The following is a 70,960-nucleotide window of genomic DNA, read 5'->3' as shown; positions in this document are numbered from 1 at the left end:
AATGGCAAATTCTTTTCTTTTTTCTTTTTCTATTTGTTTGTAAGTGGATTGATTGCATTATCCAAAGAAAAGGAAAAACAACCAAAATTCAAAATCTACCTAGGCCATAGACAATGGTACAATAAGGTCATCTACACATACATACAAACAAGACAGAACAACTTCTCAATATTTAATTTGTGTGAGCTACCCTAACCCTAAATAAATTTCTCAATATAATTAACAAAATTATCATGATAAATTGACTAAGCATGCTCTTAGGATAGATGATGAGCACTAAAACTAGGAGATTAAAAACACCACTACTAATATGCATATTTAAAATTTCAGGGAAGATGAATAGGTTACAAAGCCTTTACAAGTTCATAAGCTCACATAATAGACTTTCTACTAACTTCAAAATAAAAATCTAGCTACAAGTTTCACAACAATATTTCAAAGAACGTGAATAAGTTACAAAGCGATTACTTTGAAAGCTCACTTAACAGATTTTCTTATTGAGGTCAAAATAAAAATTTAACTAAAAGTCTCGCAACAATAGGAGAAATTAAATTTCTCTAAACATGACTTAGATAACCAAGGGCGAAGCTACTTGAAATTAAAACATGTAATATTATGATTAATCCTATACTATTTGGAATTTATGTCTAAAACGAAAAATAGGACAATCACTTCACTTAATATTATAATTAATTTTATGCTATTTAGAATTTATGAATAAATATTTTTTTAGGTCTTTATGCAAATATTCTAATGATCAAATAATATTTAGTTAGATTGTTTGGTGTAATAATATATTTATTTTGAACTCCATATAATACTTTTATTTTGGAGGAAGTAGAATAAGCTACTGTTAATTTAAGAGTAGAAGATAGAGATTAGGAGTAATTTAAGTATATTGTTTGAAATATTAGTGACATTGGATAATTTTTCTTTTAAAGTTTGTTGAAATTGTTAATTTTGACCTCTTAGTAATTGTGTCTGTTAAGCATTCTCTTTTCAGTGATATAAGATCATTATTAGAGGATGTAACAAGTATATTATCTAGATTTCTCATAATGTCCTTGTTTTATATACATTAGTTAGCCAATATACATGTATATAGATTAGTTGTGCATACTCTCCAACAAACAATTATTTAATTATTAATGACATTTATCATTGCTTGTAAAAAAAACAATCTAACATTTGATAAGTTTTTAATAATTTAAAAATGGCCTATTGTCAAGAATTGAAAACGCCACAAAATACTTTACAATGTATTTCATTATCAATAGAGAGATAATACTTTATCTCAAAAAAAGAAAAAAATAGAGAAATAATACAACATTTACACGTAGGCTTGCTTGATGATATTTTGTCTCATCCTCTCTCTCTCTCTCTCTTTTTTTTTTTGGATTATAATAAGTAAACGAAGATATTTTTAATATTAGAAAAATGTATAACGACATGTGGAGAGGGAGAGACTTGTAACTACGAACAGGAGTCATTGGTTTCCAACTTTCTTATCGCCATGGTATCTTCAGGCTCAGCAGTAGTATCATTACCTCTGAATCATCAACTTTCATATTTTCTGTTCCCAACAAAACCCAGAAGAACCAAAACTAATTGCAATTGCATTTGGTCCTCCAAACCAAGAACATCTCAAACTCACCACTACTCAACTACTCCTGTACGATGCCAAAAGATGTATGTCCCTGGTGGGTATTTAAATGTCAGTCTCTCTTTCTTCTCTCTCTCATCTACAAATAAATACACTAACGTAAATTAAATATAATAAAGAGTGGAACTCTTGCTTTGTTATGTAAACATGGCAGGATTTGGAGAAGCATCACCAGAAGCAAAAGCAGCCAAAAACCTGCATAATTTCTTCACTTACATAGCAGTTAGGATTGTCGGTGCTCAGCTTCAGGTTCATATAAAAAATCTACATATATACTGCACTGTTTTTTTTTTTTTTGGATGAATTAGAAAATAAACATGGTTCTTAATTAATTTATTAATTAATTAAAAACGACAGAGTTACAATCCCGAGGCATACAAAGAGCTGATGGAATTTATGGATAAACACTCGTTGAATGATGGGGACAAATTTTGTGCTAGTTTGATGAGAGAATCTCCTAGGCATAAAGGTCTAGGTATGTTATCATTCACATTAGATTACATCAAAGGATACTAAAAAACAAAAATTTTGTTACTCAATTTAATAGTTGTCTATGGCTTTTGATATCATGTGATTCAAATCCATGGGAAATATCATTGGGACACACACATGGCAGCTATGAGAATTTTAGAGGTAAGTTCAATGTTTATGCAATCTATAAATATATCAATAATTGGACAGGCCATCAAGAAATTGACTTAAATATAATGGGAATTCAATATTCCAGGTTCGCTCTGCCTATTGCAAGAATGATTTTGAGTGGGACAACTTAAAAAGACTATCTTTCAAGGTAAGGAATTCTTCTCATTTATCTAATTACATACAACTTAAATGCCGACTATTTTTGGTTTTCCCATTTTCCTAACTAGCGTTTGCTTGAATTGAATGTGTATATAGATGGTGGATGATGCCAACACTAACATCATGAGAGACTATGTCTTGGAAACAAGTCAGGCAGACAATGAGAAGGGAAAATGATAATGTATTTTGTTACTACTGCAATATATGTAATGAACTCAAACCACTTTTCAAGATATAACCAGGAAAATACCATGACAGTCAAATTGGGGATACTTTATATACCAATACCATTATATACGAGCCTTCTCATTCCAAGTGCAATTTCATCAATTAAGTATTACTTCTGCAAAGAGCTTTTCATTTATTTTAGACTGATACAGCATGTAAATGAAGAATTATATTGACTTGGTTACCTTTGCAACATACTTATTTGTTTACAGCATTTTACATGACATCATGCATCTTCATAGTACACAAAAAATATTTACCATTTACGCACATATACATATATAATGATATATAAAGACTTTACATTAACACACATTGCAAGAAATGCATGTACAGTCACAAATCACCCTGCTATCTTTGCAGTTCATCATCACTCACACTCAGGTTCTGCCTTCGTCTGCAGATTAAAAATAGGTTAACTGAGACATGAGTCTTGTTCTCATTCTCTTCTATATTATTTAAATTGAAATGTATACCTCACCATTAAAAGTTAAAACGGTATGTTACTAATCAAATATTATTAGAATCATAATCACACATGCGTACCTCAACGTAGTGCCGAAGGTTGGTAGAAGCATGTATGTGCCCTGTGCTGAAATACGAATGAGCATATTCTTCGATGTTCTCTACCCTGCAAAACCATTGTGCGGTGTATGTTAAGTGCACTCCTTCTGATGTAGAAATTTTAAGTGAAATTCATACTTAAGAAAACAAATCGGCCAGATTAAAATAATTAGTCTAGCCCCAATCCGATTTGAGTGCCTATGCAGCGTATAGTTAGCAATAGACAAGGGAGCAGACATAATTGGTGAAGTCACTGTAGAATGTTAAAAGTACCCAGTTTGAAAAAGTGTTGGTTCTGATAAGAAAAATTACAAAAATTACCTGTAAACATAGTTCACCATAATTCCCCCACTTTGACGAAGGCCTTTTTCTGATCGATCAGCCATCCAATTAATCCTTTCAATCATCTGCGCATACAGAGCTCAATTAGAATTGACCAAACTTCAATATTTTTTAAGCACCAAACTTGAACAACAACTACTTTCTTGCTTTTAACTAAGAATACTTCCATTTGACCAAAGCAAAAATTTAAAGCCAAATTCTTTTTAAAATCCAAGCAATTTGAATGAATTGACATACTGCTCCATTCTGCAAGTGAAAGTTTGCTACAGAATCAAGAGCTTTTCCTCTCTTTTTCTCTTGCAAAAGGTACCTGTGGTCATATCATTCGTATCTGTTAGCAGAGTATATAAACACAGTAACATAAATGTAGCGTTCAGCCTTGTAAAAACAACTTCTTAAGATTATTTCCAATTAATAGATAGCCACTCTTAGCAGCTTTGCACCGGAAAAGACCCATTTAGTAGGATATACATTGAAACGATTATAGGAAAATCCAATTTAGTCATGAAAGCATTTCTAATAAATTCACTTCAAAAAAGAATGCCAGGTGGGGAACCTGCAAACTAGTATTATAAGTTTATAAACACCTTGCACAAAGCCGCATTAGAGGGTTTTCCAATGCCGAAAGCAATTTAGCTGATTTAGTCCACTCATAGTTTGTTGAAGTCAGCAATTTATACATCACTTCCATTCCATTGTTTCCCCCAAGGAACTCACTGACAGTAAAAGTGTAATTAGGCATGTCAACATTCAGTGCTGATGAAAACATTTCAATTCCAGGACATCTAGAAGCATCCTCACCAGAGAAATTTTCCAAGATAATGAAACAATAATTAAATATTTAAGCATACCTTGAAGCTTCTATGACCTGACTTTCTTCTTCTCGTTCAAGTATATTCTCCCAAAATGTTGAACTGGAATCTGCTGATGAATATGATGTTTCCTCTCCTTCAACAAGCTTTAGTTGAGATGCCAACTTAGATAAGAGCCACGGCATGTATCCCGGGATCGGGCTGAGGGTTGCAAATGTCTATTCAAAAACATCAATATTTCAGCTAGTACAGCAGCAAATGTCTAGTTAGCTGGCATTGAAATGTAGTTTTGGTAAAGGGGAAACTTGTCTTGAGGCTTTTCACTAATTAGCAAGAACAAAATATCTGTCTCTTCAATTTTTGTGGATTAAAATGGTGAAATAATACTTACAGAAATATGTGGCATGTCTCGTTTTACAAGTGTAATAACACGCTTGATGAGAAACTTCCCTAGATTAATGCCTGATAAGCCTGGCTGCAAAAATAGCATAAGTAGGTAGATTAAGGGGCCAACAGAAAATTAAAATTAGAAACAAAATAATGAATAATTTAAAGATAACAAATGTAGTTACATAAAATTTGGTTCGATTTTAATATTTGACAAAACATGCACACATGCGGGTGGACACATGATATGGCAATCAGAAAATGAAGATCTTTTGTATCCTATGCACTTAACAATCTTAGAAGAATAATCTTTACAGAAAAAAAAGGCAAATATATATGTGATCCTTATAGTAATGATATGGCAATTAATAAATGAAAATCTTCTGTATATTATGTGCTTAATAATCTGAAGCAAATAACCTTTAAAACAAACCAAATATATAAGTGATCCCTATAGTATTGGTCTGTTAAGACTAAATGGAATAAATGGGCGAACCTGAGTTGATGATATGGAGTAAAATAATGCGCAAGTAGCCTCACATTCGAGTATGGGAGGATTATCCCACAGAACTTCCTGTTAGACACATAACAATTATAATATTATGAGAGAGAGAGAGAGAGAGAGAGAGAGAGAGAGAGAGAGAGAGAGAGAGAGAGAGAGAGAGAGAGAGAGAGAGAGAGAGAGAGAGAGAGAGAGAAATTACAATAATACAGGAACAAAAAAACTTACCTGTATTGTTTCAGCAATATTTTTCATAAGTGCAACTTCAATGAAAATAAGGGGTTCACCTAAAGAGAAACAAATGAAAAAAAAAAGGAATTTTAAGATACATAAATTAATAAATTATATGAAATTTTTGTATGACCAACAATCAACGAACATGACCCCGAAAAGTATGTACTGTCCAACTCAAATAATCAGAAAATTCATGACAATCTGATAATGCTAATAAATCCAAACCCTCAATTTAACATCCACATATGAAGTTGCATACTAGTAATAGATTTCTTAAGCATTCAGCTTATCAGGCAGATAAAACAATATCAACTTATCTGGTTGATAATTGAAGCAACTTTTTACAAATAAACTTAGACTTATTAAACATTCAATACTACAATCCTCCACTTTTCATTAGCAAGACATATTCTCTGATCAATTTACAGCACAAATTAATGAAACTACCGCCAAGTCAATGGGAAAAATAGCAGGAGATACATATAATATTTGGATCTAATACAACAGTTAGACTAGTACTATCTGAGATCAGTGAATAGAAAAAGAACTGCTGACCAGGTATTGCTGGATGTAAATATCCAAAACAACGGCGACCAACTCCCAGCCTTCTCTTAAGATCTATAAGGTTGCTGATTGGGTGCACAGCCTATTCAAAATGAGTAATTAAAATGATATACATCCCACGTAGCAACACTTATATCTAGACAGCGGTAAAAGAAGAAAAATATATTTCACCTCAAAAGCCACAATCTTTTCAAGCAATGAGGCAGAATCATCCCATGTGATCTGATGGAGCTCTAAAGCTGCAGGGCTCAACCATGTACTAAGCTTCTCTTTTAAATAGGAATCCAGTGCTCGCAAAGATGCAAAGTTTTCCTCTCTATTATGCAAAACATTGATTTAAGATCTAATAGTTCAAGAAGGGGGGAAACGAAAACCAAACTCCTAGATAAAATGTCCAACTTGAAAAAACTGTTAAGCTCTTGACACTTTATTACTGTATTCAATATTTGTTTATCACTTACTAATGTTATCCCCACCGTTAGGCATTAACATACTGATCATAGGAGACTAAATGGGTAACCTTACGCGATAATGGATAGAATATCTGATCGAAGAATGGACAAGAACTTCAAACCCCCCGGATGAGTGTTGAGACGCTCAAATAGAACTTCATACATTGGCTTGAGAGCATGTCTCAAATTCCTTTCAATACGATAAAAAGACGTAAGCATACCATCCTCTTCTATGCCACCTGATTGTGCATTTTCACCTGCAAATAGAAATTTCTTAACCAATTGAAATATCAAAAATCCTACATTTTTCCTTAAGTTTTATTCAAATATTTTCTTAGTTAGTTTATGGTTACTTAGTATGACCTATAAGCTATATATGATAAAAACAGAACCTACTTGTTGGAAGCTGAAGTCCAAGATATTGCTTGATCAATTCACGAACTTGTGTCCTATTGAGATCATACTCCTTGGCAAGCACAAGAAGTAATTTCCGGCGATTTTCATGAGAAAGACTAAAATAGCCCTACATTACCAAAAATATGATATGAAATTTGAAAAACGAACAAACAAACAAAGAAAAAGAAGAAGAAGAAGAAACTTACCTCAGCGAAATCATTGAGTACAGAGTCTAAAACTTCAGTTTTGTTCATTGATATTGCAGAATGCATCGATTCCCGAACATGTTCCAAATTCCTATCAGAAGAAACAAATACAAAATAAGCACTTTCAACTGTAGAGCAAAACCAAAATCGAAATTCAAATGAAATAAGATTAAGAACCTCTGATTATTGAGAGAAGCATCGGGATTATAGTTTCCCTGTTGATCACGTCCATTTGATCGATTTTCTTCCGAATTGGAGAGATTCTGATTCACCAAGCTCTGTTCATGGAATCAGTATTTTAAAATTAATAAAAAAAAAACATAAAAATAATTAGAGTAAAGATTAAAAAGGTAAGGCCTACATTGATAGGAGGGTTAGAGTGAGAGAGGTTTGTTGAGTTGTTAGGCGTAGGCCTCATCCTGGTTCGCATCAAAATGGCCAACCCTTTCTTGTTCATACTTTTTTCTACCTTTAATTTTACTTTTGATGAAGAAAACACTTTACTTAGTTGTCAATACATCGTTCTCCACCCTTTCTTAATTTCTACACAACGCCGGCCCTTTTGTCAAAGACGGAAGTTTTTTTTTAATGCGGTGGTAAGAACGACAATGAAAACGACTATTTTCACAGTAAACGACGACAGAAGAAGGATATGAAAAATATTGTGAAATAGGAATCAGATCAAGATAAAAGGAAAAATGTCCGGAGCAATAAAAACGACAACTACCACCTCAAAAGTATGTAAAGTTTTTTTTTTGTTGAATCAAAAGTATGTAATGTACTACCACCCAAAAAAAACAACGATTTTTAAAATATAAATTTGCAAAAATATGACTTCTTTTCAATAAAGTTATTATATAGAATTTTTTTAAAAAAAAATATATAGAAAAAAAAAATAGCATAAGGTATTTGGTTATTCCCTGAGTTTTCTATAATTTTTAATTTTTTCTTCAATTTGTTTGTAAAATAATTTTTTTGAAAAAAAAAGTCATATTTTAGCACAAAAAGTATAAAAATTCATAAAATTTGTAACTTCTTACAAAAAAAAATGTAATGTATTTGGTGTTATTAAATCTATCAAGAAATATAAACTTGTGTATGTTTTGTCTCTGTTCACTAAACAAACAAATTAATATTATTATTGTTTTCTTAAAAAAATTTGTTAATTTTAAATCACTAAACAACTAACAAAAACTGCATGTTCATTCTCTATTGTTGAAGGTATAAATTGAGGTATTTTTCTTTATCGAAAAAAAATGAGGTATTTTCTTTCTATTGAGAGTAGGAGCGCCCTTATGGATATCGATAATGGTTTATTTGTGAATGATGTAATGCTTTTCTTTCTATAAATATTGATTTAAAAAATATATTGCAAAAACACCATAAAGTTCAGCATGTTTAGAAAATTACCTTTTCATTTTATTATTTTCTTGGGTAAGGGTGTGATGGATGGTGGCAACACCATTGAAATAAAAATACAATATTAATAAAGAGGAGAACAAATGCCCTACAAATTATTAGGATAACCTCATGGAGGACTAGGAGTGAATATTTTGGACCATAAATCCAATTAAATCCCCTTGTTTAAATACACATTTAATAGTTGAAAACAAAGCCATTTTTCCAAATTCTAGTTGTCATTTGTCAGAGTTGCACCTTCCACTTTTAACCATTTAACCAAATTAATAAGTTGAGAATGGTTGAAGTTGAAGAATATAAATATGGTTTTTTATCCTTACACTTACATGTACATAATTATTAAGTGTTTGTTGAAAATTAGTACAATCATAATAATAAGTATTAAAAAAAATGAGAATATACACTACACAACACACAATATACCTACTCCATTGACATGCCAGGTCGGAGAATAGTTTTGTAAAGTCAAGCAATGATTTATTTTCAAGTATGGGATGCCATGGTTTGATAATGATAAGTAGTAATTTAATCTCAAATATATGTATATATACATAAACACACTACACATAAGACTAATGATGGTGCATTTCTGACAATTTATACCTACTATTAGTGTGAAGTGATCATACTATATATACTATATTATATCCTTTATCTTACTCTTGTCTTTTTATTATTTATATATTTATTTTTATTGTGGTGATCTTCTAAAATAATGCAGGTCCGGAAAGCAGTGGTCAAATGTACATGTATTTTGATCTTATTTAATTACTACTAATTATATATATGTGATAAAATTGATAACATAGTGGATATATATGTCATATATGTGACAACTGTTATGTATATACATTTTCCAATTATTTATATGCATATATTTTTTTCTTATGAACAATCATTTTTCTGTATTAATCAAATCTCCCTATCTTTATATATATTTTTAATAATTTCACTCTTCTCTGTGAAGCAATCATATTAATATTAATAATTTCATGAGAGGGAAAAATTAACAAAAAAAAATATTTTTATGATATTGCAGTTTGCATTTACAGCCTCTGACAGTATTAAATTGTTCAGTGTAATTAATATTGTCATACCACAGATTCAGTTCGACAAGAATTGCAGACTCACAGGCAGCCAGCAGATTATTAAACTATAAATCAGATTCTCCCTTTTTTATTTTCCCCTTAATTATAATCAAAAAGCTAATCATAAAAAGTAACCGTATACAAAAAGTAATGACCAGCTCTTTTGTTTTAATTAAAATAATAATAAAATAAAAATTAGATGGCATAACAATTAATAATTTTTTCACGAATAAAAAGTACAGTTCATTTTCTAGCAAAAAAAAATATAGTTCATTATTTTATTTTTATTTCATTTTTACAAAAAACGTAAGTACATACTAAATACGAAATATATTTTGATTTTTCCGAACAAGCCAAAATTCAAAATAAAAACATATTATATATTAACATTAAATATAATAAATATAAAAATATGTTGAATATGTTTTTTATTCGAACTAACTAAGTCAAATTTAATTAAGTTAAGTATTTTACGATTTATTGAGAAAAGCAAGTCAAAATAATGGAAATTATGAATATTTTGTCAAATATTCAACCGTCCCCTTGTTCGAGTCTACTCAAAATTTTGGTAATAACCGCCTTGGAGGTAGTAAGAGGCAAAATTCATGAAACATATATGTATTTTTAAAATTATCTATAATTAAGGATATTATATTATAAATAGGATCAAAATAAAAAATATGTAAATAATAAATTTTTATATGTTACTTTTATTAATAATAATAATAATAATAATAATAATAATATACAGTGTTTACATGTCAATTGGTATCACAAATTTTTTTATTAATATTTCTTTTATCTTATTGTAAGTTTTAAAAACTTTACTGTTCATTCTTTAGTTAAGTAAGATCTTAATTTAGATGAATTACATGTTTAGTGACCGGATTTCCCTAGTTGTTTAATTTTTGAGGTTTATTTGTTCTTGACTTGTATTTATTGTGACTTTTAATGAAATTATTTTGTTTAAAAAAAAAAAGGAAATTCTCAAGACATATTATATATGTGTAACACTAAAAACGCGCAGCATGCATACTTAAGGATAGAACGTCTGAATTTGTAGTTATATAATTATGATACAATTATTATTAATGACATGTGGCACGTGGTGTCCAACGCACTACACATGTTTGAGGGGTTAAATTTTCAAGTAGAATATTATTATTATACACTTGTATATATAGTACTATATCTACTGCATCGATATGAAAAGGTACTGTTATATATTTTTCTAAAGTATATATATAGAAGAGTGAGATTTACATTTAAGATCGTACGTAGACATTAAGAAGAAGTATGTAGTAGCTAATATAATTACTATGATCAGATTCTCGATCTGAAACTAATTTTCCAGTCTATATAAATATATATCGTTTTTTTTATCACGTGCATATATGTATGAATATTCGATGCAAATTGAGATCTCGATTCATTCATATATATATATGTGTAGCATTATTGATAATTTCATAGTTTTAGAATTTATTACACTTAATTTATCTTATAAATGTTAATATTGCCACAAAATAATAATTATATATATGAGCCACATATATGTGTAGAAATACTACACATATATATGAGGGTAGGCTATAGAGGGCCCTCGTTGATCGACAAAGGTACGGGCGTACTTAAACAAATAATGAAAGTAAGTGATGGATGGATCTATATATGATATATATATATCAACCAGAGATTAATAATTATAGATCCAATGTATATATTATTATATATATAAATAAAAGAAAGATCGAGAAGAGAGAGCCCACTGATTCATTGCTATATATATATAGGACTAGTACAGGGTCATGATCACATTATTATGTACTAGTGTAGTGTGTGTATAGTACTACTAATCTCTTACTGCCTAGATCTTTAGTCGTCGGCTGAGATGATTCATAGACAATGCAGAAGATTAAGTGGGTCACTGCTGATCTGCTACTTCTCACTGTGTGCAAACATTTATATATAGCCAAGCTAGGTGGTTGGAGTACTACGATCCAACTCCACCTTGTGGTTTTAATTAAGCTCAGGTGGCATGGCCCATGGGGTTTTAGCACAATGAGAAACCCTCCATATATATCGTATATTTATAAGCCAAACCATTTTTTTCATACTTAATTTAGATGTGATTGATTCTATTTTTTTTTTAAACTAAACAAACAAGGCAAACTCTCTCTCTCTCTCTCTCTCAAAGGGTTGATAAATGGAAGAAAAATTAGCCTCACTCGTTACTTAAATCTATAGCTATGGAATAAAATTAAAACACTCAAAAATATATAATAGAGAAAACTAATTATAATAGGAAAACTTAAATTGCAGTAGTAAAATATAATCTGACTAAAACACACAACTAAATTCAAAAAAAAAAAAAAGTAAATAACGAGTCAGGTCAGAGAAAAAAGTTACTACCTATTATTAACCTTTGGGAGTTTAGATGATTGGATGCTATTATTTTAGTCAAATGACATTAATAAAATTTACTGATTTATTAAAAAAAAATATTATATAAACTTATGTTAGTATTTTCAGTACTCGCGCTAAAAAAATAATGTAGATACTTACGTGTCTATATACATGATCAGCTAAAGTTTCTTGAAAGTTGGGATTGTACTACGTGTTTGCTTGTGTACAACCTCTAGTTTTTGTCCCTATTATTCATCCACACAATTAATTCCACGTCCGTTTCATAAGAGAAGACAAATGTTAAAAGGCATGGCCAAACTTGTGTTAATTGCCAAAAATAATATGATTTAGTGGTCAAGGAGTTTTAATTGTATCTAAGATCTGTTAGTAGGAGATGTTATTTTTGAATAAATTTTCACTTTAATTATTTTAGAGTATTTGTTACTCTTAGGTTTTTAGGTAGTATGCATGAGAAACAATTTTAACAATTTTTTATAAATTTTTTTATACATTTTAAAATTTATTTTATTCCATTCTCATTCTTTTTACTACGTTTCATTCCTTCCAACCAAACGCTAAAAGGTACCGATTATGTCTAATAGTACTCCCTTCGGTATCATATTCCTATTAGTATTTAAGTATCGAGTCTCGTATAATTTAAAAATTAATTTTTAAAAAATATTATTAACCAATTATAAAACGTCACTTATAAAATGTATCAAGACATTAGTACTCAATAACAACACTCTTTTTATAATGTTTAAAATTAAAACGTCCACAGTAGGTCCTTGATTTTCTAGCCATTGATTTCTCTTTTTTTGAAATGGAAAAAAAAAAGGAGCAAGTTAAACCCAATTATATTCCATTACTGTTGATAGTAGATTTGCTTTACCATATATGCAAATTGGTAAGGAAGCGACAACAAATTGAGGAGCAAAGTATTTATTCTCTTACTCCGAGAATGAAAAAAGTACAGAAAGTGCTTATAATTTTATAAATGAGCACTTATTACTCTAATTCTTTTTTTCAATTTCATAATCACATTATGTAGTGAATAGTGATTAACTTTTAGGTTGAGAAGTTGTAATCCAACAAAGAAATAAGAAATCAAGGTTTATAAGTTGGTTGGGTAATCATTAAAAGAAAGAAAAAAAGTAACAAAATTAATTAATTTTAGTTAAAAGTCTCAATTACTAGAGAAAAATGGAATTGTGGTGGTATTTTTTATGAAAAATGTTAAAATATATTACTAGTGTTTAATACTTTCTTAAGTATTATTAATTTTTTAAGTGTAATTAATTTGTTAAGTTCTATATAATTTAATATAATTTATAAAAAAATATCATTAACAAATTGTAGCATCTTACCTCTAAAAAGTACTGGCACAGTAACAATGCTCTATTCTTATATATGTAAGTGTAAGAGGTACTTAGCTACCAAGGCTTGTGAACAAAGCCATTATTGGGTTTTATTGCTAATTACATTATTTTAAGTACAAAGAATCTAAGACAGATCACGAGCAACCAAGCCAAGTGTTCTCTCTCTCTCTTTTTTTTTTCCTTTGGCATTTTTCTAATTGTGGGAAGGAATAGAATTTTGACACTGCTATCCTCACAAGTCACCTTGGTAGTTGAAATCTTTAATTACATACTCACTTGTGAAATTTTTTTACATATACCTTTTGATTTTCATGGACAAGACAGCCAAGTATGGAAAATAAATGTATGTATTAATATAATAACTTATTTCTTCTCTTTGTTTTAGTTTCACCAATAAAATAATGGAAAACTACCATCATTTTCTGTTCTCAAATTGATCAACACTTTTAATTCCGGTTTCCGAAGTTTGTTAAATTTACTTCTTGTTGGGTTGTATTTAGGGTGTTCATAATTCAAGTATAATCTAATCTAATATAATTCCTACAGCAGATGTCTACACTTGTAAGAATAGATTAGATTGAATATTAATTCACCTCTAAAAATAACACACTAAATTTAATCCACACATATTTATATAAATTTTAAAAAAATTATATAACAATTAATATTTTAATATAAAAAATATTAATTTAAAAATTTATCACACATAAAATATATTTCGAAAGATCAAATATATATTCTACATATAATTTATTTATTTTTTAAACCTAAATATATATATTTTAATAAATATTAAATAATTTAATATTAAAAAATAACTTATTTAAAATAATTGATCTAATTCGATCGTACTTTGAATTGTAGATTTAAACTATTGTGCAAATACATTATAAACAAAATAGTATGAATTGAATTAGATAATCATTCCTAATTACATTCATTCACGTATAACTTATATAATTTTGAGAATTGCTAAACTACAAACTATATTTTTAGTATTGAACACCACTTTAATTATTATATATATCTTTAATACTATAATTTTATATTAGATCGTATATATTTTAATTTAATAATATAATTATAAAAATCATTAACACAATACATATCACAACAGATTATGAAAATTAATACCTAATAACAATATTTTATAATTTTATAGTTAATGAAGAGAAACAATAATGAGTCATGTTAATGTGACTGAATAATACATCTAATATTGGTTGGCTGGTATGTGCAACATTTACAGAATTTGATGTGAAATTTACCTAAACAATAAACATAGATAATGAAAACCACTTTACAAAAAAGTTTATAATCATAGACCGTATAGCTTTTTTATTGAGAATAATTTCACCAATGTTACAAAATCTATAATGTCACTACCACACCAGTGTACCACGCTGGCCTCTGCTTTGCCTTTATAGATTTTGGGTCAAATTTGTGAAATGAATTAGAAAATACGTAAACAAAATATGGATTAAAAAGATAGAAAACTCATGAAATAATAAGTAAAATAATTTTGTAAGAATTGCTGACTAGGATTTGCATTAAAACGAAAATAGAGTGAGATCCTGTAAACCATTACCCAAATATTTCAAATCATTAAGAGCAAAAAAGTGAAAAGGTATTGAGACATTTGTGGAGTCAAAAAAGGCAAGACCCCAAATAGTACTTTCAACAACTGAGCAATTTTGTCATTTACAATACCATATTTTTCATGAGATTCTTAAAGGGTATTATCGTAATAATAGTTCTAAGGGTAACTTGGACATTTCAAGTTCAACTAACGCCATTTCCATTTTCCAATACTGGCATTATTTGTTTAAAAAAATTGTAGAAAACTCAAGCTTTGTACATTTTTACAAAAAGTAATCCTTAATGCATTATTTGTTTCTATTATTATATGTTAATAATCAAAGCTACTTTTCTAGATTACGTATCTAATAGTTAAATAAATTTCTCGTTTTTCTAATTTGCAGCCTGCCTTTTAGTACAAATATAGTTTTAAAAAAATTCTATTTAAGATTAATTAAGTATTTTTAAGGAAATAACTCATGGGATATTTAACATCATTGAAGGAGTTCTTAAATATAAATAATTTGTTATTTAAACCCATCATTTTTTCATTAATCTCATGCCTTGAACTGACATTGTGTGTGAATCGAATAGTTTTTGATTTAAACAATATAATTTCACAATTTCATTCATTGAATTTATATAGGAATAGGATACTAACCTAAGAAAAAAAATTAATAAAAAAATTATAATGCTGAAGCTTTAGATGCCAAAGTTAATTAGTGTGCCAGCCCACATGTCATAAATACTCGAGTAATTTGCGGCTAAACCATCCCAACTATCGTTTCACTTGCACTTAACCATCCAACCTTAAATTTTAGTGGTAAAACCCTCCAAACTATCATTCTGTTTGTATTTTTAAGGTGTCCTCCAATAAATTCTGTTAATTTATCATTTTTCTCATGTGGCTAGTGACACATCGCTATTAGGATCCAACATGGCTGCCAAGATAGATTATACATGTGTACAAATATACACGTGTCACATTTAGATTGGTCTAATTAATTTATATTATCTAAAATTAAAAAATAAATTAAAAAAACATTTTAATTTTTTTTTTTATTAATTTTTATTAAAATGGCTCAATTATTAAATAAAACTAAAATAATAATAAAATAAATAAACTTAATTTATTTTTCTCTCTCTCTTCTTTATTACCTCATCACCATTACCCACCACCACCATACCAGACCACCATACCTACCACCACCCACCACCACCACCATACCTGCCACCATTCACCGCCACCACTGCTACACCTCTAACCACAAAACTAAACCCAAACAATGATCACAAACTCTAGTTTTTTCATCATTACTACCACCACACCACGAATCACATAATCGAATCTTAATTCAAAATCAAACTCCAAAACAAAATAAAAATCAAAATATTTCACCATACTTAAATTTTTAACTGAAATCATATACAATAATTTTTTTTACCTAATTAGGGATTTTAAATTCCTAATCCCAAATCCCCAAATTTGACAAGTCTTGATCTTCGATGCGTTGTCGATTGAAGCCACCCCATCAGTAATACCGGTGGTTCCCAAAACCGAAAGCCCCAAGATGTTCAACCTCATGAGTAGAACAACCTTCATTATCCAAATCTAACCTTCATTGTTCTTTGACAATGACTGCCGTAGACGAAGAAGAAGGAGAGAGTAAGTTGTTGTAAAAGAAGAAGAAAGAGGAGTAAGCTAGAGGCGCATAAACGTGTAGGGTCAGAACTTCAATCAATGGGATCCATGGCTCCATCCATGGCTTCTCTCTCTTTCTCTTTCTCTTTCTTTCTCAGTTTTCACCACCACATGCGACTAAAATCTTGCCCCATACTACTGGGTATTCGAAAAAAAAAATAAGAAAGTCACAAGCTTTTTCAATGTAGGGTGTTTTTTTGGGTAATGGTAATGGTGGTGGATCTCTTTCTCTGCTGTAGAAGAAGAAGACAGAGGAGGAAGAGAGAGAGAGAGAGAGAGAGATTGTTGAAGAAAGAGATAGAGAAAGTTAAGAAAAAATAAAAAATAAAAAAATATTATTTATTTATTTATTAATAATTTTATAAATTTAAATTATTTTTTTAATTTTAAAATAAATTCTAAAAAGATGTTTTTATAATTTTTAAATAATTATATTAGGTGGACCAATATAAATATGCCACGTGTACATGATGTACATATAGGCAGTCCATATCAGCAGTTAACTGAAATAAATAGATGACACCTTAAATTTGATAACGGTTTAGCAGTTTGGAGGGTTTTACCACCAAAATTTGAGATTGGATGGTTAAGTGCAAGTGAAATGATAGTTGGGAGGGTTTAGCCGCAAATTACTCTAAATACTCATAACGAACCTAAAATGACACTTTTTGCTCTTTTTGCATGCATTGCAATGCATACACACAAAAATAATGAATAAATAAATAAAAAATTGCAAAATTTCAATTATGTTTGTCTCTCCTTTATTTAACTTTCTCAGGTGTAGATTTAGTTTCTAAGTTATTTTTATGGTAATTTTCTTTCTAAATACAATTTATAAGAAGGTCAAAGTAATAAGTTTCAGGGAAAAGAGAGAGAGAGAGAGAGAGAGAGAGAGAGAGAGATTTTCATGAAAAAACGGCATACGTTACTGTCTCTTTCTCTCTCGCCTACCTCGAACCAAACCACTCCTCCATTCCATTTTACATTAATTTGTATTTTTGAATTTTGATTTTTCTTTAGTTTCCTTAAATTTTTCCTTTTTCGCCGACACACGCATACAAAACACACTTTGTTTCTCTCTCTCCATTGCACCAAGCTTCGAATATCTCTCTCTCTCCGTCCTTTTCTTTAATGGCAATTCCTCTTTCCAGTGGTCGCGATCTCAACCTCAACTGCTACTACTTCTGTGACTTATTTGTATTCTCTTCTTCTTCTTCTTCTTCTTCTTCTTCTTCTTCATCCCCTGTGCGCGCGTCCATGGTAGTCTTGCATGCTCCTTCACTCAGTTGAAACCTCACTCCTTTTCGAGCTTCGCATTACAACAATGGCCACCGACAGCCACTTTGCTCGTTCGTTCTTTCAGTTAGTGCTTGTAGCTGCGATCTTTGATATTTTGCCTCTTGTTAAGAGCATCACTGATTCTTCCGATGGTATTAAAATATAACATTTCATTTTCTTTGGAGTGATCGGGTCTTTTTTTTTTTTTCTTTTTTATAGATGGGTTTGGTTCTGATTGGGTCGAAATGAGAATTTGGGAACAGGGTCGAGCTTAGAATGGAAGATAAAAATGGGGTCTTGACTTTTGTGGGGTTCTTGTTATATTGATGTGTTTACATTCTTAAAGCTAAAAACCTTTATGCTGTTCATTGGCCAGAAAAAAAAATGCAGGGATTTCAGAGGAGAAAGTTGGGAAATTTATTCTAAAAGCTGTCATTTTTCTGGGGTGGTCTTGCATATAAATGATTGAGGGGAAAAAGAACAACATTGGAAAAAAGAAAGAAAAAAACCCAGATAGTACTAGTTTCTTCATTTTTGCTAAAATTTTCAGCTCTATAAGTATTGTGCTTGTATATGTTGCAGTTCAAGCTCTTCAGGTTATGTATACCTCATTAAATAGCCCTTCTCAGCTCACTGGTTGGACAAGTGGAGGCGGTGATCCATGCGGAGAGTCCTGGAAAGGGATAACTTGTGAGGGTTCAGCTGTTGTTTCCATGTACGAAAGTAATCATGTGTATAAAAATTGCAGCTTTTTGAATTGCATTTTGGGTTTTAATTAGAAATGGGATTTGTTAATTGATTCTTGCTTATAACTGTAACAGAGACATTTCTGGATTGGGACTCGATGGTACGATGGGATACATGCTTGCTAATCTTGTGTCTTTGAAAAATTTGTGAGAAAGCTGATACATTTCTATTACTGTAGTTTTTAAAAATTCAGGCTAAAGACTATATATACTTACTGATTTTGAGGTTTTTGATTTTGATTTTCTGTTTGCTAGTGATGTGAGTGACAACAAAATTCACGATTCAGTCCCATATCAGTTACCGCCGAATCTTACGAGCCTGTAATTTTCAATGTCTTTCTATTTGCTTTCTGTGTTTTTTTCTTTTTATTTTTTTGGTTTTTTCCTTGGAGCTGTCACTTTCATGGTTAAGGACTCAACTGTTGTTGATTGTGTTCTCTACAGGAATCTCGCAAAAAACAATCTTAGTGGGAATCTTCCTTACTCCATTTCAATCATGCCTTCTCTCAATTACTTGTAAGAGATTTGTCTTTCTTGTATAAGTTTTTCCTTTTGGTGAAAATCTGCTGCAACATGTTGTATTTGAATTGTTGGTCTCAGGAATGTTAGCCATAACTCACTCTCTCAGTCAATTGGAGACGTTTTCTCTAATGGTTCTGCTCTTGCAATCCTGTAAGATATCTTATCTGATCACATAATTATCATCATTTGAAATTTCAATGACTTAAGAGTATCATTTTAGTTGTAAAATTAAGGTTGTGTACATTCTCATTTAATTTACCACCATTCATCTCACATAGGGATCTCTCTTTCAACAACTTTTCAAGTGATCTTCCTAATGCAATGGGTTCATTATCCAATCTTTCTTCTCTGTAAGTGTTTTTACATTGTTTTATAGAAATAATTGGTATGAGATTAACTTTGCTTAAATTCTTATTATCTCTAATATTAATGACAGCTATGTGCAAAACAATCAATTGACTGGTTCTCTCAATGTTCTGACGAGTTTGCCTTTAACTACACTGTGAGTTTCTCTTCACAAACTTGAGATAAATTGTATTGTTTGATATTTGTCATCTTGTTATCATTGTATACTGTCTCTTCAACAGAAATGTGGCGAACAACCACTTCGCTGGATGGATTCCCGGAGAACTTCTTTCAATCCCGAGTTTTATGTAAGCGTTTTACATTTTTCAATCTCTTGCCAGTCTGTTCTTAAAGTTGAACTCCTACACTGTACTTGTTTCAAAATAAAACAGATACGGTGGGAATACATTTGACAATGGTCCTGCTCCTCCGCCGCCACCATTTACTCCACCTCCCCCAGGAAAATCCCATGGTAACCGTAATCATACTGGATCTGGCACACACAAATCAGATTCCAATGGTGAAGGTGAAGCATCTCATTCAAATGGAGGGCTGGCAATTGGGGCATTAGTTGGGATAATTCTAGGCTCTGTGTCTCTTGCTCTCATTGCATTACTTATTCTTGTTGTTTGTATCCGAAAGCATAAATGGAAAGATACTGGTGCAAGAACGTCAGGGGCAAGTCTTTCTGTTCGCACAAATAGTGGTATAATTTCCTTAATCTGCAAATCCTTTGTTCTCTTACATTTACATTACATATCGGTATGTATATAGTTGGCTATTTGGGCTATTAACTTCCTCTAAATTTAAGATTAAGTACATTTCTGAAAAGAAATAATGCAGTTTAAGTGGTTACTGGCTACATGTTTGATGTTTGGTAAATTATACGATTCTCTTTTCGTGGTTTAATCTGTAAAATATTTCTTTTACAATTGCAAACTGATGTTACATATTGATTAATTTTTATGTCGTGTGATGCTTTGATTGCAGTAAATACTGATATGCAAGAACAGAGGGTAAAACCCATGGCTGCTGTAACAGATCTCAAACCCCCTCCAGCGGAAAAGGTAATGGTTGATAGGCTGCACGGGAAAAACGGCACTGCAAAGAGAGCAAAGTCACCTATCACTGCTACTTCGTACACAGTTGCTTCTCTTCAGACAGCAACTAACAGCTTTAGTCAAGAATTTCTAATTGGTGAAGGTTCCCTTGGTCGTGTTTACAGAGCTGATTTCCCTAATGGAAAGGTACTTGCTTTCAATTTTGTTTTTTTTTTCCTTTTCTTTTCTGTATCTAGTCAATTCAATTTATTTATTTTGTGTCTGCAGATAATGGCTGTTAAGAAAATCGATAATGCAGCACTATCGTTACAGGAAGAAGATAACTTTTTAGAAGCTATTTCAAATATGTCCCGTTTGAGACACCCAAACATTGTGACACTGGCTGGATATTGTGCAGAGCATGGACAACGTCTTCTAGTTTATGAGTATGTTGGAAATGGAAGCTTGCATGACATGCTCCATTTTTCCGAAGATGGAAGTAAGATTCTCACTTGGAATGCTCGCGTTAGGGTAGCACTTGGCACTGCTCGCGCTCTAGAGTATGTCAAATGTGTTTATGAATTGATGTCTCTCCCTTTATGTGTGTACTAAGTGTGTTGATTAAGGGTGCTAAGTTGGTGCTGTAATGGATATTACATTTTTCAGGTACTTGCATGAAGTTTGCTTGCCTTCTGTTGTACATAGAAACTTCAAGTCAGCAAACATTTTACTCGACGAAGAGCTTAATCCTCACTTATCAGATTGTGGAGTAGCTGCCTTGACACCAAATCCAGAACGACAAGTTAGTACATTGTGAATAATTATGGTTGTTGCTAGATTAACAAGTTTATGCTATTCTTTTATTCTTGTACGCTATGCTGGCATTACTAAGAAGAGAGCAACATCTTCTTTAAATGTTTTGACAGGTTTCAACACAGATGGTTGGTCAATTTGGATACAGTGCTCCTGAATTCGCGTTGTCAGGAGTCTATACTGTAAAAAGTGATGTTTACAGTTTTGGGGTGGTGATGTTGGAATTGTTGACAGGCCGAAAGCCACTAGACAGGTAAACCAGCTTATAGATTACCAAGTTGTCAGGTTTATGTTTGTTAATGTGTTCTTCTACTTATTGATTTTTGTTTTAACGAATGTTTAGTTCAAGAGTTAGATCCGAACAATCACTTGTGAGATGGGCTACTCCCCAACTTCATGATATCGATGCCTTAGCCAAAATGGTTGATCCTGCTCTTAATGGAATGTATGCTGCAAAGTCTCTCTCACGCTTTGCTGACATCATTGCTCTATGTGTTCAGGTACTAATCCAATGACTCCCTATTCTTGCTTGCTTATCTGTATTTGAATCACTTCTAATGCTTGGTTATTTTTATAGCCGGAACCCGAATTTCGGCCTCCCATGTCTGAAGTTGTACAGGCACTGGTGCGACTAGTCCAAAGGGCCAGCGTGGTGAAGAGGCGTTCCAATGACGAATCTGGTTTTTCATACAGGACCCCTGATCACGAAGCGATTGACATGTCGTTTTAAGTGTTTCATATTTGCAATTTTGCAACATAATAGGGAGTAATTCTTTGCTAAAACACAGCACACAGAACAAAATGTTGTGAGGACAAATCGAGGTCGGCTACAGTTGAACGAAACGAATCATGCACAGATATAAGGCTCTAAAAAATTAAAAACAAAAAAAACAAAAACAAAAAGAAGGTTGGCAATAAGCTAGCGGAGATTTGTAATTATGATCCATATACAATTGTGTCCATTATTGATACTCGAAATGGTATTGAGGGAGAGGTATAGGCTGGAGTTTATAACTGTGTATTTATTTTGTATTAACCTTTTTATTTTGGATACTTGGATGAACAATTACAATGTAGGTGCTTTTCGCATCACAATAAGATTTTATTTCGATTTTTGTATAACTAAACTCAATCATCATTTGGCCCCTAAGTAAGTGATACCACAAAAGTCAGCTCTTGCCCTCTCTATTAATAAAGTCAAGTTATTATTGACATTTGCTTTAATGAAAAATGATTATTCGTAAATTAATTGAATTGAAGCTAATAATGTTTGACAATTCATGGTAGTTGTTAATATTAATCATTTTAGGACCTTGACAAAATTGGACTAATAATAAACCTGCAAGGACAATAAATTTTGCTTAGCCAGACCATTCACAATAAATTACTTGACATTATTTATTAATTATGATTTGTATTTTTTAAAAGATAATTAAGATTTTTGATATCTAAATTTGACCAATATCAAATTTTTGTTTAATTTTATTCAATTTTACTAATTTAATAATTATTTATGCATTAAATTATACTCTTTAGACTTATATCTAATAAATTATAGCTCTTGAATTTTCACATATACTAAATCACATTTTTTGAATTTTCATCTATGTTAAATTTTTTTTATTAAAATTAGACAAAAATTCTTAAATTCAATCATCTCAAATAAAAAATATTTTTAACGACCTTAAATCTAGCTATTTTTTTTTTTTTTTAAATTCATTAACGGTCGTTTTTTAAAGGCTAATTTTTTTTTAAAAAAGAAAAAGTTATTAATTTATGTTTTTTTGACCAGCAAAGGTAAAAAAAGACAAAGAGGACAGCATCTATTAAAACGACGAGTCGTTTAACGGAAATCCCGCGAAACTTCGACGATCCAAAGTTCATTCCTTTGATTTTCGTAGTAAGCTTTGCAATTAGCAAAAGCAAGAAGACCCACGTCGAGCTTTTCCTCGCTTTTTTCTTTTCCAAGACTCAGAATATCTTATTCCCTCCTACTGCTTTTCTAAGATCTCATCCCAACCATGGCTTTTACAGGAGGTGATTCAACACTCCCTCACCAAGATAGAGAAGAAGAACTGTCTGAACCCAATACCTCCTTGTCCAGTTTCATCAATTCTCGCTTGAACTCCTCCACACCCAGGAGCCGCCAATCCTCCCCGGCTAATTCTCCCCGACCCGGCCCCAGTCGTTTCTCCTTCGCTGATAGATCCTGCGATTCTAAGTATGACTCCTCGTTTCATGGGTTTAACATTTTTGGTTGTCTCTTGGATCAGAAGAAGCAGAAGCCTCGGCAGCAGAGAGCCAGGAGGAAGGTAGGGAAGGTGTGGTATGGGATGAAGCGAGTCAAAGGAATCGTAATCTTGATTTTCTTATTGGGTTTATTTTTGTTGGTGGATTGGATCATGCTTTCGCGGCTACAAAACCATGGAATCCATCCCAAAGCTCGCTCTTCTACGAATTCGGCTTCTGTCTCTGCACGGGTACGTATTATGTACTTGTTATTATTGTGTTCCACTTGGTCTTTTGAATTTGTGTAAATGGGAATCTGCTGATTCGTGTATATAACGATAATAACAATAATTTTTTTTTATTTGAATTAAACAATTCAAAATAAGTTATAGGTTCAAGGGACTATTTATTCATGTGTTGTGAATGAATTAAGTGACACAAAGTAAGGTTGTACTTATAAATGAACTGTGTGCAAACTGCACCATTACCAACGTGATTGGATAAGTTGGTAAAAGGAGCAAACTTTTTGTTTTTGGGGGTCATGCAGAAATTATGTTAGTTACTCTATATAGAGCCAAAAATATTAAATATATATATATATACATTTAAGCAAGCCAGGTACATGAGGTTTGTGATATGTTAAAATTTTTTACCCTCAGGTAATTTGGTTGACAAAAACGTGGTTGTTGAGATTCTCCTTTTGTTTTGTTTTGTTTTGTTTTTCTTTTGGCTTCTGCAGAAAGGGTGGAAGAAGTTTGGTAAAGGAAAAAGTGCACATAAAGGGATCTATGGAAGGATGTTGGCTCTAGCAGCTCATGCCTTGGCAGAGGTATTTGATTTTATGTCAACTGTTTGAATGGCATTTTAAGTCAGTTTAGTTGAGATGAGATCAAGTTATCATCTGAAATTTTAGATGGAGTCTGCCAGGTTGAATGATGATAACTATTTATGGTTCTTTACCGCTCTGACTGTATTTTATATAACACAGGGACAGAATAAACCTGAGCCAAAAGATTTGTGGCTGGAACCATTTATTCCTGCTTCTTCTTGGAAGCCTTGCGCCGACCAACGTAATTGGGAGCCTAATGGTCTTATTCCATCTCTCATATAAATGTGTTTGTGCTTTGCTTGAATATGTGATTTGAGAGTCTGTAGCTTCTTAAAGGCCAGTTATTTTTCCTTTTTAAAAAAAGGGGCAAGTTATTTTCTTTTTAATTTAGTACAAATGACTTAAGCTGGTTCTTACCTGCACTTTTGCAATTCCTTAACAGAAGGAAAGAATGGATACATTTTGGTCACTGCAAATGGAGGAATGAACCAGCAGAGAGTAGCTGTGAGTAATTATTAAATTTATCTTCATTAATTTGTGGTTTATTTCCTTTTTTTGGTAACATCCGAATTTGAAATAGTACTTTCCCAGACTTGGAAAGCCTCTTGGTTGCTTCATTTTTTCTACCTACGAAATTTGAACACTTCTGTTTTATAACAGGTATGCAATGCTGTCGTTCTTGCCAGATTACTCAATGCAACTCTGGTTGTTCCTAAATTTTTGTATAGTAGCGTTTGGAAAGATGTAAGGTGATTCATTTCTTTCCTTTCCCTTTCTATCATCTATTTTTGTAGGTTTTTTCATTTATAAGTCTGCATTTATAATATTTTTATGAAATGGAGAAGCTGTAAGGGCTACCTGATTGATATATGCTGCTGATTGTTCGCATTCAATGAGTTTACTTGGAGCACAGTTAACAGTCCTACTTCATGCTTCCTAGTTTTTGCATCATCTAATCTCATATTACTATCTCACAGTCAATTCAGAGATATCTATCAAGAGGAGCATTTTATTAATTACTTGTCACAAGATATTCGGATAGTGAAAGAACTACCCAAGGAGCTGGGATCACTAGATTTGAAATCCATTGGTAGCATTGTACGTTCATCTCCTCAATTTGGAATCTCTTTCCCCTTCCCCCTCCTTTTTTTTTTTTTGCTTCTGCTATGTTTTTGAATTACATTGATGATGGAATGTTGTATCAGATTACAGATGAAGACATCAGAAAAGAGGCAAAGCCAAGTTTTTACTTGAAGAATGTTCTCCCTATTCTACTTAAAAATGGAGTTGTACATTTTCTTGGATTTGGAAATCGGTTGGCATTTGATCCAATACCATTTCAACTGCAGGTAAAAAACAGGCTCCACCTCGCGGCCCTATATATATATTATGATAAATTGCATCCTTCGCTTAATTAGTTGTTTCTTCTACTGCTTGTTCTCTCTTCCTAATTGGGGAATTTCATCTAGAGACTTCGATGCAGATGTAATTTCCATGCTTTGCAATTTGCTCCCAAGATTCAAGAAACTGGGGCTTTAATTCTTCAAAGGCTGCGTCATCATGAAAGTCATCCTGGAGGACCATTGGATCATTATCTTGTTGGTTCATATGCTGAAGCATTTAAGAGACAGAATCAAAGTCATCCAAAGAAAGCTTCCAGATATCTAGCTTTACACTTGAGATTTGAAATTGACATGGTAGCTCATTCTTTATGTGAATTTGGTGGAGGTGAGGAAGAGAGAAAAGAGCTGGAAGCTTATCGTGAAATCCATTTCCCTGCCCTGACACTTCTTAAGAAGACCACAAAGTATGCTTTATGCCTTTCCTCTGTTGCCGTTACTGCTATTATATCCTTACAATTATGTCTCCCATAATATAAATCAAGTTCCCAATTGGTTTTATGCTTCGATGTCTGGTGTTTTTTTTATGCCACTGTCCAGTTGTGCTAACTGGCTTTCTTCCGCATACCATTACAATATCATGCGACATGCTTTCCTGTTTTGAAATTTCCGAATGTGTTAGTTTGATATTATAAACTTATATAAAGATTTTAACATGAAAATTCAAGCTTATTTAAGGAGTTGATGTTTTCAATTTTGTATGGCTTAGCTTATTTTATTAATTTGTCTTTCTTGGTAGCTGTTGGCTTTCTGATGATTTGTAAATTTCCAGATATCTTAGATAAGTTCTTGGTAGCAGTTAGCTCACCTCTTTTCGATAAAAGCAACCAAATTGACAATGAACTAGTTTGTTTTGTAATTGATTTTTTTTTTCCCTAAAGTTTTTACTACAGGTTACCGATCTCTGTTATTTCTGCGTAGCAGTTGAGTTAGTGATTGCTTTTTGGTTAAGTCTCCCTGTTTTCATAATCTTTTACATTTTTACTCCAGATTACCTTCTCCCCAAGAACTCAGGTCAGAAGGTCTGTGTCCATTAACGCCTGAAGAATCAATACTTATGCTTGCTGCTCTTGGTTTTAATCGAAAGACACGTATATTTGTGGCGGGCTCACAAATATATGGTGGGAGGTCAAGGTTGATTGCTTTGACAAATTTATACCCCAAGTTGGTCACTAAAGAGAATTTGCTTTCACCGACTGAACTTGAACCGTTTGCTAACTTCTCATCTCAGGTAACACAATATGCTGTTGCAAACTCTTTTCAGTGTTATAGAATGCTCAGAAACTTTATTTTCTTTCTTGCCAGCAAAAACAGTACTCAACTATGGTCCTTACATGTGTTAATTTGTTTTTCTTGTAAAGTTAGCAGCACTGGACTACATAGGCTGTGCTGCAGCAGATGCATTTGCTATGACAGATTCAGGTAGTCAGTTATCTTCTTTGGTATCCGGTTTTCGAATATACTATGGTGGAGGGAAAATGGCAACAATAAGGCCAAACAAACGCAGACTCGCAAGCATATTTACAAAGAACTCTACTATTGAGTGGCGTATATTTGAGCAGAGAGTTAGGAAGGCTGTAAGACAAACTAAACATGTCCAAACTAGGCCTAAAGGAAGGAGTGTTTACAGGTATCCAAGGTGTAAAGAGTGTATGTGCAGGACAGAATAATATGTTTTTGCTTTAATACTAATTGTAAACTGTTAGATTAAGTATATCCATTCTTAATTCGTTTTTTTTAATCATTTATTGTCGATTCATTATAATTTTTATGATTCATTAACTTGGTTTGGATACCATGGAACTCCATACCAGAAGGTTACTGTTTGATAAACGCTATATTTCTTTGTATCAATTTTCCTCACTGTTACTTTTAATAATGAAATATATATTTTCTTTTATGTTACCGGATACATGGTCTTCATTATTTCTATACTTTAATAGGATAAACTGATATTGGTATCCTTATAATATGATTTAAACTCCCAGTCAGAACAATTTCACCAAAGCTGAAGTCATCCATTGCTTTGGTCACATTAAATTCAACATCTAACTCTTGGCTTCCTTCGGAAGCTATAGTAAACCAAGGTGGATGCACGCTTACTGCAGTCCCATTAGGAGGCAACACAGCGCAGAGGTAAGTCTCTGGCTTTCTTTGTACATTCTTGACAGTTCGATGAACTGATCGAGATCCATTCAATGCTGAAATTGTTATTGAAGGCAGGTTCAGATTGTCTGGGTGAGTGAGCGAGCCATTGCAGCTTTCTCCAGTGGCATTTTTTATTGTGGCTGGATCCATTCCGGGCAATGAGCACAAGAAAGCAATGTAATCTTCATACCCTGCTTCATCAAAGAAAGTTACTATGATATCCTGCTATGCTTTTGCAGTGATCATAATGTAGATTTCCCTTGTTATAAAGATTGAATTAAAGTGTTACCTGAAGAAAATACCAGGCCAGGATCTAAGGCTCGCTTAGGCGAGACTAGGCCAGAACCAAACTCGAAAGCAGTGGAGGGATACAAACTGCCAATACCGTATCCTTCAGCCATTATAATCCTTCCATTGTTTTCATCGTACTTAGTGGCCGTTGTGGCAATGGCGGATGCAATCATGGATGGTGTCCATGAAGGATTAAGCTGCTTTATAAGTGCTGCTACTCCAGCAACATGCGGGGTCGCCATGCTTGTACCAGATAATAGTGCAAAGCTGAATCCTAGATTAAAGCAAGAAATCTTGTTTGTGAGAAAGTATGAGGCAATATCGCCAAAATAAAAATGAACTAGTTTCTGTTCACTGCTCACCCGCTAGTGTTGGTTCCAAGACACTCATGGGGCTCCACGCTGCCCAAATTTGGTGGCCAGGGGCTACAATATCAGGCTTTAAAACATCGGCTAAGTTTCTATTTGCATCAATAATATCAGGTCCTCTTGAAGAGAATCTGCTAACAGTGGGTTCCTGGTCTTTGAAGTAAGCAACTCTTCCTTCCCCTATTAAGGCTTTTGCCCCAAATCTCCTTACAATATTTTTCTCGTCCCTATGTGTCCTTTCTTCATAGTAGTGCAATATAACCTACATTATTGCCATCATTAATATCTTGTTTAAATATGTAAGATTCCTCAAATAATGTACATGCACCTTCTTACATACCTGAACATCAGCTACATATGGGATCAAAATGCCAGAAACGTCAAAGGGTATAGGCTCAGCAACGAAATCACCGTATGTTGGATTCGCTACGAGAAGAAAACCTGAAAATCCTAAAGCTTTTGCCGTGTTGGTGACGGCAGTAACAGTAGAGGTCCCATTGAAGAACCCCTCTGAGAATGTACATATCACAATACTACCTTTCACTATATTTGGATCAAAAGCTTCAGGATATTGACACTCATCAATATAAGGCACCGTTTTGGGAAATGACCCATCTGTCTTCACAGCATCCTTTGCCAATACCAGCTTGTGTAAGAAAAACCCATCACCAAAAGATGGTCCTAAATGAAACCAAAAGGCAAACGGATTACAAAAACAATACCCATAATCACGAACTAACAAAAATTGGCATTTAATCTACCTGACAACCCAACCCCTCCAATTTTTTGGCCATTGCCAAGAAGAAGAGAACCAGGGTAGGTTCTATCTGTGCTGGCTGCGGCTACTCCTACGGCCCAGGGGCTGAATGAGACTACAGTGGAAGGGCCTGGGCCTTTGTTACCTGCTGCTTGGACCACAAAAACCCCAGCTCTTCGGGCATAAAGTATGGCAATATCAAATATGTTTAGAAACGTGATTGTATCTTCTGGCGCTTCATCTGGTCCAACCGATAGTGTTAGGATGTCCACTCCATCTACTACGGCCTGCATTCAAAAAAATATAAAACATCACATCTCAATTCTCAATTCTATGAGAACAATCATACAATAAAGTGGTGATGACTAATGATAACAAGTGTTGATAGCTCACTTGATCAATGGCTGAAACCACGTCCGTTAAAGTTGCTACGGTTGGATACACAGCTTTGTATACAGATATTCTGTTAAAAATATGTAATACATATTATCCAATTATTATTATGACATAAGAATATATGGGATCCCAACCCAATAGCGATTTGCCCAGCATTTTTGTTTTTAATCTCCTTTACGTGATTACGAGTTAACATGTGTGTAAGTAAGAGTACAACTGAACCCCACAGCCCAACCACATGGCAACCAACCAGCTGCAGCCATGTGGCTTTATTGAATATGAAAATATATATTATCACGTCAAATCACAGAAGGACCATTTTGTATTATGATTGTTACACTACAAAAGAAAGTTAAAAAGGATTATATAATGAAATATTGTACCGAGCACGAGGTGCCATCCCACTGGCTCGTCCATAAAAGAAGCCATTTACAACCACTGGAACTCCAGCATTTCCACCCGCCGTCGATGCCACATGACTACAAAACAATAGTTAATAATAACCATTATATTTAATATAAATAGTTAATATCAAAAACATTTTTCAATAACTCTAATTATAATACCTGCCGTGTCCAAGTGCATCGAAAGGTGAAAGAAAATCAATAGAAGTGTTAAGAGTGGCAGCCGCTTGAGCCCCAGCTGAGAAGAATCTAGCAGAGACTATTTTACCATTGCATGAAGTGGGAGGGAACCGAGGACCAGACTCACAAGCACCAGAAAAATGAGAAGAAATATTTGAGATAAAAGGGTTAAGAGGATCAAAAGCAAAGCTTGGGTGTGTTGGGTCAATGCCCGTGTCTACAAAACCAATCACAATTCCATCACCAGCGTTTCTTTCTCCTCCTTCCTCTGTCCAAACTCTTTGAGGTAGTCCTAGAAATTCAGGGGTGTATGTTGTCATCATTTTCGCTCCTCTATCTTTCTCTACTATTTTCACTCCTTTAGCATATTTCAGTTTTGAAGCCTGCAAATGCAATATATAATTATATATTATTTATAAACTAACCAAAAATAGGTAAATTGACCAATATTAATATTGGGGACCTGAGAAGGGGTGGTATGAATAGCAAAGCCATTAAGTACGTGCTTGAAGCTGTAAAGCTTGCTGTAGCTTCCACTCTCTAAAGTTTCCATTAAAAGTTGGTCGTGGGATTCAACCAATCTCTTTGCATGGGCCTTCGAAACCTCACTGAACATATATGCATAGCAAGCTGTTGTAAGATTATGTAAGCCAAAAGAGCTAGACACTGTTTATAATATGAAAGCTTGAGCTGGATTATTGTTATGCTATTGAGTTATCCATGTATTATATTCTTGGGATTAGGATCTAATTATTAAGGGAGAAAAGAAACAAAAAAGAGTGTAAGTGAACGTTTGATCAGCATTTTTTTTTTCACCTGTTTGGGTTATGTTTATGAGTATGAGAACGTTGATCATGGAATGCAACGGGGTCTCCTTCCATCATAACCATGAACAAAGCTCGCTCTTCTGCTATACATGCAGTAATTATCACCAAAATGAAAAGCACTTTTAGAATTGAAGAACATGAACTGATCATTTCAATCATCTTTAGGTGAAGTAATAGTGTCTCTATCTTGGTTTCTTTCATGTTTAAATACACGTAAGATATATCTAGTGAACAGTGGAAAACGGCAGGTTATTAACCACACTAATATCGTTTAGTTTTCAAAATAATCAGCTTTTTTTGGCCTTAACGTTACGATCGAGTATGCGTAAACATTGTATTCCTAGTTCATACAGGTCCAAAGAGTGGTATTTTGTGCATTTGCACAACGCTGTACTTGCCATTTGTGAATAATCGTGATTGATAGCTTTATTAGTATCTTATTAAAGGGCCAAAAATAAAAACGATAATTCTCCCCAGTCAAGGATTATTAACATTCGACTTTAACCTTTTGAGTTGTAAATGGTAACTGGCAGAGAAATTTGCTGTAGTCCATGGTCAAACATATTTAGTTGACCATTGATTTCTTCCGTTTGCTGAACAAGTTTACGTATTAAGAGTGAATAGTGAATTGGAGACGAAAATTATTAGATTAAGTCATTAAGACATAAACGATTTACACGCAAACACCCATATGAAATGCAGAAATGCTGAGTGTTTCCATGGCTATATCTCGTGCCTTACTCAGAAGAAAATAATAAAAATTGGGCAGTAGAAAGAAAGGTTAAATTTAAATTAGTATTTCAATAATAAGCTGACCCACAATGAATCCTACTCGAAACCATGAGGTTAAACGTGACCACAAAGATCACATGTTAAACCCACTCTTCTACTGTTAAAGGTACAGAACGATCTCCTAACTCTAAAAGGAATTCTTTATAAACTAAACTGATCATTTCCAACCCTGTAGTCAAATTAACCACATTTTGCCATAAAATCCGGGAGCTGTACAACACTCATAATGACAATCAAAAGGGGGATGAAGCTTAAGAATGATTTGTTTGTTTGACCATACTCAAACCACGCTATCTTCAAAGGCAGTCATCTCTTTCGTCTCTTGGGCTCCACCTGCAAAAGAGATTTTACCTTTTAATCACTAACCATCTGCAAAGGCATATAATAATGATATAAACAACAAATTATTTAACATATCCCATGTTCTGTTTACCAACTATATTTTATATCTGAATTCTGTTCACAATCACCTATTTCGCCCATCATATCACAAAAGTGTATCTTTTTGAGACACCTAAATATATTAGGTGCAGCAGTCATTCATCATCAATATCATTATTATCATGGCTTTAAGCTCTAGTTATGGCAGTTTATCAAGGTTGATCCCAAAACAGTCGTACAAACTGCCAAACAAGCATTCTTTTATACCAATATCAATAGTAAGGAAAACAAACAGTACCCTAAAAAATCAGAAAGTAATCACTTGTTTGCGCATGTTCAATGTCGGGATTTTTTTTTTAAAAAGTACACCACAACTGTTAGTAAGGATCTGAACGTTTTTCTTATCAGAAATATTCACCTTAAGAAATATAGCTAAGAAACCATTTCTCAATCTACCTAGCAGAGTACAGAATTCACTTTGTAATCCCTCACTTTAAATACGCATCAAGAATTTTAGCTCGGACTGCATTTCAGAAGCATAATTTCATTTTTCATGTCTTGACCGATTGGGTATATTAGATTCCCTCATTTTTGGATAATTCACAAGTTATCAGCATAAAATCTGAAGCTACCATTCTCTGCATTGTCCTATTTACAGATATGATGCACTTACAGAACAAACTGTAAGAAATATCACACTTTATCTGGCAAACAAAATCAGCCTAATTTTAAGTGCATTGAATATGATGGGTACTTGCAACTAAAATGTATTCTAAATTAAATAGTTAATATTCACACCTTGGCATCAACTCCTGGTGATGCTGTGAATGCATTCTGCGACTTCTTAACATCATCATCGGATGAGCATTCGGAACACACAAACTGCTCCAAGTTTTTTGCCTCTTCAATAGTCATGTCCACACAAGCAGGATGGTACCTAAAATACAATGATAGGTGAACTTTTGGTTCATGCCACAGAATTTAAAGGAGAAACTGACTTCAATATTAAGGAATTCTATTCTCCTTTTCACTTAATCCAGTATTCATTATAAGAACAACCAAAGAAAAATCTATATCTATAATTAAAAATAAATTAAAGTAGTGGGCAGAAATTTAAAATATACATGAAAAAAATCATTTTTGGAACTTGTAAAATTCAGAAACTATAACCCACAGCACTGAAAAACAGGGAGCAATACATTTAACTATCTCAGAGCAATACAATTAACTATCTCAAAAGTACTATGCAAGTACCCAGTGGATAATGTGTGTATACTGAAAAAAAAAAACAGCAGATAATTTAGTTTAATCTATGTGATCTTTCAAGTGGACTACAGGAACTTATAAAAAATAATAAAATCCTTTGGAATTTGGAAGCCAGAGTTGGAAGCATAGATGAAAGAAAAGTCCTACTACACCCCTTGAATCCCCCATCTTTCTTAGTCTTTTGTTTTTCTCTGTTGGATCCCTCAGTTGGCATTCATTTATACTCAATGATATCTTTAATGCCGAAAATAAATTACAATCTATTCCTTGTCCAATGCTAATTTATTAAACAATTTCCAATTCAAAGAAAATAAACACTGAACTTACCAGTCCTTGCACCCTTCACATTGCACCATGAGGTCGTCAGGGTTGTATGGCATCTCACATTTGCAGTAACTTCAATACCCAAATTCAAATTCAAAATAATACAAAGAGTTAGAAACCCATCAGCATCATCACCCAAAACAAAAAACAATTAAAAGAAATCTGTCTAAATCTCGGAAAGAAAAGTAAACAAAAGGCAATTAAAAAAAAAAAACAAATCAATTCTCACACAGCAACTCGATCGGGTGTGAACCCCCCAGTAGCAGCTTTGTACTCAAATCGACAGTAATAATCCTCAGGAGTTACATTTTCGAGCTTTGTGTAGTTTTTAAAAGAGTGAACAGTACATTTCCCTTCAATAGTGTGGCCACTCTGAACATCATAGTGATCAGATAAGAATAGCTCCTTAGCTCCATGAAACTGCCTCCGTCCCCCGATTGACTCCTCCGGTCTATAGTACCACCTCACCCGAACTTTCACGTTGTTCCGGTTATCCGTCTCGATCTTCTCAACGCACGCCACGTACGGGGGTTTACCGGTATCAGATGGGCGCATCAACACACAATCACCAGCTGCCGAGACAGAAAAATAATAAATAAAAACTTTTATCCTCATAGACAGAGAAGGAGAGAGAGAGAAGAGTACTGAACCTCTGACGACCTTGTTGGTTCCTTTGATGGTATAGGAGTCCAGGTCCTTTTTGCCTGGTCTAGTTTTGGCCATGGGAGTTGTCTTTCAAAACTCAAAAGAAGAAATATCTGAAGAATAAATCAAAAATGTAGGAACCTAATAAATATAATATATAATAGTAACAGCTTCGTATATATAAATTTATATACATATATTTATTGATTTCTAAAAGAAGAAGATAGACAGAATGCATGGGTGATATAGATAAAGTTTTCAAATCAAAATACCTAAATTTGGGAGAAGAGAAACCCTAGAACTTGGTGAAGAAAGGAAGAAGACGAGACAGCGGAAGCGACTCAGACGCTTGTCCTCAGTTGCTGCACTGACTCTCTCTCACGTACCTATATATCTTATATATTTATTATTATTGGCCTATTTTTTATAAATTATATCTCACTAAAATATTTAATAATATTAGTATAAAACATTTTCATTTATTATTTATGAATTATTATATACAATTAATTAATTAATAATCTTTGATTAATATTTAATAAACACCATTTTAAGCCTAATCTTGCTCTATTATTTATACTAAAAAATGGGAGATAGATTAAACTTTTTTCACAAATTTTTTGTCTTTTACCATTTAGTCTGTACACACTTTCTATTAAAAACTTACTGTACTGACACCACTTTTATTTTACTCTTTCCTCATTTTCACTTTTCCTTTTCTCACTCGCGCATTTGTTTAAAAAAAAAAAAAATATTCCACCTATCTATCTCCAAAACAAGTAAATAAATCACAATAAGTCAATAAAAGACAAAACAAAAAATGTGAATAAACTACTAATCATTTATCAAACGCCACATTTAGATTCGGTATATAATTGGATTTAATTCAATCCAATTTTTTTTTAATTTGATACAATATAATTAGTTTTAAAAAAATCAATTAGACGTGTTATAATAAAAAATTTTGCTTAGAAATACGAGTATAGTTTCGTAAATAATTGACACGTAAACTTAATTCTTCATGAAAAAAAGTGACGTGTCAATAAATAGCTTTAGCAGAGCTAATCTCGCTTGATGTGATTTTGTTAGAAAATGCGATCGAGATAGGATCTAGTCGCATACTATGTCCCACATAGTTAAAAGAATAAGGGGGACTGAGACATGATCGTGCATATACCGATTATGACATGTTCTCAGCCACTCATGTTATTAAGCTCTCAAAACAGAAGTTTTAAGAATCATCTTCTCTGAAAAATTTTAACGAGTGAATCAAATAACTCAATGAGCACAAACACGAGTTCATGTATACTCAGGCTGATCTATTAATGATTATCGTTGTGATATAAATAAGTTTTTTATGGTAAACGACACGTTAATGAAAGATGTTTATTACATATCGATCTAGTCATGCATAATCGAATTATACACAACACATTTATTACATATCTATCTACATATGTGATCCGAATCAAAATCACACACACTAGAAGTATAGTGTATAAAAAACCATACTTAACAGTTCCATATTAAAGATTCCTATTAGTTTTGTTGACTGCAAATTTAGCCAACCGACTTCAAATTTGACTAGGATCGTAGCTTATGGCTGCCACGTGTGGGATGATAATAAATGTAAAGAGTGTTAGTACTATTTTTAAGTTATTTTTAGTGTATTTTTAAAGAGAAATTTGACATTTAATGCTAAACTATTACATATGGTTTTAAAATATTCCCCTCCATTATACATTTTTTAACTATACTTTTAATTCTTTTTTAACCCCAAAATACCCTTCTAGCAAAACCAAAAACCCTCTCTCTCTCTCTCTCTCTCTCTCTCTCTCTCTCTCTCTCTCTCTCTCTCTCTCTCTCTCTCTCTCTCTCTCTCTCTCTCTCTCTCTCTCTCTCTCTCTCTCTCTCTCTCTCGTTTTCCCTCAGCCACCACCACTCACCACTCACCACCCACCAAAACCAGTCGGCCCACCACCCACCACGACCTCAGTTGTGCCTCAACCACGTCGAACCACAACCACACTCGGCCGGACCTCTAAAAGCTTCATTTTCCTCACAAAAACTTTCATTTTCTTCACCCCAAAAGCAATGGGTAAGTGTTTTTTTATACAAAATATTGTTGGTTTTTATTGTATTGCATAGATCTACACAATATTTACTGTATTATGTCGTTTTTGTGACCTAAAATGAAAGTAGAGTTCGTTGCTCCACTATCTATATACCAGGCATTATCTTGATGTGTGTTAGCAAAGGAAGCGGAGTAGTAAGCCTGTTGTCCTTGACCTGGAGGTTGCTGTCCCAATGAAACGTTTGGATTAGGCTGTTGTCCTTGGCATGGTGTAGGTGCTTGAAAATTGATATCAAAGCGATGATAGCATTTGGACACGACATGGCCAACTCTATTGCAGAGTTGACATACTGGACGGTTTCCTCTTCCTCCTCCTCTGCCACGGCCACGACCTCGTGGTGAGTAACCCCTTCCTTGAGAGTTAAACCCAGGAGGACCATTGCTGAAGTTGACAGGCCTTCGAGAGTTAGCAGCGAGGTTGGCACTGAGAGTGTTGAGATCACCTGGAGTAGGAGTATTTAGTTGTAACGCCCTAATCTATAGGGACGTCACGTGTGTGATTTTATAAACTAATTTATAATACTAGTAGAATAATTAATTATTAAAAACCGTGATAATATTAAAAACTTGACTAAAACAAAACACTAAAAATGGACATTATGACGGCATAAAAACGTGTTCCGGGGATCCCTGTTATAAAAAGTTTTGCTAAAGAAATATATACGACAACAATTTAAACATAAAATCAAAATACACAATAGATACAACCAGCCCAAAACAACTCACGGCAATTCGGCCACGCGGTAGTGAGGTCAATATGTACATTCTTTGGAGAAAGTTTGTCACCTCATGGTTGATCTAGCTTTTCTTTGCCTTTACCTGCACCACATAGCACCCGTGAGTCACAAGGACTCAGCAAGAAAAGTAATAATAACAATCATATAGTTTGTTATTCGAATATTTTCATTTATACACAATAAGAATCAAACCATCACACTTTGTTCATAAGATGAAATCTAAATCACTACTGGCATCTGCCACGAATAAACATTAGTATACAGATATCTGGTAATACAAAACCATTATACCAATAATGGAATTCATATTCATTTAATCATATAAATAATATATATGTTACCTCATAAAGCAACCATCTTCATGACATCATGTTGCCTAATCAGGAAAGTCGATGCTTTAATCTGATGATCTTGTATTGTATCGCCTAATCAGGCAAGCCCGTGCCATAGCCTGGCACCCATATGTCGTATAACTGCATCACCTAATCAGGTGAGCCTATGCCCAAAAACCTACACCCATATATCATATAATTGCATCACCTAATCGGGTGAGCCGTGCCTGATACGGCACCAATATACCGCATCGTCTAATTAGACGAGCTCGTACCTACGCCCGGTACTTATCACGTCACTGACGCCCGTACTTATGTCCAGTACGTCGCCAGGAAAATCGCATCACCTAATCAGGTGAGCCCACATATCACATGCATAATATTATCACATTATCAATACTCAACCAATCAATCTTTTCAATATAAAACAATATTAACTATATCTCAATATTAATCAATTCATAACAATACTAATTGTATTACATACAACGTACTATAAAGTACAATATACTTTTCAATATATAACAATATTAACTATATCTCAATATTAATCAATTCATAACAATACTAATTGTATTACATACAACGTACTATGCAGTACAATATACTTTTCTTACCTTTAATCTAGGTTCATATATTTCGGCCAACCCAAGTGGAGAACTATCCCCGATGATCTCGGCCCTATGTCACAACAACGATAAACCAATAAGTGTTTATCCCAAAACACTGCTTATATTCACATAAGACAATCGAGGGTTTTCTACCAAACCTCGCGGTATAAATACAATAAAATAAAACTTATATTTTGGCTCTAAAACATACACCATATTGTAGAGCTTGTCGCAAGCTTCGAAACGGTATATAGAATGTCCAAAACGGACACCTGAGTCAAAAGTTATGACAAAAATACGATTTCTGATCTCTTAGGAATTTCTATAAACTGTGAAATACGAAAATTTCAATTTTCGCACTCACCGAAACACTACCAAAACTTATCCAAATTACTCCAAACTTCACAGGGTGCATGTATGCCATAAATACTACCATGCTTACATAACAGAAATAAAAATCGACCCCTTAAATGAAAAACGCCATTAACGTTCGGACTAAGCTTTAAAAAGTTCCAAACTCGATTTCTAACTCAAAAATCACTTCTAATTCAACAAGAAAATATCGGAACTAGTCCCATGACTACCCGAGAACAATTCTATAAGGTCAGAACCTTCATAACTATTCTAATTCACAAAACCCCTATACGAAACCAATTGTTTTTAACCTTAAAACGAAATTAAACCATACCTTAAGCTTTCCCTCTTCAAGGATTTGCTATCCTGCTACTACCAGAGCTTAGATCGCTAAGTTTCAGATTGAAAATTGAAGAAAATGAATATAAGGGAAAAAAAGTTTTATCAAAAGAGGGAGAACGAGGGTTCGTTCGTTCTTTTGTTAAACTGCTTACTGATATAACTTAATATATATAACTTATATAATATGTATATATATATGTAAACTTTCATCATCAGCGTGAAAGTTAAAAAAATTTATTAATAATAATAATTATAATAATAATATATAATAATAATATAATATTAATAAAAACTTTATTATTAATAGTTATCTTATTATTACTTAGTCACTAAGAAATCTCTATTTTTTAGGATATTTGGCCAACTTTGAGTACCCCAAAATACCCCGATATTTCTAAAATCAACTTATCTCAATAATCTCATTAATATTTCTAACTAAAACTATTGTGACATTTTTGGCCTCTGATCGGGTCTCTAGGGTCGCCAAACTTAAAAATATTTTTATTCCACGTATAACTCATATTATATCCACGTATTTCAAATAAATCTCCGTAATTAACAAATTACGCTTATATATCCACTTATTGAGTCTCCAGGGTCGTCGAACTTGAAAAATATTTTTATTCCACATATAACTCATATTACATTCACACATGCTATATAAATCTCCGTAATTAGCAAATTACAATTATTTACTCACTTATAGTAAAATTTAAATTTTATGCTGAAATAAATTAGTAGGATCATAATCCCACTTATTACCTGATTAACTCATAATATAAATATAAACCCTAATTATTCACCATTAGACTTATTGGGATATTACATTAGTTGTTCCAATCGCATCTCTTGGCTTTGCAAGAGAAATTGCACTTCCTGTAAGGCTATAGGGTCAGCACGAGAAGTTAAAGTAATAACAACAGGGTCATAATCATGCCCTAAACCTCTAAGAATGTAAAGAATCAGTTCTTCATCCGATATAAGTTGTCCTGCAGCAGAGAGATTTTCTGCAAGGTTTGTCATCTTCATCATGTAGTCATGTATAGATAGGTTTCCTTTCTTCAGAGATTGGAGCTGAAATCAAATTTGTAGAGTTCTGGCCTTTGACTGAGTGGTGAATAGCAGTTCCAAGGAATGCCAAACTTCGAAGGATGAGGTGCATCTGACCACATGACCAAACATGGTCTCAGAAATCGAGTTGAGCAACCAACTCATGATAGATTGATCTGTTCTGCGCCATATAGCGTAACCAACATTGAGCTGTCGAGTTTCTCCTGGTGTGGTGCCTCCGATGGTGTTGTCGACGAACTGAGGAGGGCACACCTTTGTTCCGAGAACAAAACCTTCGAGATCATGGGCGCGCAGGGCAGGTAAAACTTGGGATTTCCAAAAAGCATAGTTGCCTCTGTCAAGTTTCAGAGTAAGAGGCACAAGATTTTGAAAAATGGAGACTGGGTTAGGAACACCAGCAAGTTGTATTGATGGAACCGGAGCAGGAGGAGTTGCAGAGCCTTCTGTGGTGGCACTGGAATCGGCTGGAGCAGCCATGGATCAAACTTGCTCTGATACCAAGTTAAAAGGGAAAGAAAAGGCAATAGACTGAGAAATTTTGCTCTGCACTTTACTGTTTTATTGCTCTGTATTCGGTTACAATAGAATGAGGTGATTACACATATTTATAATGCACAAGGGAATAATCTAGAAAGAGAATATTCAGAGGAATATATTTTGTACAAAAGATTTCTATCTTTTAGGATATCAATAACGGTATTGTACCATGACAAGGACAATCATTAGCTGTCATCATCATTGCAATCATTGTGGTCCTCAAATTCTGTTATGACAGCACCATTATTTTCAACAATCCTTAACTCTAATGGTAACATCCTTTAAAGATGCTAATATACATTATCTAAAAATATAATATTTTATTTTATCTCTCTTTCACATTATTTTTGACACTCTTACTTCTAAAAACGCTCAAATGTATAAAACTCTTTGAAAATGTTATAATTATGATCTAACACGTTATAATTTAACATATATATCCTAATTTTTAGCTACAATAACTTTTTAGCTTCAATTTTTTTTAAAAAATAAGGAATAACATCAATGCTACAACATAACATTCATGCAAATTTCTAAAATACCATCATTTTCTTTTCAATAATATAAGTATTTTACCACGTAATATGTCCACGTCACAAAACATCATGTAAAGATTTTCCATAGCATTAGGGATGCTCTTACCACATGGATCATGTCAACAATATTTTAATAGGTCACAATATGACCAAATGTCACCTCACCTAATTTCAGAATGCAATATAAAAGAAATTAATATATTAGATGCATGCACCTAAATTAGTGTCGGCGATGGTGATATTTAAAAATCCATAATTTATTGATCCTCAGTTAAATTTCTCATACATCTAGCTAAAACTAGGCTGCTCAGGTAATCACAAAATTGATCAATAATTTTTGAATAAATCATACAATTAAATAATCACGAAGTTGATTATTATCAAACCCTAACCAAGTTAGAAAAAGAAAATCTAAATGGTGAAGTTACGTTATAGAAAATGTTAAAAATTAATATTTTACACCATCAATTAGATAACATATCTAACACGTTTATAATAGAGAACACACCAAACACAATTCAAACTAATAACAGACTCTAATATTTCAAACCCTAAAGGATGAAACAGTTCTATTTCTTCATATCAATAAAACGCAGATCGAATAGAACAAGTTCCCAGTAACTAAGAATATATATTAATAACCCTGGCCTTATAAAGAATCAATAATTTCCAACCTACCAGACAGTTGTATCCGTATCCTCTTTAGGATAAAATATTCTCTTTCGATCAATAACTTTCAGAAAGATATAAATTATACAGAAAATCACAAAAAAACAGTCCATCTCCAAAAAAATATATATATAAAAATAAAAAGAAACCTATACCAGTCAATTATAGAACTACACATTAAAGTGTCAGCACTAAGATTATATTACCATGCTAAAAATGTCATGAAACAAATAACAACAATTAGCTTTTGACTTCCTCAACGTAAATGATACATGCAAGCTAACTTACAAAGCATACAATTCATTTATATATAATAATTAACTAATTATAATGACAAAAATAAAAAACCATTAACCAAAAGGTAGGTTTTATAAGCATGCATACAAAATGCATATAATACATATATAATATATATTGTTGGGGATTGATTAACTCATGATCAGTACAAAGATAACAAGAGTAGTTTTAGTTAAGTCAATGCATATAGCTATAGTACTAGTACTAATAATATTAATAATTATAATTTAGAGAAGAGAGGGAGAAATGTCCATAGGGAAATGGTTGTTGGCCAAAACATTGTCCATGTAAAAGTGATGAGGATGGGCTGCATCCATAACCACAAACTGCATATCTTCCGAAGGTTTCCAGTGCCTCTTCCTTTGGTTTATGAACCAATTGTTTATTTGCTTCTGATCAAGACCTGTTGACTCTGCCAGGGCAAGCTTCTGTGACTCCTGCACGTATATATAATATTTATTATGAGCCAAACAAATTAAAAGGAATATATATATATATGATAATATGTAATTTGAAGTACAATTATACATACGGATGGATAAGGCCATTTGTAATGCCTACTCCACCAATCAAGCAATTGTTGCCTGGCTTCTTTAGGCAACTTCCCTTTCTTCCTTTTCTTCATGAACTCTTGTTTCAGACTCCCTAAATATCCACTGTATTTGCGTAAAAGTTGACCTTTCAGCTCTCGATCTTCTGCTTGTGGATCTATGAAGTTGTTGTTCACATCAATATCTTCTTCTGAAGACCCATTATTCTGATCCACATTTCCATCTCGACAACCTAATAATATAAACAAAAAAACTGTTTTTATATAATATATAAAGATGTACAACTGATACTTGTAATAATTTTAGTGTCTAGAAATATAACAAAACATTCATGCAAATTTACATATATGCATATATGAACAAATAACATTTCATTTGCATAAGACATATATATGTACATATAGTTAGTTATTAAGTTGTTTCACATAATTTTGCCTTGTACTCATCATTAAGAGAATCTTACATAATAATTTCATGACAGCTGGCACATACACAAGTAATTAATTAACTAGAAAGCACCTTTTATAGCTGTCATCTTTATGTCAAGTAATACTTTATTAATTTGAAAATTGAGATTTACCACAGTTAAATCATTTACATGTTCTGCTTAAAGTCGCTGCGTTTAATTTTTTTTCTTTAATGTATGAAAAAATTAGAAAACGTTTATACTTTTGGTCACAGAAAATAAAAAACTATATATAATTATGTACTTACACAAGTCAAGTACGCTAACGAATCTATATATGCTAGCGATCACCACCTTGGGCATATACATATCAAAATTACAATAGTTTGAGATGAACATGAAATTATCTATGTTTTAAGGACTGCGGTAAATTTATACATCCACATATTTTGTTTACACTCATAATAACGAATATTATTTTGAGTACATTAACTAAATACGACATTTTTGAAACATAAATTTATGAAGATGGATACGTGGCAAAATGTGAACAAGGCAGTCAAAATTCAAAAGTGAAAATATTGATGTAACATAAATAAAGACAATGACAGATTCTAGGGTAAATGGAAAATTTGATCAACCCGGTCGAAGTAATAAAAAAAGGGCAATATCTAAAGTATAAAATAAGTCAATGGAATGATAGAGAAAACTAAAACACGAACACAAACTTATGTGTACAGAAGAAAATTGCAGAAAACTTAAAATTGGAATGAAGGATGGAATTAATGTACTTTTTAGTCATATATATATATATATTACATATGTATATGAATCTGAATTATATATAATCATGGTAAAAAACACATCACACAATCCACTTTTTAGTTATTATTGTGAAAGAAAAAAGGTTCAGTTAACAAATTTATTTGGTGTACAAGGCGTCTATCCTCTTCAATATGTTTCTCTTTAATAAAGAGAACAAGCAATTAATTTGCATATAGGATATATATTGTAATTAATAAACAACAAGATTAAAACAAAAAAATTTATAACACATGTTGAGAATCATGAGGTTCCATTTCAAAACTAATTGGCAATGAGTGTAGCCCATGTTTTTATATATGACTCAATTCTCTACCATTTATTCTGTGTGGACAATGTCCACAACAACATAAAGCAAAAGCAATTAATATAAAATAAAATAAATCTCATAAGGGTTCTATACTAATTGATCAACAAAATAGTTTCCAAGATTTGGAGTATTTATAGTTCAACATCTTTAATAATAAAGTAATACTAAAGATAGATTTTACACATGTTATTCAATTATAACCAGGACCGCATTTATTAAAATTAATTAGACAATTGTGATTGTGCATATGAAATGTGCATAATTTGGCTGTGTCAAAATGTATAGCACATAAGATTAGTTTCATGTTGATACTGAAAAAATAGATGAATACATTCAAATACATACATAAAATCCAAAAGAACAACAGTAGTGCAACCTATTTGGTGATTAAATTTTGAAACAAGTACAAGCTAGATTCTAAGTACGAAAGCCTTATAACAAGCATAGCAACTAACAACTTATTACAATCCAAATAATGGCAATTAAAGCCATAAAAACATAACTAGCTAGACAAATATTGTAAGTTTAACCTCTTGGTTTTTTCTCTTTTCACACTAAAAGTACCAAATTAGTTAAAGAACAATAATAGCGATTAATTTCAGTCAAATAAGCTCACGGAATTCTTCATATGGATCTATATCCCAGAGAGCTAAACGTAAAGCTACAACACAATTGCTTCGAAGTTCTACCCTTGTACCAAAATACAGATGCAAACAATAAAGCAAGAGACAAGAAAACAAGAACAAAACAAACCAAGCAAAACCAAAAGGAGAAACACTAGAAATAGAAAAAAAAAAATAAAGAAAAAGAACAAGCAGCAGTCAAGAACCAGCTTCGCGGAACAATCTTTTCAACATATATTTTTATATATATATATGTGGTTCTTGGGAAACAGACATGAAAAAATATTATATTTTATATGAAGCAAGCTGGTAATTAAACATATATTCTACATCAAAGTCATCAGTCAAAAAGTTAGAAACGATCTACCAAACACAAAATAATGCAAAAATAATTAACCAGCAAACCAAAGTTATTATTATTCATATATTTATATATAAATATAAAGGATCATCACCAGAATCCGTAGAGAGGGAGAGAGCTTTGAATTGACACTCGACCCTTTGAAGAAAAAGCATGGCTTCCTTAAAGGGTTTTGAAAGCTCTTGCTCATACTTGGTCAACATCTCACAGTAAGCCTCCATGAACTGATCCAAAGCTGGATCTTCACCTAGGCAGCCAGTACTACTGCTCATTTGGCCCATTGCAGCTGCTGATGAGCAAGCTTCTTCAAGTCTTCCAACCACCTCAACCGGTGCTCCAACCTAATTTATATATATATGTATACACACACAATCACAAAAACATATTAAAAGGGTTTTTTTTTTTGTTATTGTTTCTTTCTGCGCTTTAAACTAGTAGATCGATACTTGAAACAAGGAAAAAAGCATGCAAAGTTGCCTTTTTTTGTTTTCTCACCTTTTGACAATTGACATAAGCAGCCAAGAGACGTGGGTAGTGAGGATGAGCCATGATCTTAGCCTTGAAAGAAGAGATATTATTGATGGAGTCGTTGTTGTTGTTGTTGGTGGTGGTGGTGTTGGTGTTGTGATCGGCCATGAAATAACACCCAGGTGTAGGGATATTATTAGTATTGTTGTTGTTGTTGTTGTTGTTTTGGTGAGAATCTTCGACCATAAAAGAAGATGAGCCGCTACTATTACTATTACGGTTTCGATGATCTTGATTGTTTAGGGATGGTAGAGGAAGAAATATTGGGGTATTGTTTGTGTTTGCATTAGGATTATTATTAGGATGATTATGATGATGCTGACCATGATGGGAAGTCATTATAGGCATCATCATCATCATTGGACATATTCCATTACTGTTTTCTCCATAACCCATCATGCAAGAAGTGCCATTAGAACCACCTTCCATTATCTCTCTCTCTCTCTTATTTTATCCTTAAAAGTTGCTAAGTTTCACTACAACTCACTTTATTCACTCTTAAGAGAGACAAGTCCTTTTTGCTCTTAAAGAAGCAGAAGCAGAAGCAGAAGCAGGGTGTGAATAATGAGTATAGAGAGAGCTGATCCCTTTCTCTTCTTCCAGGGGGCTCTCCCGGATTTTAAGCTACACAAGTTCCACCTAGCAGGCTTTTCAGCTAACACAGAGAAATAATATTATTAATAATAATATGATGCATAGACAAACACATAAACATATCCCAAAACAGTGATACTCGGTCAGTTTAGGTTAGAATTATTAGGAATTTATCTTTCTTGGGTTCAACTGGTCTGCCAAAAGCCTGCTTCTACTACTGCTCTCTCTCTCTCATGCATACATTTTTTCTTTCCTTCGGAAAAAGCAAAAGAGAAAAGAAAAGAGAAAGGAGTGAAGTTTGTCTAGTTCTCTAATGATAAGCTAATACCAGAATATAATTTAAAAAACTCGGTTTCGAAACAGAGTAGGGTTCAAAGGAAAGAAAGGAAGAAAGATACAAGGAATATATATGAAGAAAGAGAGAGAAAGAGAGAGAGAGAGAGAGAGAGAGAGAGAGAGAGAGATTGTTTGTTGTGGTGTGTGTGTGAGTGTGCAAAGCTAATTTTACCTTCCCGATGAAAACTCTCTCCCTCTTTTCTTGCACTGCAACAGCTGAGGTACTGCCATTACTGGCAAAGAATAAGAAATAGAGTTAAGAGAGAGAGAGAGAGAGGAACGATCAAATCGAGGGAAGAGTCCAGGCGTCAACTGGTGGTGATGGAGTGTGTGTGTGAGAGAGAGAAAGAAAGGTATAGAGAAAGAAAGAAAGAAAGAATAGGCGAAAGGTTCTTCCTTAGGGGCACGGAACCACTTCTCTTAATTATTTTTTTTTTTTAATTTCTTTCTACAGACTGTATATATATAATGAAAATTATGATTAAAAATAATTTTGGGCAATCTGTCCACTCATTTTTATTTTAATATTATTATTTATTGGCACTTTTGTGTGTGTTGTTGTCTTCATTCTCTCCCCCATTTCCAACCCCAGTTAATTCTGCCCCCACTTTTTGTGCCTCTATCTATCTCTCTTTCAAAAATACCGGTAGTAGGGTTTTATCTTTTATAAATAATATTGTTATTATTATTTTTTGAAATGGGGTTTTATCTTTATTTTAATCACAATTATTTTATATTTTTTTTTTCTTGTTCACATTAATCTACATTTTGTTACTAAATTTTGAAAAGGACAAATAATTCTGAAGATTTCAATGAATAAAAGATTTTCAGAATTTTCTATGATCAAGCAAAATTTCAAGAGCTAAAATAAAGCCTTTGCCTTAATATTCAAGTGACAATCAGAATGATAATTGGACTTATCTCAAAACTAATTATAGTGTATTTTTTTATATATGATTTAATATTTTTATATTTAATTTATTTATAGATAACAATATTATTCAATATTCCCTCATGAGATTTCATCATAAAATTATTTTTTAATAAATGGAGTAGCCCATATTTTTATACATGTTCAGATCACATTTAATATAATAGATGGAATAATAAATCAGTTCTATCTTTTACATATATTTGATGTATATTTGTTCAATTAGTTCGTATTTATCTAATATTTTAGATAAATCTGAAACATAAAAGAGTATATCGATAAATTTAGGAGAAAAATATATTATATATTCACTTTATTTTATTTGTACTTTAGTTTTTATATTTTTTTAAGATATACTCAATTTTATAAATAGTGTCTCTGTTATACTCATTAAATTTATGTAAATTATGTTCTAAACTGAGGTGAAAAGTAAAAGTATATATATTGAACAACCTACTTATAAAAGTAGATATAATTTAATAAAATATAATATAAAACCACTTTTGATTAATAAATAACAAAACACAAAAGTATTTCTCAATCTATCTCTAAATTTATCATTTGAAATTTATTTTAAAAAAATTTCTTATATAATGAACTGGTATTGTTATTAAACACTATGGGGTGCCTTCTAATATTTCTAGGGTTTATCTCATAAATCCTGGTGAACTGTTATCCAAAAAGATCTCTAAACGAAAATAAACATAAAAGAAGAGAGTACCTTGCCATGTAATTCTCCGATATGGATATATTCGTTGTGTAATAATGAGGGGCTTAGAAAATTAAACAAGATACCTTATTTGGCCCTTGGAAAGTTCAAGCAATGAACTATGTACCATTTCAAAATATTAAAATAAAAATTCAACCATGTACTATATTCTTTTTTTATACATATATACAGGAGAAACCACGCACATATATATACCATTAATTTCCAAAAAAATAAAAAATAAAAAATCAAGCATATATATCCTTTGAAACATAGGATTTTGCCTGATGGTTCTTTGTTCTTCTGAGTGTGTGGTAATTTACTTGATATATAGTGTAATAAATTCGGCAAAGTTTTATACTGACAAAAATCTTTTCCCAAGTAGAAGTAGTAGTCATCATCATAGTATAAAAATCTCTCTTATATCTCATTATTAATTAGTCACAGTCATAGCATCTAATCCGTAATTATATACCATTGAAAAATAAAAGTAATGTTCTGAGGTTCAAAATTTTGAAAAAGCTGATAAAGTTAGTGGGACAGTCCGAATGTCTCTTCCTCAATCTCTCTCTAGTCTCTATATCTATAGGCTTCTTCTCTCTTCTCTCTCCCCATTAAAGGTTAAAGGCTGAAAAGCTCTTTTCACAGGACTCTGATTTCTCTGCTGATAGAAATTGTGTCTATACATCAATCCTACATACAATTAATAACCCTCTTCCTTATCATTATCATGTATATATATATTGTTCTAAATATTAATAAATACGTTTTGAGAATGTGTTACACAAAAGAAAAATATATATTATAATAGAAATAGTTCCAAACATGGTACACATATCTAGAATTAAAACTATATATAAAGAATAAGCAATATGGATGTTGTGCGTTTTACAGGCCTAATTTATAGTGTAGTAGTAGGGATATGAAATAGTGGACTTGTAGTGGGGAATGGGGAATACTTCACTACTACTGTTTTTTTTTTTTTTAATTTTATATAATAATTTATATACCATATCGTAGATTAGAAGGAGCTAGCTAGTACTGCTTGCTATATAGGTTTGAAATTTCTTTATGTGTAATGATACTATTGCTATATTGTGATCATTGATTCATTTGAATTATGTTTACTAATTAATTAAGATCATTAAATATTAATGTAATATATATGGCAATAATTATGGTATATTATTGATCTATCGATTCCGGCCAGGAAAAAACAAACAAACAAGATATAAATAAATAATATTTATTTAAATCAATCAATGTACTGTTTCTGGCTACTCTATGTTGTCAGCCATGTAGATCTAATTCATTATATTGTATATATATATAAACAGCTCAAAGATTCTTGTCGTATTGTGGCACAATACCAAATTTGTCTTCCAAACGACCGATGTTGTAAAAACATCAAAGAATATATTAATACGTAGAGAAAGCTATTTGGTTCAGTAACTTCATATCAAAAAATTCAGAACACTGGATTTCATTGAGTATTGTTCATTCTCAACAACAGAGAAAGAAATTTAACACGAGTAAAGCGACGTGACTACAGTACTAGCTACCTACCTAAGCTACCACCACATGCATTTTTTATTTTTTTTGCTTTCAGAATATATTTTCATCAAATTATACGTTAACAAATTAATTAATTAAACAACACACGTTAATTATTTATACTAATTAAGTGGTTGACCAAGATACGAACACTTGACCAGTGGGTCCAAAGATCTCTTGATGAGAAATTTCTACAGCTGGATTGCATATAAATATTGTACAAACGAATAAAACTCATTAATTTTCAACATAATTATTAATATTTGTGAGTTGACGTTAATTTTAATATGTGTATAGCTCTTTTTACCTCAAGATAAATCATTTAGCTACTTAATGTTTATATAGCTATAGAAACAATTTTTCTTCTATGCAAAAATAATAATGATTATTAGGTGTTTACAGAAGCAAGCTCATATGGTTAGGGTTTAGGGTTAAACAGTTATAAAGGGGATGCAGCTGTAGTAGTAGTAGTAGTTTGAGTCAGTAGTAGTAGTGAATAATATATATGTATATATATATTATATTGATATGACTAGGTTTAGGGTTTTGTAGAAGAAAAGAGTACGCGAATCGGTCACAACAGCGTAAGAATAAGAAGCAAGCAAAGCAATTAAAGCAAAGGCTCAATTGAAAAGCATCGAAAGACGTCAGAGTGAATAATTATATTATGTGGATGCAAACTATTGGTTATCGTTACACTACTTTATAGGGACAAGAAACTCTATCCAGCCCTAGCTATACCCTTTTCTTATATTTTATTATAAATTAATTATTTAATTAATTAAACCAAAACTTTTTTAATTTTCTTTCTTTCTGATTTCACTTTACGTCACTTCTATCACCAGTTGCATGTAGAGAAGATGTTATGTACATAATATATTATATATATTATTGAATATATACATATAAGCTATATTGTGTGTCTTTGACAAACTAAAATTTAATGATTAATAATATGAATTATCTTTATAACTTTTTTATCATGACTAAATATAATATGCCACCCTTTTTCATGTTTCTTCCTTTTGATCGAAGGAAAAGTTTAAATATAAATTGTTTATGTTGTCACTAATTAATCATTATTATAAAGTAATTAATACCTCTTTTGGTATATTAACATAGCCTAGCATATCAAATTCATCTTTTCGTGTTCCAAAATTAGAAAGGAGATTATATAATTAATAACCGTTTAGATAATACTTTTATTATTTGGTTGTTAATCCATATATAATATTTTATTAATTTGCAGTACCCGAGACAAGCTGAAACTATGCGAGTACAGTAACTGTTATATAGAAAGATTCTCAGACTGGCTGAGCAATGAACGAAGCAACATATATATACTTAAGTTTGCACGTATATATATAAGTTATTTTTAAATATTTGGCCTTGATTAATTTTATTTTATTTTTAATATATATTAATTGTTACTTCAGCACAAAATTTTCTTTAATATATATTGTAATGGATGCGCCCTAACTTTATATTTATGCTTTTAATTTGCTCTCACATTTGCTATATTAGGAAATAAATGACAGTTTTTTTTTTCTTGTTTTATTTTTTTGGAGCAGATAAAGAAATGACAGTTTGTTTTGGCTGAATTGAAAGAATGAGAATGACATTGAAGTTAAGTGATATGACGGAGAATCTTTATTTTATTTTTTTACACGTTAGGTCAATTTATAAAAAAAATTCAAATCTTAATAAGTCGACAATTATATAGTCCTACATTATTATTTATGAGAAAATGTATATACATGCCGCCGGCATTCATTCTGGCTCGATGCACTTAAAATTAATTTTACCAGATTTAAATTTGCTGGCTCAATAAGAAAATGCTTCTCATGAAGTTATAAGAGCACTCACAAGGAGTAGCTAAATTAATAACTAAGTGGTAAAAAAAATGATAAAAAAATGATAAAAAAATATTGCTTTATCAGATATATATTAGTCATGAATAGTAATTAGCTACATAATTGAACTATAAATACATATTATATTAATTTTTTAAAATCTTTTTATAATATTTGTGTGTGATATTAATGTTCTTTTATTTATTTTAAAAAATGAATAAAATATATTATAATAAATAATTTTTAAATTATACAGAGAAAATATAAGAAAATTGATATATAGTGTAATATAAATGTGTTATATAATATAAAAAATAAAATTTTAATGATATATTTTAAAAAATAAATTAAATGAGTTGATGTAAGACGTTGTTCGAGAATGTCCTCATGCGAGAATAATCTGTTTGTTTTCCGAACAAATATTTTAGGAAGCATGAAAGAAAGGACCAACAGTCAAGAGAGCTAGCCATGGACAGAAGGTTTTTAATTTAACAATGGCCCCTTCTTCTATTAGTGAAATAGTGAAAGAAGAATCCAATACCTATAGCAGGAAAAAACCAATTGGATCACTTACACTAGCTAATGTAAAATAGCTATACCTACCAATGTCAAAAAATAGGTAAGAGCTTAAGAAAATTAATTAAAATACCCATTAAATAGATAAGCTATTATTGCTCAAAAATTTACCTAATTGTAGCTACAACATTCTTAAATTTTAGTGTATAAACTATAATTATTTATTATTTTTATAGTGTATTTTGTTGATTTTTGAGTGTTAAATTATATATAGAATATTTTATTATTTATATGTTATAAATATATTATTTAAATGATATAGAGAAAAATACACTACAAAAAAATCTTACTTTTATTAGTCACAACAAAATTTGTGACTAAAAGTAAAAAAAAATTGTGACTAATTATAAATTATCTTTCCTATGTTGTGACTAAAAGGTCCGTGGCTAATGGTATTAGTCACAAAAATTACAATTTGTTGTGACTAAATGTATTTTTAGTCACAATACTTGTTGTGACTAAAACTAAATTAGTGACAACTTGTAACTAAATACTATGTTTTAGTCACAAGAAACATTTTGTTGTGGCTAAAAGTCACATTTAGTCACAAAAAAAATTATGTTGTGACTAAAAAATTATCACTAAAAGTAACATTTTTTTGTAGTGATATATATTATTTAGTGTATATATATTTAATATATTAATTTAATATTTAATATATTATTTAAATATATTATTAATTTTACATTATATAATGTAAAATTTGTACAGTAAAATAGAAAAAAAAAATAGAATTTTGAAAAAGTATTTTAATGAGTGTTGATTAAATTATATTAATTAACATAGGTATCCAACATTGAGTCAAATTGTGCAAATGACTAATCACTGCTATAATGTTTCGTACGAAATCATGTACATCATATTAATTTCCTTATATTTTTCCTTTTCAATCTTCATGCTTTTTTAGCCCGTACTTATAATTTTGTCACTTAATAAAACTATATAACAATAACAATTGAAAGTGAAAATAAAAAACCTTTGGTTCGGTTTGGTTAGTTGCTAGAACACTATATGTGAGTTATGATTGATTGAGGCAAACATTGTAGCAAAATTGGAAAAGAATATAAAAAAAATTAATAAAATTCATCACACAACTTTCTCTCTGATTAGGGTTTTTTAATCTCAATAATGAAACCTAGCTTTGTCAATCGACGTTTATCATTGTATCCAAATTCATATTTTTTTTCATGTCATATATTCATGTGATTTTGACTTATTGGAGAACAATGTCTCACATGCATTAAATGTAAGAGTATTGAGCCATACAGGGCTATTCCACTCATTGCCAATTGGTTTTGAGATGGAACCCCATGATTCTCAATATGGTATCAGAGCCATATCCTTAGCGGATTTTCGATCCACACCTATCAAGGAGTTAGCCAGCCGCAAGCGAGCAAAATAGTACTCCTAGTCGCGAACAAGAATAAGCGAACAAATGGAACTCCCAGCCGCAAAATAAAAAAAAATAAGAGAGCAAATGACACTACTTATGATAAGGTGATTTAAGATTGGTGAGCAAAAATAGCCACCATCTTGAGGGAGGATATTGGAGAACATTGTCTCACATGGATTAACTGTAAAAGTATTGAGCCATATATAAAGAACATGGACTACTCCACTAATTGCCAATTAATTTTAAGATGGAACCTCATGATTCTCAACATGCCTTGTCAAAAAATCTGACCATATATATATACTACACACTACATATGATCATGATAATAATGTTCATATATATGTTATGTAATGTAGTACATTCCTATTCCACCAACAAGAGAAGAACTAATTAAAGAGAGCCTTTGTGTGTTTGTTTTTTTTTTTTCCTGCTTTTCCCTTATTCATGCAATCAATTCCTTCTTTAGTCTAATATTTACTTTTACAAATAGCTTATATGTTTTGGAGCATATGTATATATTCTACACTTTAGTCACGTGGATCAATATAAAGATAGATAATTGCTGTAAAGTTATATATATAGTGTGATCAATATTTTAGAGAATTAACTAAATTATGGATTTTAAATTATTCAAATTAATTTATCAGATTTAATGTTTATTTGCACAATTGTAACATATAGAATGGTAGTATCCAAGGTCTAACCATTTGCATGACACCCTCATTTAACATTACAATGATGAGTATTAATTGAGTTAAACGGGCATTGGAATGCTATCAGACTTTTAAGTCGAGGTGAGGGAGGCTTACCTCTAGGGGTCATTTTTTTTGGGTAGAATTATATTTGGAGCCTTTCCATTCAGCCAAAAATTAAAGTGTTCATTTGTAAAGTTTGTACTACAACAAATATAAGATTTAGAGGCAGAAAGGTGGGTCCGCCGATAATAATAAAGGAATCTGCCGGTAAAGATTTTTGGAGACGAGCTCCGCCGCTAACAAAAAGTCGCTATTAACTATAATTAGTGATAGTTTAATCTAACACTATTATTAACACGGGTGTCCGTCCTCATCTAATACTTCTAAATTTATTTTTCAATTTAAATTAATATTAAATATATTTAAAATAAAAAATAGGCTAAATACCATTTTGGATCCTCTGTTTTACAAAAATTATCAATTGGACTATGTGTTTTATTAAATGACAAAATGGACCCTGTATTTTTTAAAATAGTACATATAGGACCCTGAATTGATTTTTTGTCAAAATAAAGTTTAGTTATAATCCGATCTAAAAGTGTTATGACAAAACTGTTTACATTTTTTGTATCTGTTCGTATTAAGCATTGTCTTCAAGCTGGTTGTATTAAAAAAAAAGTTGTCAAAAATTAAGCTCAGGGTCCTAAGGGTCCTATTTTTACTATTTTAGAAAATACATGGTCCATTTTGTCATTTAACAAAACACAGGGTCCAATCTGCGACTTTTGCAAAACACAAGGTCCAAAATAATATTTACCCTAAAAAATATTAAATAATAAAATAACAATTAACTGATTTAAACATAAACCAAATCTGCATTTAATAAATATATAATCACAATTTAGCAAAAAATAAAGTTAATAATTAATTATAATAATATTCATTAGACAAACTAACTAATACTGATACTATCTAATTAAATAATTACAATATATATCTTAGTTTATAAAATAATAAAAATTTACATAATAGACCAAAAGATTGAAAAAATTTATAAAAATGTATCAACACGAAAAAAAATTTCAATTTTACTCTTTAAATTTTATTATTTACAAAAATACCTCTTCAATAAAAATAATAAACTGTTTTTTTAGTTGTTTGTTAGTTTATTTATGGTTGTATTATAATTGTCATAAGATTTTTTTTGGTTGTTTTATAATTAATTTATAGTTGTGTGGGGCATGATTTCACCTTGTTTTTTAGTTATATTTTTTTTTTTTTACTTTTTGCTTAACAAAATGTATTTTTGTAATTTTGAAACTTTATAATAATATTTTTATAATTAAAAATTTTATACTGTAAAATTGTAAATAAAATATAAAAGAAGAATATTTTTTAAAAAAAATTCTTTCTATAAAATGTATAAAGGAACATAAAACTGAAAATCATCTAAAGGTGAGATCTATCTTAAAATTAATTCTAAGATTGTTGTCATATCATGGTAGGTAAAAATTGTTGCTCTTGTTGCTGCGAATTATTATTAAATACTTAAATTAACTATATTATAATTTAACCAATTCACGACACCAAAAATTAGATTTACTAACATTTGAAAATGTCACTTTTAGCTAGTTTTAGTAACATTAATAGTTTTAATAACACATCTCAAAAAATAGTTTTAATAACATTTGTGAAAAATATAAATTAATATACCTACGTGGGTATAGGTGAAAATGTCACTATATTCTTTTTAGTATCATTTGGAAAAATATCACTAAAAATAATTAAATATTAATTTTATAATAATAAAATCGTATATATTTAATTTATTTTATTAAATAATTATTTTGATATAATGAACTTTTTATTTGTTAATAAGAAAAAATATAATTAGAAAATAGAATTTTGTAATATAAATTTATAGATATTATCATAAGATGAAATTATATAAATACTTTTCATTAATTTATATCAATAACAGATTAAGACATTACATAAACTCAAATTTAATTTCTTTCAACTATAAAAAAATATATATCTTTAAGCACTTATTTAAGCCTATTAAATAACAATCATTTAATGTAATGTGTTAATATGTTTGTGTGTATCTCTTTAGACACAACACAACGACAGTTTTGGACCTATACAATACAATAATTGACGATAATTTGGACTTATGCAATAATTGACCATTATTATTAAAGTGATATACTGGATGATTTATGTACCTGTTTGGGCTTTCAGTACGATCATAATTTTTGCCTCATAGAATCGAAATGCCAACATTAATTAATTAATTAAATTAAATCTTGTTTTTTACACCATCTCCAATACATAATATAAATTTTACTACTACAAAAAAGAAAATTCTCATCCATCATAAAATCGATTTTTTTCAAGAACTAACACTATATATATATACTAGCAAAAAGCTACGTGCAAGGCACGTATACTAAATTTTATGCTAGTTTTTTCTATGTTAATTGAAAGTGATACAATTAAAAATTAAAGAAAAAATATTATTAGTTATAAGGTGAGATTATTATTATGTGTATCTAAATATTATAGTTTATAATGTTGTCAATTAAAAGTGAATACCGAATGCAATATATTAATGTTTAAGAAAGCTTAATGATTTAAATATGTTCTTAAGTTAATCCAAAAATAAATTAAAAATTGATGTTCCAATACTTAAATAAACATTACTTAAATGGGTGTAAGATAAAAAAAAAATTAAAAATCAATCTCTAAATTATTGATAATTGAAGATAACATTTGTCTAAAAATTGTAGATAAGAAAACTAATGATAGTCATTGGTAGATTTCAATCTTCATTTGCTTCGATAGAGACAATAGTGTAATTTTTATATTTTGCACTTTTCATTCTAGCCGAGTCCGCATATATCCGGATTGTCTATTTTTTCGTTGATAAATTGAATATGGTAGTGTCGACAAAGCGGCGGTTGCAAACCGTGATGTATTTTCATTTAAAATGATTAGACATGGTGCGCATAGCTTATTTAATTAAAAAAAAATCAACTTATGAAAGGCATGTAAAACTATTTTATTTTTTTAAAATTACACCTTTGCAGTATATTTTATTAGTTGGTCAGCAGTACACGAAAATATTTTTTCCACAGTATCTGCGACATGACAGCAGATAGGCTCTTTGTATTGTCATCAAGTTCAACATATGCTATAGCACTGTAAAATGCATAATAAGATTGTTAGTATCTTTTTTTTATTATTATTATTTTAACTTAATTTCAATAACATCATATGTTTTTTGTAATATACCATGGTGTAGGAAATCCTTCCTGGCCGCATGTTGGCTTGTCACATATAATTTTTTCATTGCGATTGTATAAATCTATTTTTTTATGACATGCGTCACATGACATGTAATAAAAACTCTGGACAGTATCAGTTATTTTTATTGCCGCCTCAATCCAAAAATATTTTTTCAACATCCAAATCAAATGGTGTTAATAATAGTAAGATATTGAAACAAAAGTTTTATAAAGTAAATATTGTAGTAGTTTTTACCTCATTCAGTTGCAGATTTTCCGTCAACTCTGAAATTTGGATGTTAGTCACTATTTCGCTAATATATTTAATTGTGCTTCTAATTTATGAGCACGTGATCAAAAACAGTGCTGTAATGTACTCTCTAATTTGTTTTTTTGTTTTTTTTTTTTTGCATCTAATGCCTCAGGTTTAATTATGATAAGTTTTGGTGGGTTTTAGTAAACGTTTTTCTTTTTCTGGTTTGCATTAATAGCTAGAACATGGAGAAAATAATAAGATTGGCATTCATTTTTATCGCAGCATGTACAAAGCAACATAATTACAATAATGCTTTAAGTTTCTTTTATTTTTATTTAACAGAAGACGAAATTATAAATTTTATGGCTTCTTAATTATACTGTATGTGCTAAAATATAAGAGCATGTTTGGTATTGTTTTATGTTTTTTGTTTTCAAAAATTTGTTTTTAGAAATGAAAACAAAAAATAGTTTTTGAAGTTTTTAAAAACAAGTCATGTTTGGTTAGTGTTTTTTAAAAACAATATTGACCAAAAGCGAATTGGTTTTTAAAACAGAAAACACATTTTGTTGTTTTCAAAATTCTTGTTTTTTGTAACTTTGTTTTGTGAAAATTGTTTTAAAAAAACAAGGCCAAACAAGCCAAATTGTTTTCAAAAAAACAATTTTCTGGTTTTAAAAACAAAAAACAGTTTTTTAGTTATGATGCCAAACATGCACTAACTTTCTCTTTTAATGAGAGTTTTTATAAGAAAATAGTAATTCTAGAAGAGAAGAAGAAGAGAAAAATCATAGATGTACAACAGCAAAATCCAATCGTATTTTTTTTTTTGAATTTAATGGGATTTATTTTATTTATTTTATTATAATATAAATAAAAAGTGACCCATGAATTTCTCAAAAATTATTTTATTTTTAATAATAAATCATTTTATTTTTAATATAAATAAAAAGTCACCCATGAATTTCTCATAAACCAAGAATTCGTTATTTTATTATATATAAATAAAAAGTGACTCATGAATTTCTCAAAAATTATTTTATTTTTATTAATAAATCATTTTATTTTTAATATAAATAAAAAGTCTCTCATGAATTTCTCATAAACCAAGAATTCGGTTATATAGGCACACTTTATATAGAATAGATATATTTATATTATTGTCGGTCACTTTAATAACTAAAACAATGTGTTTGAAGTTAAAAAAAAAATAGGTGACAGCTTAAAACCAAAGGCTATACCAATAGCAATGGTGCAAAACCATTATCGATTATCCTATGAGATTTTTAAATATCACCAAAATTACCCAAAGTATAGATCTTGAGTATTGATCTCATTTTTTTTTCTAATCGGTGTATAATATTTAGTAATGATAATGATTTTGTACGATTTTTTTTTTTTTTTGAGTTGATAATGGTTCAATATTTTTGCTACTGTTTGGATTTGTTCTGGTTTTAAATTTGTGTTTCAATATTATATAATAATAATTCTTTGAACTCTTAATTGTTTTAGTGATTTTTTTGTCGGAGCTATACTAAGTTAGTTTTATATTATATGTGTACAATAACTTTGCGTTCACATTCAAATTCTTTCTCAACCTCATACTATAAAGATGAAATTAAAGCTGCCCTTTTCTCCAATATTCCAGATAGTAAAGCATCGGATGGTTTCAATAGTGGTTCTTTAAGAAAACTTAAGAGGTTGTTGATAATAGATTTTATGAATGAAGTGCTCTGATGGTTTGAGAATAAATTTGTATTGGTTTTGTTTAGAATAGGTGGATATGTAGTTAATAGTTTGATGATGTTGATAAGTTGGATGATTGGTGGGATAAGGAAGAATTATGTAGTGTTTTAATTTTTATGTGTGTAGTAAGAGAGGAGACAAGGTAGTAGGCTAGTAGTAAAAGACTTGCTTTGGCTACTCAAGCTTAGTTACAATTTGGAAGCTTGATGGGGTATTTATAGTTGCTCACCCCTTACACTTTATGGCTAGAATTATTTCTTCTAGATCCTTCTTTTACTAGAAGGAATTATATCCAAACAAATCTAAATGTTTCTAGAATACAACATAACTAGTATATTCTAGATTTAATCTAATCTAGAATTCTCTTAAGTTCTTAGATAATTTTTCTACAAGTGTATAGAAATTTCTAGACTAAATTGTGTAGAAATGTGTAGCAAATTCTAATACTCCTCCTTGGTACACATTTCGGTAACTCCAATCATGTCTCGCAGTAGCTCGAACTTGCCTCTTGGTAGTGCCTTTGTGAATATGTCGGCTACCTGCTCTTCAGTCTTGCAGTGCTTGAGCTCGATTTCTTTATTTGCTTCTGCTTCCCTGATGAAATGGTACTTGATGCTTATATGTTTAGTTCTACTATGAAATACTGGATTTTTTGCCATTGCTATAGCTGATTTGCTATCGCAATATATCTTTGTAGCCTCCTTCTGTGATTCTCCCATGTCTTCTAGTATTCTTTTAAGCCATATAGCTTGGCTTGTAGTCATCGCTGCTGCAATATACTCTGCTTCTGCTGATGATTGCGCAACAGTTGCTTGCTTTTTTGATGCCCATGAAAATATTCCTGATCCAAGTGTGAAGGCATATCCTGATGTGCTCTTCATGTCATCCATGGATCCTGCCCAGTCACTATCTGTGTAGCCAACAAGTTTTGAGTCACTTGTAACTCCGTACCATATTCCGTAGAATTTTGTTCCTTGCAAGTATCTGAGGATTCGCTTGGCTGCTCCGTAGTGAACTTGACTTGGATCATGCATGAATCTTGATAGGAGACTAACTGCGTACATTATGTCTGGTCTTGTAGCAGTTAGATATAGTAGGCTACCAATTAGACTTCGAAATTTTGATTCATCAGCTTTCGATGAGCCATCTTCTTTCTTGAGAGCTTTGTTGTTGTCTAATGGAGTTGATACAGTCTTGCATCCCTCCATTTTGAATTTCTTCAATAGTGTCTCTGTATACTTCTTTTGTGAGATGAAGATCCCATCTTCTTTTTGAGTTATTTCGAACCCGAGAAAGTAGTGCATTAATCCCAGGTCGGTCATCTCAAAATTTTTCATCATGTCTTCTTTAAACTTCTTTATCATCTTTTCATTATTGCCTGTGTAGATGAGATCATCGACGTATAAAGAGACAATTAGTGTATCATTCGTACCTTGAGTTTTGATGTAAAGAGTTGGCTCACTCTTGCTCCTCCTGAATCCTTGCTCGGTAAAGTAGTTGTCAATTCTGCTATACCAGGCTCGTGGAGCTTGCTTTAGGCCATATAAAGCCTTTTTCAATTGGAGGACTTTATCTTCCTGTCCTTGTACCACGAACCCTTGAGGTTGTTCCACATAAATTTCTTCTTCAAGATAACCATTTAGGAATGCTGACTTCACATCGAGTTGAAAAATCTTCCATTTCTTCTGTGAGGCTAGAGCTATTAAAGCCCTAATAGTGTCAAGGCGTGCAACTGGAGCAAATGTTTCGTTGTAGTCGACTCTGTATTGTTGTGAGTATCCTTTCGCAACTAATCTTGCTTTGTGCTTTTGGATAGAGCCATCTGCGTTGAGCTTTGTCTTGTAGACCCACTTGACTCCTATAGTATCTTTGTCTTGTGGACGATCTACAAGCTCCCAAGTCTCATTCTTCATAATCATCTTTATCTCTTCATTCATAGCTTTTCTCCATACTTCTTGTTTATGAGCTGCTTCAAAGCTTTCTGGCTCCATAAGTACTAAGTTGCATGTCTCGTAGATTTCTGATAGTGGTCTTGTTCGCCTTACTGGTGAGTCTGGCGGAGATTCTATGACTTGTGCAGGTTCTTGTGTTCTTGGTTGAGTAAGAACTTCATTTTGATCAGTTTCTTGTCTTGGCGGTAGAGGAATATTGACTGTCTTTCTTTCAACTTCTTGTGTCTCCCAGTTGTATGCAGCATCTTCGTCAAATTTTACGTCTCGACTGATTATTAGCTTATTTGTTTCTAAGCTATAGACTCGATAACCTTTTGATTGAGTACTATAGCCTAAGAAGATTCCTTTCTCTGTCTTCTCATCAAGCTTGCCTCTTTTCTCTTTTGGAATGTGACTGTAGCATATGCAGCCGAAGACTTTGAGATGCTTTGCTGATGGCTTACGTCCGCTCCAAGCTTCGATCGGCGTCTTATTCTGCACGGCTTTGGTTGGACATCGGTTGAGCAAGTAGACTGCAGTGCTTACTGCCTCTGCCCAAAATCGTTTTGGGAGACCTTTCTCTAGCAGCATGGCTCTTGCTGCCTCCATAACAGTCCTGTTTTTCCTTTCAGATACACCATTCTGTTCTGGTGCGTATCCAACAGTGAGTTGGTGCTCCATCCCTTCATCTTCACAGAACTTGTTGAATTCATTAGAAGTGTATTCTTTGCCTCTATCACTTCTAATTGTCTTGATGTAGTGACCACTTTGTCTTTCAACACGGGATTTGAACTTTTTGAAAATATCGAAGACTTGCGACTTTTGTTGCATAAAATAAACCCATGTCATTCTAGTAAAGTCATCAATGAAGAGAATGAAGTACCTGTTTTGGTCATTTGATGGAGTGCGCATTGCCCCGCAGACGTCAGTATGGACTAGCTCCAGTGGCTTTTTGGCTCTCCAAGCTTTGCCAGATGGAAAAGGTTGTCGATGTTGTTTCCCGAGCATGCATCCTTCGCAGACTGTGTTGATCTCCTTAATTGCTGGGAGGTCTCGCATCATATTCTTCTGCTTGAGGATCTTAAGCCCATGGAAGTTGAAGTGACCAAACCTTCTATGCCATAGCCATGACTCATCTGTTTGCGCTTGCATTGCCACATTGCTTGCATATCTCCATTGTATTGGAAAGCATCTATTTTCTTTCATTTTTACCTTTGCAATTTGAAAGGATTTATCTTGCTTATCATATATTGTGCAAGAATCTCCTTCAAATTGCAAAGAGTACCCTTTTTCAATCATTTGACCTACGCTAAGTAGGTTTTGATCAATGTTGGGTACTAAGAGTACATCATTGATGTATCTCTTGCCTTTTTTAGTGTCAATGGCAATGGTGCCTTTGCCGACTGCTTCCATGAAGTCACCATTACCGATTTTGACTTTAGTCTTGGATCTATCAAGACTACAAAAGATGCCTTCATTTTTCGTCATGTGGTTACTGCAACCACTGTCAAGATACCAAGTATCCTTTTCTTCTTCTATTGCAGCTTGGCAGACATAGAAGAGATTATTTTCATCATTTTTCTCTTCAGAAAAATTAGCTTGATGGGATTTCTTTAAACGACAAGTTTTTTCAGTGTGGCCAAATTTTTTACAATTTTGGCACTGTGGTTTTCCTTTAAACCAGCAGTCTTTCTCCAAGTGACTATTTCTTTTACAAATGCCACATGGAGGATACTTGTCGTTATTTTCTTTTTGTTTTTCTTGTGTCTTTTTCCCATCAGCTTTTGGTTTTTGAGACCGCGAATTGATTTTAGACTGAAAGGCATTTTCAGCTTCACTTTCCTTATGCCTTTCTCGTCTACTTTCATATGCTTCAAGAGAGCCCATTAGTTCAGTTGGTGATAGAGTTTCTAAATGTTTAGTTTCCTCTATCACAGAAACTATTGAATCATATTTTTCTGTACAAGAAATTAGTATCTTTTGTACTATATTCTTGTCAGAAATTATTTCTCCATAGGCTCCCATTTGATTTACTATTTCTTTAATTATAGAATAGTAATCTTTTGCAGTCTCATTATCTTTCATTCTAAGATTCTCAAAATCTCTTCTAAGCTTTTGTAGTCTAACTGTGCGTACCTTGACTGTTCCTTGGAACTCCTCCTGCAGCGTGTCCCATGCTTCTTTTGCTGTTGTTGCGCCCATAATTCGTGGAAAAAGATTGTCCGCCATAGCTTGTTGCAAGCAATATAATGCATGAGAATCCTTTTGTTGATTATCCTCCAGTGCCTTCTTTTGATCTTCCGAAAGAGTTGTAATATCTTCCGGAATAGTGATTCCTTCTTCAACAATTTTCCATAGATTTTGTGATCGAAAATAGGTCCTCATTTTGATGGACCAAAAATCATAATTTTCTCCATGGAAAATTGGAAGAGGTAGTGAAGAGCGATTGTACTCCGAACTCATGTTGATGAGTGAAAAAAGATTACGCCCAGTGATATATGATCGAACGGGGCTCTGATACCACTGATGGTTTGAGAATAAATTTGTATTGGTTTTGTTTAGAATAGGTGGATATGTAGTTAATAGTTTGATGATGTTGATAAGTTGGATGATTGGTGGGATAAGGAAGAATTATGTAGTGTTTTAATTTTTATGTGTGTAGTAAGAGAGGAGACAAGGTAGTAGGCTAGTAGTAAAAGACTTGCTTTGGCTACTCAAGCTTAGTTACAATTTGGAAGCTTGATGGGGTATTTATAGTTGCTCACCCCTTACACTTTATGGCTAGAATTATTTCTTCTAGATCCTTCTTTTACTAGAAGGAATTATATCCAAACAAATCTAAATGTTTCTAGAATACAACATAACTAGTATATTCTAGATTTAATCTAATCTAGAATTCTCTTAAGTTCTTAGATAATTTTTCTACAAGTGTATAGAAATTTCTAGACTAAATTGTGTAGAAATGTGTAGCAAATTCTAATATGCTCTCTCCTATGAACTCTAGAAAGCTCCTTAAAGAGCTTAATGTTACTACTTTAACTCTGATAAGCTGTGTACTCGGAGCATCTCCAATGAAGTAATAGGTAGTTAATTACAATTTTTTAATATTTTTCAATAAAAAGCTCTAGTGTGCTGTAAGTTATGTTAAATTTAATAGATATTAAAAATGAGATTAAATTGTGCTAAATTTCACACACAGTAAATACTACTTTTTAATTATACTTTTGTCATTAATGAAATACTTTAATACATACATTTATTTACAATATTGTCATTAGTAATTTTTTTAAATATTTAATTTATTGTTGGTCATTAATGATATTTTTTTTAAAACTAATTTACCTTTTAAAATGTTATTGTGCATTGGAGCAACATAACAAATATTATGCTAAATATAAAGTTTATCTATTTTTTGTGCCAAATTTAGCACAATATTTACATTTTGCATTGGAGATGGTCTTATAATATTAGTGATTTTAAGCCCATTCCTTATTTTAATGTGGTCTGTAAAACTATCACTAAAATTCTTTGTGGCTGGTTATAAGCTCCATTCTTCCAAGTCTTATTGCAAAAATTAAGGGGGTTTTTTCATGGTCAATGCATTGGCCATAATATACTCATTTGTCAAGATTTGGTTAAACATTACGGTAAATTCTTTTTTTTGCATGATTAAAATGAATCTTAAAAAGCTTATAATACGGTAGATTGGGAGTTCATAAAAGAAATGATGGTGGCTCTTAAGTTTTTAGATTCGTTAATTCACCTTGTGATGGAGTGTCTGATCACACCTCGGTTCTCTCTATTTTTTAATGGTATTCTTTAGTCTTTTTGTTGCTAAGAGAGAACTTAGACAAAGAAATCCTTTGTCCCCCCTCTTTATCGTTATTGGAAAGGAGTATTTATCTCGTTTAATCTCAAAAATGACTAATAGGAAAGGCTTTGGCTACCACTTGAGATGTAAGTCTACCAACTTAATCACCTTTCTTTTACTGATGTTCTTCTCTTCTCAAAAGGGGACATTCAGTCGGGTCGGTTATGTTGTTGCTAAGAGTCTTTAAGCGCCTCTCAGATACTTCAGGCTTGCAAGCTAATAGAAGTAAAACAACCATTTATTGCTCCCGTATGTCTAATTTTGATGTGCAATTCATAATTGATAGCTTTGGTTTCATTCTTATCAGTGTATTAGGTGTACCAATTTTTGCATCTCGAATTTCTAAAGCAGAGTAAGATTTAATAATTGAAAAAATGGTAGCTCGAATCAGAATTTGGAGTTCAAAGCATATTTCTTATGCGAGCAGATGGATCTTGATAAACTATATATGTTTTAATGGCTATTCACATATATTGGGCACAAATTATAATTTTGTCTAAACATATTCTTGGAAAAATTAATAGTATTTGCAGGTCTTTTCTTGGGGAAGGTGATGCTAATTTTTTAGGGCCAAGACATCTCGCTTGGAAATATATTTGCCAACCTAAAAATGAAGGTGGACTTGGCTTTAGAGACATTGAGCGATGGAATGTGGGTTCTCTACAAACCATTAGAAAAGATAATCTTTAAGTTCGTTGGTTGCATTCTGTGTACATTAAAACTCAAGATCAATGCTCTACCAACCTCTAACTGGTATTGAAAAAAAATTGTGATGATAAAGAATTTGATTAAAAGCAAAATAGCTTTAAAGGAGTTCACTAGCTTGCAATTTAGCATCACAGACATTTGGTCCAAGTTATGGCCAAGGAACAATACAAGGAGAAAATGGTTTTCCTTCATTTGGGATAGTGCTCCGAAGTAGAAAATTTTCACTTGGTTGACTTGTTTGAAGAGGCTCTTAACCAGGGATTGTTTGTTCAGATTTGGCTTAATCATTAATGCTAATTGTTTGTTTTGTGATGAGGAGTTAGAAACATACTACCATCTCTTCTTTAGGTGTAGGTACAATAAAAAAATTCTTTTGAAGGTATGTGATTGGACTGGTTTAAATACCCAACAAAATAATTTAGATGGTTGTCTAAAAAGAGTGAAAATTGTAGAAGAACGAGATGTATGTGTGGAATTTGCACGACAGCTTTGAATGCTTTGGTCTACAATATTTGAGAGGCTAGGAATTATGGCCTTTAGAATAACTAAGTATATACTATACATTTTATTGTAAAAGAATTCAAAAGGAAATTTGTACGAGGCTTTCTCATTTCATAGAGAGAAAGCTAGTATCATTGATATTGATTGGTTAGAAAGTTTAAGTACAATCTATTAGTTGTGCCTTGAATTGTAAACAAGTGTAAAGTGTCATGTTTTCTAAAAATTTATTATTGATTTTTTATTTTTTTTAATAAGATAGTGTACTAGGACATCTTGCAAATTTTTCAAGAAATTCAAGAAAAATTTACTTGCCAAAAATAAAGTTCAGACAGTGTATTATCTTTTTTTTTTTATACACGTGTGAAATATATTGTTTGAACCTTATTTTTTAAATTATAAATTATTTCAAATTTCTCAAAATTTTACAAGATATGTTAAATAACTACAATATATGTATCACATAAAAAATTAAAATAAAATTATTCAAATATTAAAAAAAACGATAGGAGTGCATCAAATGACTTAATTTTTCATCAATTGGGTGTTGCATTTGGTTACCAAGTGAAAATATAATGGGAATGTGAATGGGAATATGAATATATGAATAAAATAGAATGAAATTTTTTATTTTTTTGTTTGGTAAAGACTGTGTAATAAACATTGGAATAAGAACTATCATACTTGGTATTGTATGTAATAGGATAAAACTTTTATTATTTTGACCAAATTACTCTTTACTCTTCAATAATATTATTTGTTAGATAAGGTTTGATAGGGCAAAGTGAACTTTTGTTAGTATGAAATTAGCTTTTAAGTCTTTTATGGCAAACAAGTAAATTCTTAGTTTAGATAAATTGTAATTCATTTGGAATGATCTTTGAAGTTATAATAAACAAACCGTACTTGATTGGATCTCTTAAAGAATAACAAATCTATTCTAATACATTGATCATGTGACCCAAAACACCACCTAAAAGTTAAACAAAAAAATACCACCTAAGAAAACTGTAATATCACTAAATATTCGAATTAATATTGCCCCTAATACTCTCATCATAACTATTAATTAACCATTCTTAGATGGTAATAAAGACTAAAGATGTTATAATTAGTGGCACAAACGCATGGTAATAAAAAGTGATACATGAAAAGTGGACTGGTTTGTCGTTTGAATTGACTAGGATATCACAAAAATATTTTGTGATAATGATGATGATGAACTAATCATGGAGTCAACTATAGTACATTTTTATTTTTTAGATAAGGGAAATGTCCATGCGCCACAAAAGAAAGAAGAGGTGTGATAATCCCACTAATAAATATAAGCTAGAGTTAGTAAGTTTTGATCCACAAACAAAGTAATAGTGTACTTTTAATATAAAATACTAAAAAAAAGGAACAATATTAGTGTGATGATATGACTATGAGTTAATAAATAAATAATTAAGAAGCAGGTAATTGGGTGGGGTGAGGGTGTTGGAGAGCACCAAATGGATAAAAACAGAAAAAGGTGGGGTTGTGGAATAATTGATGTTTCTCACTCACTCATCCCACTAAATTGGTTTTTTGTGGTTGATTTCAAAAGAAAAATAAAAATGGTGTTTGGTTTTGCGGAAGCAAATAAATATGGCATAGCATTACATAACAACTTATTATCTATCAATCAAACTCCATCTTTAATTTATAGCTCTTTTGTTTGTATTACGCTGCTTGGCTTCACCTGCCCACTCCTTCATATTTCTCTTTAACTATACCTCACACACTCTAGTTTTCTCATTACAACCTCAGTTTTTGTAAATTTGGCCGACACTCTTTTTTTTTTTTTTTTTTTTTTAAACTTGCTCTAACCCATGCCACTAAATATTAAAGGGCTCTTTGTTTTAATAGTTTGGGTAGGTGCGAATAAGAATGTTGAGTTTTTTTTTCTTGGTTATTTGGCACCTACATGCTTCTTTTAGTATGTTTTCACTATTCCTTGTACACTTGAGTTTCAAATAAATAAAATAGTAAATATTGTATTTTGTAACAATTATTAATTGAATTTTTTATTTTGTTAAATGATAAAATAGACTCTATATTTTCCAAAATGATAAAAATAAGACCCTAGATTCATTTTTCAATAATTTTATTTTTTGATATAACCAATTTTAAGATAATTTTTAACACGAACAGATACAAAAAAATGTAACTAGTTTTGTCATAACATCTCTAGATCAGTTTATTATTAAGTTTAATTTTGACAAAAAATTAATTTAATATCATATTTGTACAATTTTTTTTTAAAAAAACATGGTCTATTTTGTCATTTAACAAAACAGATAATCTAATTAATAATTTTTATAAAATACAGTATCCAAAATGATATTTTGATTGAATGAAGTAAATCACTTGTAGACCGCCATCTAGTGATTTTCTTTCTCTTTTCTTCCCCAAATAAATTGCATTATTTTATTTTTAAAAAAATATATTTCACATTTTGATGTAATTGTCAAAAATGACTTGATAAAATATTAATAACATTTTTTTTTAGTATGTTTCAATATTTTATGTGCATGCATTTATCTCTTTCATCATTCTCTTTCATTTTGTTATTTTTTAAAATAATTTATGGCCAGATTGTTATTCGGTTATTCTAAAAAATATATCATTATTATCTAGTATTTAATGTGAACATCTTAAGATGTGTAAAACATATAATTTTTCGTTATTTTTAGAAAAAAAAAAAACTATTCAGTTAATACCATAGTAATTAGTTACAATTTTATAATTTTTTTAAAACTTAATTAACATTTATTTTAGAATTTTATTTTAATGAATTATATAATATTATGTGATAACTAATTAGCTTTTAAAATTACAAAAAAGTATATAAAATAATTGGTATATAAAAATGGTAGGTTGTAATATTAAATAAAAATTCATTAGTTTCGAAAATAATTTTAAGATTACCTAAATGTATTTTAAATTATAAGCTACAATAATATAACTTAAAAATAACTAATTATTAAGATGTATATCAATAAGTTTTAGAGGTAATTAAAATATATCTCAAATTATATAATATAAAAATGAATTTTTTTATGTAAAGGCAACTAATTAGTTTCTATTCAACACTATTAATAACCAAAAAAATTACTTTTAAAAATGCATAAAAAAAAGATGAAAAACGTTAAAAAACGTCAAATTCAGCCAATGTCGCACATTAATAAAAATAGTATCGTCATTATTGTAAATTAGATACAAGAAATTTATATTAATGTGACTTCTCTTTAATTTATTTATCAATATTTTTGGACAGTGTTAAAAAACCAATATAATTAATGTTTTTTCCAAGTTTAATATAATTTTTTTTAATTATAATTTTAAAATAATAAAAAATTAAAGATTTTTTTTTTTGAGATATAAGATTTATTTTATTTTATATATAAATAATATCTATAATTATTGGAAGTCTCATTTTGAATTGGCTTGAGCCTACCAAGTAAAGACTTCAACTATATAAAGAATTTTGTTTGGTTCATAATTATCTGATTAATTATGGAAACTCTTAATTATTGTAAGGAAAATATTGATATGACTTATTTGGTGTGGACATTAAGGCTTGAATTTAGAAAAAAGATAGAAGAAAAAACCAAATACAAGTACAATGGTTATTTGACTAAAAATCTAAAATATAAAATAATACACCTCATCAACACCATATCAGTTCAAAATAATATAATTTACAGCATAAATATTTTAAATTTAATTCTCGATTACAGATTAATATATAAATTTAATTTTTAACGGTAATAATATTTAAATTATATTTTTAGAAGTTCTTAAAATATAATTTATTATTATTATCGTCAAAAATAAAACTATACAACTAAAAATTTATGTTGCAAATTCCTTTAATTATTATAAAAATTAATTAAAATATATTTCAAAACTAAAAAAATAGATTTTTTTTTTTGAAAATCATGTATGTATATTTTTTTCTTTTGAAATGGATGCATACATAATTTTTAAACTTATATTTTAGTTAAAAAAAAAAAAAAAAACTTTTATTTTAGATATATTAAATCTTTTTCGTTAAATTTACAACT

General features: G+C 31.3%; 7 protein-coding genes across 8 annotated transcripts; 3 read left to right on the top strand and 4 right to left on the bottom strand.

Annotated features, from left to right (window-relative positions):
• Positions 1-1,423: 1,423 nt before the first annotated feature.
• On the top strand, positions 1,424-2,887 carry LOC115707698 (chaperonin-like RBCX protein 1, chloroplastic). Its single transcript, XM_030635726.2, has 6 exons — positions 1,424-1,700; positions 1,818-1,912; positions 2,021-2,138; positions 2,280-2,296; positions 2,391-2,453; positions 2,561-2,887. Exons 1-6 carry the CDS (start codon positions 1,514-1,516, stop codon positions 2,639-2,641), a joined length of 561 nt encoding a protein of 186 aa, XP_030491586.2. The 5' UTR covers positions 1,424-1,513; the 3' UTR covers positions 2,642-2,887.
• LOC115707697 (uncharacterized) lies at positions 2,844-7,824 on the bottom strand. The gene is made up of 16 exons (XM_030635725.2): positions 7,513-7,824; positions 7,329-7,429; positions 7,152-7,242; positions 6,946-7,072; positions 6,623-6,806; positions 6,269-6,413; positions 6,089-6,179; positions 5,528-5,586; positions 5,294-5,371; positions 4,802-4,885; positions 4,450-4,628; positions 4,186-4,314; positions 3,836-3,908; positions 3,578-3,663; positions 3,239-3,323; positions 2,844-3,089 (listed from the first exon to the last, which is right to left on the bottom strand). Exons 1-16 carry the CDS (start codon positions 7,606-7,608, stop codon positions 3,063-3,065), a joined length of 1,635 nt encoding a protein of 544 aa, XP_030491585.2. The 5' UTR covers positions 7,609-7,824; the 3' UTR covers positions 2,844-3,062.
• A 9,754-nt stretch (positions 7,825-17,578) lies between these two features.
• LOC115707696 (protein STRUBBELIG-RECEPTOR FAMILY 8) lies at positions 17,579-22,679 on the top strand. Its single transcript, XM_030635724.2, has 16 exons — positions 17,579-18,153; positions 18,584-18,716; positions 18,823-18,894; positions 19,003-19,068; positions 19,192-19,263; positions 19,348-19,419; positions 19,548-19,619; positions 19,706-19,771; positions 19,857-19,922; positions 20,007-20,320; positions 20,605-20,861; positions 20,943-21,214; positions 21,321-21,456; positions 21,581-21,720; positions 21,811-21,967; positions 22,045-22,679. The coding sequence occupies exons 1-16, from the start codon at positions 17,994-17,996 to the stop codon at positions 22,195-22,197; spliced, it is 2,208 nt and encodes a 735-aa protein (XP_030491584.2). The 5' UTR covers positions 17,579-17,993; the 3' UTR covers positions 22,198-22,679.
• A 559-nt stretch (positions 22,680-23,238) lies between these two features.
• Positions 23,239-27,830, top strand: LOC115707695 (O-fucosyltransferase 2). The gene is made up of 10 exons (XM_030635723.2): positions 23,239-23,947; positions 24,436-24,525; positions 24,685-24,784; positions 24,968-25,029; positions 25,186-25,274; positions 25,503-25,623; positions 25,731-25,874; positions 25,995-26,332; positions 26,916-27,156; positions 27,287-27,830. Exons 1-10 carry the CDS (start codon positions 23,489-23,491, stop codon positions 27,593-27,595), a joined length of 1,953 nt encoding a protein of 650 aa, XP_030491583.1. The 5' UTR covers positions 23,239-23,488; the 3' UTR covers positions 27,596-27,830.
• A 24-nt stretch (positions 27,831-27,854) lies between these two features.
• LOC115704614 (subtilisin-like protease SBT2.4) lies at positions 27,855-31,932 on the bottom strand. The gene is made up of 10 exons (XM_061108403.1): positions 31,286-31,932; positions 30,933-31,077; positions 30,452-30,852; positions 30,269-30,364; positions 29,883-29,952; positions 29,494-29,776; positions 29,073-29,413; positions 28,727-28,994; positions 28,363-28,638; positions 27,855-28,264 (listed from the first exon to the last, which is right to left on the bottom strand). The coding sequence occupies exons 1-10, from the start codon at positions 31,495-31,497 to the stop codon at positions 27,855-27,857; spliced, it is 2,502 nt and encodes an 833-aa protein (XP_060964386.1). The 5' UTR covers positions 31,498-31,932.
• A 127-nt stretch (positions 31,933-32,059) lies between these two features.
• Positions 32,060-35,124, bottom strand: LOC115703682 (chromatin remodeling protein EBS). Of its 2 annotated transcripts, XM_030630921.2 has the most exons (6): positions 34,977-35,124; positions 34,710-34,817; positions 34,289-34,631; positions 34,063-34,131; positions 33,268-33,406; positions 32,060-32,421 (listed from the first exon to the last, which is right to left on the bottom strand). In XM_030630921.2, the coding sequence occupies exons 2-6, from the start codon at positions 34,780-34,782 to the stop codon at positions 32,395-32,397; spliced, it is 651 nt and encodes a 216-aa protein (XP_030486781.1). In that variant the 5' UTR covers positions 34,783-34,817; positions 34,977-35,124; the 3' UTR covers positions 32,060-32,394. The 2 variants fall into 2 exon arrangements, with proteins under 2 accessions (XP_030486781.1, XP_060964387.1); XM_061108404.1 differs by lacking the exon at positions 34,977-35,124 and having other exon boundaries at positions 34,720-34,817.
• Positions 35,125-42,393: 7,269 nt separating this feature from the next.
• LOC115707692 (homeobox protein SBH1) lies at positions 42,394-47,592 on the bottom strand. The gene is made up of 5 exons (XM_030635721.2): positions 47,028-47,592; positions 45,893-46,580; positions 45,492-45,738; positions 42,857-43,107; positions 42,394-42,761 (listed from the first exon to the last, which is right to left on the bottom strand). Exons 2-5 carry the CDS (start codon positions 46,352-46,354, stop codon positions 42,552-42,554), a joined length of 1,170 nt encoding a protein of 389 aa, XP_030491581.2. The 5' UTR covers positions 46,355-46,580; positions 47,028-47,592; the 3' UTR covers positions 42,394-42,551.
• Between the last annotated feature and the right edge of the window lie 23,368 nt (positions 47,593-70,960).

Source organism: Cannabis sativa, chromosome 1, assembly GCF_029168945.1.
Source record: "Cannabis sativa cultivar Pink pepper isolate KNU-18-1 chromosome 1, ASM2916894v1, whole genome shotgun sequence".
NCBI classification, from domain to species: Eukaryota; Viridiplantae; Streptophyta; class Magnoliopsida; order Rosales; family Cannabaceae; genus Cannabis; species Cannabis sativa.
The sequence above is the reverse complement of the archived record's forward strand: the minus strand, read 5'-3'. Positions and strand labels throughout refer to the sequence as shown.

Excerpts from the sequence above, each read along its gene's own strand:
- LOC115704614 (XM_061108403.1), bottom strand. The coding sequence starts at position 31,497 with ATGAAAGAAACCAAGATAGAGACACTATTACTTCACCTAAAGATGATT. Across the intron at positions 30,365-30,451 it reads GATGCACTTGGACACGGCAG|TCATGTGGCATCGACGGCGG; the intron begins GTATTATAATTA and ends ATTGTTTTGTAG. Across the intron at positions 29,953-30,268 it reads GGGATGGCACCTCGTGCTCG|AATATCTGTATACAAAGCTG; the intron begins GTACAATATTTC and ends TATTTTTAACAG.
- LOC115707697 (XM_030635725.2), bottom strand. The coding sequence starts at position 7,608 with ATGAACAAGAAAGGGTTGGCCATTTTGATGCGAACCAGGATGAGGCCT. Across the intron at positions 6,807-6,945 it reads TGGACTTCAGCTTCCAACAA|GTGAAAATGCACAATCAGGT; the intron begins GTAGGTTCTGTT and ends TTCTATTTGCAG. Across the intron at positions 6,414-6,622 it reads GATATTCTATCCATTATCGC|AGAGGAAAACTTTGCATCTT; the intron begins GTAAGGTTACCC and ends TTTGCATAATAG.
- LOC115707696 (XM_030635724.2), top strand. The coding sequence starts at position 17,994 with ATGCTCCTTCACTCAGTTGAAACCTCACTCCTTTTCGAGCTTCGCATT. Across the intron at positions 18,895-19,002 it reads CTTGTGTCTTTGAAAAATTT|TGATGTGAGTGACAACAAAA; the intron begins GTGAGAAAGCTG and ends TCTGTTTGCTAG. Across the intron at positions 21,721-21,810 it reads GGCCGAAAGCCACTAGACAG|TTCAAGAGTTAGATCCGAAC; the intron begins GTAAACCAGCTT and ends ACGAATGTTTAG.
- LOC115707698 (XM_030635726.2), top strand. The coding sequence starts at position 1,514 with ATGGTATCTTCAGGCTCAGCAGTAGTATCATTACCTCTGAATCATCAA. Across the intron at positions 1,913-2,020 it reads TTGTCGGTGCTCAGCTTCAG|AGTTACAATCCCGAGGCATA; the intron begins GTTCATATAAAA and ends TAAAAACGACAG. Across the intron at positions 2,454-2,560 it reads TAAAAAGACTATCTTTCAAG|ATGGTGGATGATGCCAACAC; the intron begins GTAAGGAATTCT and ends ATGTGTATATAG.
- LOC115703682 (XM_030630921.2), bottom strand. The coding sequence starts at position 34,782 with ATGGCCAAAACTAGACCAGGCAAAAAGGACCTGGACTCCTATACCATC. Across the intron at positions 34,132-34,288 it reads ACACCCGATCGAGTTGCTGT|TTACTGCAAATGTGAGATGC; the intron begins GTGAGAATTGAT and ends TGGGTATTGAAG. Across the intron at positions 33,407-34,062 it reads TGTGAAGGGTGCAAGGACTG|GTACCATCCTGCTTGTGTGG; the intron begins GTAAGTTCAGTG and ends ATTGTATTTTAG.
- LOC115707692 (XM_030635721.2), bottom strand. The coding sequence starts at position 46,354 with ATGGAAGGTGGTTCTAATGGCACTTCTTGCATGATGGGTTATGGAGAA. Across the intron at positions 45,739-45,892 it reads CTTATGTCAATTGTCAAAAG|GTTGGAGCACCGGTTGAGGT; the intron begins GTGAGAAAACAA and ends TATATAAATTAG. Across the intron at positions 43,108-45,491 it reads CTCCCTCTCTACGGATTCTG|GTTGTCGAGATGGAAATGTG; the intron begins GTGATGATCCTT and ends TTATATTATTAG.
- LOC115707695 (XM_030635723.2), top strand. The coding sequence starts at position 23,489 with ATGGCTTTTACAGGAGGTGATTCAACACTCCCTCACCAAGATAGAGAA. Across the intron at positions 25,624-25,730 it reads TGAAATCCATTGGTAGCATT|ATTACAGATGAAGACATCAG; the intron begins GTACGTTCATCT and ends ATGTTGTATCAG. Across the intron at positions 27,157-27,286 it reads TTGCTAACTTCTCATCTCAG|TTAGCAGCACTGGACTACAT; the intron begins GTAACACAATAT and ends TTTCTTGTAAAG.